We start from the raw sequence: 70948 nt of genomic DNA, 5'->3' as shown, positions 1-70948 counted from the left end.
GAAGCGTCGCCGCCTCGGCCTCGTCGCCTCCGCCATCTCTTGGTTCGCCCCCCGCCGCGAAGCGCCGCCGCCCTTGGCCTCGTCGTCTCTGCCCCGGCCTCGTCGCCTCTGCCATCTTCTGCTTCACCCCCCACCGCGAAGCGCTTCGTCTCAAATACTCCGCCGCTTCAATCACCGCCGCTCTCGCTTCGTCTCGCCTCCGTTCTGGATCTCAGCGATTTTCCGGCCGATCTCGCGCATGATTTGCTGGCGTTCGCCTTTTCCCCTGCTCGCCGCGACCTCTGCTCGTCGTCGCTCATCTCTCAGTCTCGTCTATTTGCCTCTCTCGCCGGCCTCTCTGTAAGTTGGGCTATGCCTCTTCTTCTTCTTCTTAATCTTTTTGTTTATTTTTCTTTATGTGGTTTATCATTTTCCGTATATTTTAGAGAGTGGTTTGTTTTCCATTGTGCTGATTAATTTATGGGCTTTAAGCTCTTGACCAGATATGCATCGATTTGGGCAATTGAGACGAAATTAGTTTTTGATGATCAACAATGGCTAACTTATTGGGTTCTTTACTCTATGATTACTCTTTTCGAGCTCACTTTTGCAAAGCTTATTGAATGGTAAGTCTCTTCTAATTTGCTATGATTTTCATCTCATAATGGCTATGTGTGTGGAGAAAGTTGCTCAAGATTGGATTTTACTCCCCCTCTTTGAAGATTTGACTGTTGTTGGTTTTAATGATTGAATCCGTTAATCGTTTGAAATAATAAATGTACTGCAGTTTCTTCATCTTTTGTGAGCTTCAAATTTTATTTACCCTGATGATGTTAGGTTTGCATTTTATGCTGTCAATATTTGAATGCTAAAAGTTCTCTCGATTCTTTGTTCTTACTATTTTCACTAAATAGTTCCGGAATTGGGAATGAATTTGTTGAATTTGAGAATAATTTCGGCAGGTTATGTTTAAGGACAAAATTATATTTGAAATAGTTATGCCTTTCTATTGACTAAATGAATAGCTTTGTGAAACTAAAAGGATTTTAGACTTAGATATCTGATGATGTTGAGTTCTGAAATACTTTTTGTTGTGTATTGAAGGTGTGATTGGATTATAATTTGTTGGGGTATTTGGTCTGACCATTTTCATATGGTATTGTTCACCTTTAGATATGTAAGGCCTTACATTGTTACTCGGCAGAAGTCAGTTAACACGTGCCTATGTCTGGATGTAAAATTCATGTATGGAGCATACTGTAATTCATTCATGGTACCAGCGAGAATGATATATAAAAACTATAGAAGATTTGATTAGAAGGAGTTGGGAAACTTTGATTGCTCTGAAGAGGTAATGATGATGGTGTAGGATTATATGTTTCATTCATTTCATTCCATTAATTGCTCAAGTTCTTCGGTAAAAGTTGCTTACCTGATTTAATCAGAACTTAAAATTAAAATAGAAATATTTAGTTTGGATGCTCATTATACTTTATTTGATAATAATTGTATATAATATGTGATTATTTTCTTTAGTGCACATGGGGTACCACTTGCATACATAGAGGAAGCTGGTGATCCATACATGTCATGGAGGTGGCATTGGGCACGGTGGTGGTCTAGGGGGAGGAATTGTCGAGGCTGTCGTTCGAGTGCTGTCGGGGCCGGTGGCGCTCCTGGAGAAGGAGGTTATACTGTTTCTCTCTCATGGTAGAGAAAGGAAGACTATCAATGTGCTGCTGCTCGGATTGCCAGCTCCGGCCATGGAGAAGTTCGAGCAGCTTCTCCAGATATGATGCATCATTGACTTTAATTATTGTTATTCATCCATCTTCATTTGTGTGGCATTTGTTTTTTGTTGCTGGAGAATATAATCAGATCATTAATGTTAATTTGTTTTTTAAATAATTCTTCCTTATATGTTTTGGGTTGTGAGCCAATTATGGATTTGAAGGGGATTATGACTTAAAAGGTGCATACAGGCATGCACCATATAATTCACATAAATATCTTTAAAATCCACAATTTAATGTTCTTTAATTTACAACTAGCTCGATGAATTCACAACTTAATATTCTTAAATTCATAACCAAATTTATAAATTCACAACTAAAATTCGAATTCACAACCAAAATAAATTTTAATTTTAGTTGTGAATTTAAATTTTAAAAAACTCAAATTCACAACTACTTGAATTCACAACCAAAATAAATTCTGGTTGTGAATTCACAATCACTCGAATTCACAACCAACATAAATCTAGTTGTGAATTAAATTCTGGTTGTGAATTCACAACCAAAAAATTCTGATTGTGAATTAAATTTTAATTGTGAATTCGACTGGTTGTTAATTCACAACCAAAAAATTTTGATTGTGAATTAAATTTTGGTTGTGAATTCACAACCAAAAAATTCTGGTTGTAAATTAAATTCTAGTTGTGAATTCGACTGGTTATGAATTCACAACAAAAAAATTCTGGTTTAGGGTTTAGGATTTAGAGTGGGCTTAGGCTTGTGAAATCACAATCAAAAAATTCTTGTTGTGAGTTCGACTGTTTAAGGTTCAGGGTTTAGGGTTTAGGGTTTAGAGTGAGTTTAGGGTTTACGGTTGTGAATTCGACTGGTTTTGAATTCACAACCAAAAAATTCTTGTTGTGAATTCGACTGTGTAGGGTTTAGGGTTTAGGTTAGGTTTTAGGGTTTAGGGTTCAGGGTTTAGGGTTTAGAGTAGATTTAGGATTTAGGGTTTAGGTTTTAAGGTTTAGGTTTTAGGGTTTAGGGTTTAGAGTGGGTGTACGGTTTAGGGTTTAGGTTTTAGGGTTTAGGATTTAGAGTGGATTTATGGTTTAGGATTTAGAGTGGACTTAAGCTTGTGAATTCACAATAAAAAAAATTCTTGTTGTGAGTTCAACTATTTAAGGTTCAGGGTTTAGGGTTTATGATTTAGAGTGAGTTTAGGGTTTAGGGTTTACGGTTGTGAATTAAATTTTCGTCGTTGTGAATTCGACTGGTTTTGAATTTACAACCAAAAAATTCTTATTGTGAATTCACAACCAAAAAAATATGGTTGTGAATTAAATTTTGATTGTGAATTCGACTGGTTGTGAATTCACAAACAAAAAATTCTGGTTGTGAATTCGATTGGTTGTGAATTCATAATTCACAACCAGTGTGAATTCACAACCAAAAATTTTTGGTTGTGAATTCACACTGGTTGTGAATTGCGGGATTTTTTAAAGGGGTGATGTAAAGTGGACATTTTTTTAATTTTTAATGTGAAGGGTATTTTGGTAACAGTGGACATTTTTTAAGTTTTTTATTTTAGTGGACATTTTTTATTTTTACAATATGAAAGTGGCCATTTTAAAAATCCACTCATTATTTAATAGTTTGTAAATGTAAAAATTGATTAGAAATGTATAAATAAATAAGAATGAATAAGAATTGAGGAAAATTATAATAAAGTGATTATACGATGCCACGTAAAATATGATTTATTTTGCTATAATGTAAAAATTGATTAGAAATATATAAATAGATAAGAATGAATGAGAATTGACGAAAATTAGAATGAAGTGATTATACGATGCCACGTAGGATAAGATTTATTTTGCTATAATATATGTATGATTTATAATTAAATGGATATGTTAGATTTATCTAATAGTTTTATACAATTATTTAATAGTACAGACTTTATCTAATAGTTTTGTACGATTATTTAATAGTATAGAATTTATCTATAAATTTATATGAATATTTAATAGTTTGTAAATATAAAAATTGATGAGAAATGTATAAATAAATAAGAATGAATAAGAATTGAGGAAAATTAGAATGAAGTGATTATACGATGCCACGTAAAATGTGATTTATTTTGCTATAATGTAAAAATTGATTAGAAATATATAAATAGATAAAAATGAATGAGCATTGAGGAAAATTAGAATGAAGTGATTATACGATGCCACGTAGGATAAGATTTATTTTGTTATAATATATGTAGGATAGTACTAGTATTCCAGCGGTTCATACGCACGGGGTAAACTTTTTTTTTTGGGGGAGTTTTTTATAACATTAATTAATTAATATTGTATTATGTTCGAGTAAAAATTAGTGTTATATTGAAAGAAAATGCATAATCTTTAATTAATCAAATAATTTTAATTTTTTTATTGTACTATTGCAAATAGTGGTCTGATAAAATAATAATAATAATAATAATAATAATAATAATAATAATAATATTATTATTATTATTATTATTATTATTATTATTATTATTATTATTATTATTAAAGTGGCAATATACTATTGAATAAAGCATGGTAAAACAAATTAGTAAATTTAGAAGTTTTAAATAACTTATTTGTAGACAACATTCATTGTACTTAATATGCTATTTGTTGAACTATAAATGGGATCACATTCTAGATCGGTGGGTTACCTGCAAAAGTATAGAAAGTGGCGAAAGGAAGTAGCAGAACACACGAGAAAGGTTGTAGAGTATTGTATTTCAAAGTACGCGTGTTATAAATCAAATGAAGACCTATTATAGGATACATGGGTGCAAGGGGTAAAATAGTACTCCCTCCGTTCCAAACTAAATGTCCTGTTTCTTTTCGGCACAGAGATTAAGAAATGTGTATAAAGTAGATAAAGTGGGTTGGTAGAAATTATTTAAATATTAAGTATAGAGAGAGAGTGTATTGCCAAAAAAAGAAACATGACATTTCGTTTGGGACAGCCCAAAAAGGAAAACAGGACATTTCGTTTGGGACGAAGGGAGTAATTTTCTATTTGGGTCACGTGATGCGCATGGAAAATAATGACTGCTGGAAAAGTGTGTCATAGTTCGTTAGCTTCAGATTCTGATGACACTGATGGACTGGGGCATTGCTGTATTAGGACATGAGTGGAGCTTTTCTTTTGCTTGTACTCGGGTTTAATTCAGAACAGCAACACTCCATGGTTGGAGATCCTTCTCGGTTCGCACTTCTCTCGAGGCTCTTACTCCGGAACTAATATCTGCACTGCACACCTACAGGGCTGGTAATTTTCAGTCATTTTTCTGAGAGTGATTCTCTGATACGCGCTCGCTCCGATATATCCTCTGTTTGAGTACACGTGTAACGATCTCGGTTATTCACATACTTTACTCCTCATCACTATTATTATCTTTATCACATGTTCAAATTTTCAAGCCTCTCCGACTCCTTACTCTTGAAACAGCAACGTAAAGTTGACCACTAAAGAATACTGATTTCTTTATAAAAGCCTCACGTGTGACAGAGATTGTCCTTAACTCTCGTTGATTGTCATGGCATATGAAACAATAAGAGAAAATTATCTTCGTTTAAACTTGAATGGAAATCATGGATCTGATGGAGTCAGAGACATTCAAGAGGTTGGGAAAGAACCCATCTTCAAAGAAAAGCAATCGATTAAACTCAGCAAGTGATTTATAGGATAAGATGTTGAAACAAAGACAAGCTCGTTCTTTTTATCCCACATGAAAGTGTATAATTTTATATGCTTAGTTTCTGCAACACAGATAATAAAATTGACATTAAAGATGACACTACAAGTACAACGGCTGCAAGCAACCATATTCCCTCACTTTCCACCTTGAAAAAGACTTTCAACTTCTTCTCTGCATTTCAAGTGCCAAACTCATCATCACACGTCGTTTGTCAGAACCTTCCCTGATCCATTTTATCATTTCCATAAATCGTAATTCAAACAACAACAAAATTATATACGAAAATGATAAAATCTTGAAATCAAATCATAATTCAAATATTTCATACCAACATAACATCTAATTGATTGTACAACAAACACAAAATGAGAGGAATCTCAAACCAGAATGTAATCTACGTAAACGAATCCGATAAAACAAAGTAGTATTAGTAGTGAAGAAAAATAGAGTACCTTTTCCTTTGTGAAGGCATCTCTCATCTAGAGTTGTCAACTGGGCCGGGCCGGCCCAGCCCGAACCGGCCCAAGCCCGGTATGGGCCGGCCCAGGACCAGCCCACTTGATCGAATGGGTTAGTTGGGCCGGGCCAGCCCTTTGAAATGGGCTCCATTTGGGCTATTTATCAAACCCAAGCCCGGCCCAGGACCAGGATCGTTAGAAGCCCAGCCCAAGCCCGGCCCAGGACCAGGACCAGGCCCAGCCCAGGACCGGTCCAAGCCCAATAATTTAGGTTAAATATTATTTATATATTTATTCCTCTTATTCAATATTCAATTCCCTACACAATTTAGCAATACTAAAATATTAAACCCAATAAAATATTAAACCTATTTAAAGCCCAAGGACCATTTGTCAAATATATAAATAAGCTCAAAATAATTTAAAGATAATAATTACAAATTTAAAACAATCTAAAATTGAAAACTCATTCGTACCCAACTGAAGCTCATTCGAAGTACAACCCAGTATAAGCCCATCATACTCGACCCAGCATAAGCCCATGTGAGGCCCGGCCCATTTGAGGCCCAAGCCCACTAGACATGTGGTCCTGAATCGGGCTGGGTTAAATATTTTATAAAAAGCCCGGCCCAGGACCGGCCCATTTCAAATGTGGGCTTGGGCTGGGCTGGGCCTAACTCCTTACGGGCTCAACCGGGCCCGGGCCGGGCCGGGCTGGCCCAGCCCAGTTGACAACTCTACTCTCATCCCCCATCGCTAGTGAGGCTGGAATTCAAGTTGTCGGTAATTGATTGCAGCCAAAGCATTGGACTTTTCATATTGCAACATGATAGTCACCGAACCGAAGATGACATTATGGAGAGCAATTACCTAGATTTGAGAGAATGATTTGGATTGAGACAAAACATGAAGAGATATATTCCCTAAGAGATTTATTTTTACAGGGTTGCTGATGCAGACTGATTCTTCAGTTTAAGAATGTTTCGCTCAGTTGAATCATAGCCACGTGGAAAGAAAGCTATTGACTGCCAGTACAAGGCGCATTTAATGCGGAGATATGCATAATCGTCCTTCAGAGTACGAAGTTTCCTATTTTGTGTTGCCATATTCTACAACACCCTCTCCTATGAAAGCAAGGACGGTACCTACTTTCACTTTAAGGGGACTAAAGACTGAGAACCTGAGCCAGATTCAAATCTGAGTCACAACGGCGGAAAATGAAGAAGGACCTTCTCCAACGAATCTATTCTCCAGTCTTTGCCTATAAATAGAGTTAAAGGATCAACCTCATTCTTCACCGATTCAACGCACAAAGCCGAAACTCTGTCGAACTCAAGAGTCAAGCTAATCCACTACATCCAAGTTTGAATCGAAGAAGAGAATACCTATTATTGTAACTATCAGTCTTCACTGATAAACCAAAATTCTCTTAGCTTTTCTAGGCATATACACTTCTATTCTTAGCCTAGAAATTGAAACCTGAGATCCTGTTCTCAGTAATCCTTGTTGGTATACAAACCCTTTTCAAAGAGAGAAAAAAGAGAATTTGAGAAAAGTATTCGAGACGGTTGTCTGAATACTAGGTTGTTTAGCACCCGTAAGCTATACGTGTGGTTTACTTAGCACCAGTAAGCTAAGGAAGAGAAGTCCAACGATTGTTGGCACTAAAACGAGTGTTTCAGTTGTAAGGTTTGTTGTGCACCTATAAGCACGAGCTGAATCGATTGTCAGTGTGATCTACTGACCGTGGACGTAGGAATTATTATTCCGAACCACGTAAAACTCCTTGTGTTATTTACTGCTTTCTAGTATTTCAGTTTCTATCTATGCACAAACACTACTTATACTGAAACCGATAACTTAAAGGACAAACCATAAAACTGATAATTTGATTCACTAACGGCTATTGCTTCGCTTCTGCATCAGTGTTATCAGTCCAACTGATCAGTCTTATGACAATTAGTAGGATTTCTAACACTACTCTGCGCGCAAACCCAAACTCGATCCACCCTAATTAAGAGCAAAACAGTCCCAAAACTTAAAAAATGACCAAAATTAGTGTTTTTTTTAGATAAGAGGCCAAATATTGAATTTCATTGCTCAATATGACTATCTCAAAAGTTGACTCTACTATAAAATTCTAGGAAGTTAATATATTCAATTGATTTTGACAAGAAAGACACTACAAAAAATCACGTGTATACCGGCCAAAATCGGCGCCACCGGTAATTACCGGCTGTATACCGACGGCGGATAAGGCGACCCGTTTTTTTAAAATACCGGCGGCAGTAGTATATGTTAAATTAATTAAATAAATAATGGTTATAATTAAAAAACTTGTAGCTTTTGACATTAATAATGCACGTATGTGTTACTGTTTGTTTGATATGAGAGGAAGCAAGGAGAAGAGTAATTGTGCAAAGGGAAAATCACTTTATTTCTATGAATGTTACAAGTATTTATAGATCTGATACAAGAAGCTTTAGCTGTAAATTAAACTTCCTAACCTCACTCTTATCTGCCTAACAGATTCTAACTAATTGACTAACCGTGAGCTTAACTAAAGGCTTCACTGTTACATTACAGTCCCAAAAAACCCAAAACTTCAGCTTTTTTCAAATGGAAGTTTATCAAGTAAGAACTTAAACCGAGATATGGACACTGATTTAGTAAGTACATCCGCCATTTGATCGGTGGTGGAGATGTGTTGAACATCCAGCTCTTGTTTGATAATCTTGTCACGAACAAAGTGAACGTCGATTTCTATGTGTTTAGTCCGTGCATGAAGCACCGGGTTTGACGCCATAGGAGCAGCGCTCCTGTTGTCACACCAAATTATAGGTGATTGAGGCAAATTATAACCAAGCTCCGTTAAAAGAGACTTTATCCATACGAGTTCCATAGCAGTATCAGCAAGCGAGCGGTACTCTGCTTCAGTGGAGCTTCGAGATACAATACCCTGTTTCTTAGAGCTCCAAGATAGTAGATTTGGACCCAAGAAAACCAGGTATCCCCCAGTAGATTTGCGATCATCAATAGACCCCGCCCAATCGGCATCCCAGAAGGCACTTAGTGTGAGATAAGGCGATGCAGTGAACTTAAGAGAGTGAGTGAGAGTACCTTTTAGATACCGGAGCAGTCGCTTGCATGCTTTCCACTGCAGTTCAGTTGGATTTTGGAGAAATTGACCATGAATGAGATGTCGGGCCTGGTGATTGTGAGATACTGTAGAGCACCAATGGTGCTTCGATAAAGTGTAGGATTGGAAAAAGCTGGACTATCTTTAAGATGTGGTTTAACTCCAGAATCATAGGGAGAAGGCTGAGCGTTGCTGTCTTGAAGATTTGTTTTGGTAAGCAAATCTCGAATATATTTGGTCTGAGATAGATGATAGCCATGCTGCTTTTTGGAGACTTCTACACCAAGAAAAAACTTGACATTGCCTAGAGTTTTCAAGGCAAACTCATGAGATAATGACTGAAGAAAATGTTGGACCAGCTGAGGATCTTCCCCGGTGATAAGTATGTCATCAACATACACTAGTACCAACAGTAGACTGCCACTTTGCCTCATAAAGAAGGAGTGATCAGAGGCTGAATGTTTGAAACCATATCTGAAGAGATGAGCTTTAAGTCTTTAATACCAAGCTCTTGGAGCTTGTTTAAGCCCATAGAGAGATTTCTTTAGCTTGCACACCCAGTCAGGATGTTGAGGGTGTTCAAAACCTGGGGGTTGTTTCATGAAAACAGGTCTATCCAAATAACCATTGAGAAATGCGTTATTAATATCAATATGTTGTATATCCCAATTAAATGAGGCAGCTAAAGAGAATAAAAGTCTCACAGACACTGGTTTAATGGCCGGACTGAAAGTCTCAAGAAAGTCCAGACCAGCTAACTGTTGGAACCCTTTAGCTACAAGCCTGGCCTTGAGCTTATCAAGGGTGTCATCAGGGTGAAGCTTGACCCGATAAACCCATTTACAATCAATAGGGTTTGTGCCTGAGGCAGGAGGGACAATTTCCCATGTTTCTTTCTCTTGAATGGCAGTAATTTCATCATCCATAGCCTTGTACCACAGTGGATCAGCAAGGGCAACAGAGTTAGAGGAAGGTTCAGTGTATTTATTTCCCATTGTGGTGATGTGAGCTACTGGATGGGTGGAGGAAGTGAGAAGTACAGATGGTGGGAGACTAGATATGGCAATGTAAACTTTTGGTTTAAACACACCTATTTTTGATCTAGTGGTCATTGGGTGTTGATTGTGTGGTATAGTGACTGGAGAAGGAGAGTGTGGAAGTAGTGTAGGAGATTTGTGAGGTGCAGGAGATGGGGAAGACTGAACTGGAGAGGGAGAAGTTATTTGTAAAGTTGGAGGGAGAGAGTTTGAGTGAGATAAAGAAGAAGATGGCTTTGGGGGTGGAGCAGATAGAGGAACCTGGAGGGATGGAGGTATATGATGGAAACATGAGCAGTTATGTGCAGGAGATGAGGAGGAGCTTTCATGTGATTGAGCTGAAGATGAGCTTGAGGGAGGGAATAGCTGCATATAAGGAAAGTCTTGTTCATTAAACAAAACAATCCTAGCTATATAAAGCCTTCCCGATGGGTGAAGACACCTATATCCTCTGTAATCATGGTTGTATCCTAAGAATAAGCATTGGGATGATCTGAACTGGATGTTAGATGTATTGTAAGGCCTCAGATAAGGGAAACAGCTGCACCCAAACACCTTTAAGAAGCTATAATCTGGTACTTTGTGAAACAAGGATTGAAATGGAGATGCATTTTTTAGAGATGGAGTGGGTAAACGGTTTATAAGATATACTGCAGTTGTAAAAGCATCCCACCAAAATGATTGAGGAAGAGAGGCAGTAGCAAGCAAAGTAAGACCAAACTCAACAATGTGTCTATGTTTTCTCTCAGATTTTCCATTTTGTTGATGAGTGTGAGGACAAGGATGTCTAAACTGAATTCCTAAGTTATCTAAGAAGGTTTTAAGTGGCCTATACTCACCCCCCCAATCTGATTGGATTGCTTTTAACTTGTAAGGAAACTGTCTTTCTACGAACTTATAGAATTTTTGAAAAACAGATAAAACCTCAGATTTTGCAGATAATGGAAAGATCCAAGTAAATCTTGCAAAGTCATCAATAAAATGAACATAATATTTGAAACCATCATTTGAAACAGTGGGGCTGGGTCCCCAAACATCTGTATGAAGAAGTTGAAATGGAGCATTTGTTTTGATTTCAACTGAAGGAAAACTAATAGCATGTATTTTTCCAATTGCACAGGAATTACAGAAGGTATTTGAAGATGGTTTTACAGAGAGATTCATGGCCTTAAAGGTATACTGCAATACAGCATGACAGGGGTGTCCTAATCTAGCATGCCAAGTTGTTACATCTAAAGGTGAAATACTACATTGCATAGACTGAGGCTTGTGTACAGTGGAATATAGATCATCAGCAGAAGAAGAATTTGTAGAAAGACCTTTGAGATTTAGGTGACACAGCCCCTCCTTAAGTTTGCCCTCCAGTAAAACCTGATGAGTAGTGTTGTCCTTAACAAAACAAAAATCTGAGTGAAATTCAATGTACACATTGTTATCAGCTGTGATTTTAGAGATGCTTATTAAGCTTTTGGTGATGTTAGGGACAAGCAGGATGTTTTTCAGATGAAGATTAGATGGTAAAACTGATGTTCCAGTATGAGTTATAGAGAGTTGGGAGCCATTACCTACAGAGAGGGATTCTGAGCCATGATAAGGTGTTTGAGTGTGCATATTTCCCATGTCTGCAGTTACATGAGCCGAAGCTCCAGAGTCCAGGTACCATTCAGAAGTAGATGGTAGAGTGGAGTGAGTTGTGTTTGTATAAGCTGCAGGAGGAAACTGAGATGTAGAGTTAGTAGTAATAGATGAAGTATTGTAGGCAGAGTTAGAGTTTGAGGGAGTATCGGGATTTGTAAGATGCGCTTGTGGAGCAGGAGATGAAGGAGGATCTGGTCCAGTGAAGCTCACATCAAAGCGTTTGAAACATTTGAGTGCGACATGATTCGTCTTACCACACAATAGGCAAATAAGCTTATTGCCTGTTGAATACCTTCCTCCGTCTCTACCGCGATTACTAGATCCTCTGCCGTACCGGCCATTGCCACGACCACGGTTATTAGCACTGCCATTTGAAGATTGATAGGCAGCATTTGCTTGCGGCTGAAATGTAAGATTAGCCATAGAAGTGGTGATAGCGGCTTGATTTTGGAGACGTAGCTCATGAGTTTGAAGAGCAAATTGCACTTCATGTAGTGTCATTTCATCACACCGAGAAGAGAGTAGGACACTTATGCTTTCGAATTCTGCACCGAGTCCTTGCAGAATGTAGGAAACCAAATCGGATTCTGAGATTGGTCGTCCAATGTTGAACAACTGATCCGAAATTTCTCTGAACTTCAGAATATAGTCATCAATATTTGAAGCACCTTTCTTCGTGGATTGAAGCTGGCTTCTGAGTTTCATAGCTCGTGCCTTTGATTGAGAGTGGAAGAGTGTCTCAAATGCCTTCCAGATCTGAGGGGCGGTGGTGCAGCGACCAATGTACCCCATCATTTGAGGAGTGATTGAAGCGAGAATCCAGCTGAAGAGAAACTGATCCCTTCGAAGCTATACGCTCGGGCAGTAGCGAGCACCTGCACCTTCCAAAAATTGTAATTGTTGCGATCCAATTTGAGAGCTATTGGATGCATGGTTGGCAGATTTGTGAGGTTTAGGGATGAAGAATGATGATTTGTGGTGGAGGAAGATGAATTTTGTGAATCAGAATAGGTGGACATGATTCACAGTTCAGAAAAACCAAGAGAAGCACAAGGAAGAAGAAGGAAAAAAAACCGTCTGGATCTAAAATAACCAGCTCGATACCATGTTTGATATGAGAGGAAGCAAGGAGAAGAGTAATTGTGCAAAGGGAAAATCACTTTATTTCTATGAATGTTACAAGTATTTATAGATCTGATACAAGAAGCTTTAGCTGTAAATTAAACTTCCTAACCTCACTCTTATCTGCCTAACAGATTCTAACTAATTGACTAACCGTGAGCTTAACTAAAGGCTTCACTGTTACATTACTGTTTGATCCAGGCAGTGGCTGAGGTTGCAGTTATAATTATGGTAGAACCGGAGGTGGAAGGGTGGCGCAGTAGCTTCTTCTCTGCTGGAATCGACAAAAGAAAGATTCCGGAAGCCAGGAGATACCTTGGTGATGAGAATATATGAATCTTGTGAAGCTGCAGAAACGCTTCAGGGTAGAAAAGGGTACATATATTGGTTTGTGAAGATGAATTCTTGCGTACTCATTAATGAATGATTCACCAACTGTTTCTTTTTTCCAACTCTTTCTATTCATCTTCTTGTATCTTTGTTGAGCAGACTTTGGTGATTGCTTTAGCTGTCTAAGTTAGTTGTAGTTGGAGGGGCTAGCATTTGTTCTGCAATCGGACTTTAATTTGCTTCTTTTTGAGAGAGGTTAATGTTATTGTGACTTCAAGTAAGAGGGTGTTTGGTTGAGCTTATAAGTTTTTCAAAAATGTTCGATGAAATAAACATGTAAATAATTTATAAACTGTAAAAATAAGGACCAATGACTTATAAGGTCTCCAAATTATATGTTCCCCAATCCAACTTATTTTTATAATTTTATAAGCAATAATTATTTTATAAAAATAATTTTATCATGGCTTGTTATTTCTAACATACACCCTTTTAATTTTTGCTCTCTAACTAGCAATTCTCTCTAATTTATAAACTCAATTACTCAAACATTTTATTAATTTATAAGCTCTTAAAATATCTTATGGGGTTTATAAATTCTTTAAAATAAATTTAGCCAAACACTCTATCAATCGATTTCCCTTTTTCCTTTTGTTGATTCTTTTTCCTTTCCCCTAGTTAAACTAAACTGCCCTTAGTCGAGTTTATTATGTTGGTCACGCAACAAAATGAAGGAGAATTTGAGGTTCTTAATTGCAAGTTTGTGTTTTCAAAATGAGTGAGCCAAGCCTAGCAACACAAATTTATCGTGATCATACAAACATTAGACAATTAAAGAAGTTGGAAATTTCTTAGGTCCCAAAAACAATGATTAATGAAAGGTCTCTACATTGCAATGTTTGTTTATACAACAATGTGGAAGGTTTACAAGCCCAGGGCTCCAAGGGGTGTCTTCCCTTGGCCAGCCTCAAAGTAGAAGATGAGCATAGCCACCATGGCCAGCCTCGCATGCTTGATCTCCGCAAGCTTCAATCTGTCGAGCTTCTCCTCGTCGGGAATGTACACTCCGTTCTTGAGCTCCCCGGCGACCCCCAGAGGGTCGAAGAATTTCCCGCCGGGGTAGCCCTGCTCCCCGGTGGCGTTGGCGAAGTTCTCCGCCGTCCTCGACCACGGTGTCGCCCACTCCACCGACTGCGACTCCGGGTTGAAGAAGTCCACCCATCTCTTGCTCTCCACCCACCCCATCAGGAGGAGCTGCGTCCCCAGCAGGGTCCCGAACGAGAACGGCGCCACCGCCCCGGGGGCCGCCCCGGCCTCGAACCACGGGATGCCGCTCCACGCCTGCCCCACGAAGATGCCGACGACTGCCGCCATCGCCCACCGCCCGTGGATTAGCTCCGCCTCCCTGTACCATTTCAGGAACGCCGGGTCCTTCCCGAGCCCGAGCGGGTCGAACCCGTAGTCGCCGGGGAGCCTGCATTACGTGAAAAAGGAGGCGTTTACTTTGAATGATTCATACAACGTTAGCATTGAATATTTTGAAATTAATCGAGTAAAAGGGACTTACGAGCCATCGAGCCACTCGGGGTCGATGAAGTTGCCACCGCCCCTGACGCCGGGGAGCCAAGACTTCTTTGGGGCGGCGGCCGCCACGATGAGCCTCTTGGGGGCGGCGGCGCCACCGGCCCTGGCGGCAAGGGGGGCGGACAAAAGAGCCTGACTCTTCTTGCCACCGGTCAAGAAGGCAGATCCCAAGCCATTTACCAATGCAGCAGAAGTGGAAGCCATCTCTTCTCCCCTCTTTCAATTATTGTGTATAGATAGATTGCTAAGAATCTGGATTTTGCCAAAATCTAAGGGGAAAATAGCTATGAGATGGCACTTAAAAGGCAAATGCTGCATGATATATCTTATGAAGGAAATCGAAAGATGAGTCGTGTGGGGTGCCACGTAGGATTGGTGATATGCAAGGGATAGATTTCTTACCAATCAGATTAACAAATCCATCCTTATACCTTAGATGGTCCCCCCCCCTCCACGTGGACCACCAGCTTTTCACTACTTTATATTCTTTATTATCATTTTTTTTCTTCATGTTCTGTTCAATTCCTGGATTTTTATTCCTTTTATGATTAATTATGTTTACCGCATGAATTTTAGGCTAATTTCCATTTATAGCTTCAATTTTATTCTATTTTTTATATATTTTAAATTAAACAAAATTATTTAATTATAACCATAATCATATTGAAATCATGACAATACCGAAATTACATTTAAAACGATAATTAATCATAACGAAATCTAATATATTTTTCACTAAACGAGATTTTCAATGGCAGGTGCCCCATGCGAACCACCAATGTAGTTGGAATCACACCTGAATGTTAGGTGTAATGACTCCAACTTTTGAACATGTCGATGGTATGATGATGATGGGCTACCTACCATTGAAAATCCCTTTAATTTATTCTATGATTTGATTTTGTGGTGATTGATCTTCATATTTGAGATGTAAATTCAGCAAATAACAACTACTGCTACAATTTAGGCACAGTTGTAGCGATAATTAAAGAATTTCTCAAAGCTAAGGATATACAAAAAATAAATCAAAGTTGAGCTTAAACTGAAGTTCACTGAAAGTTTAAAATATAAATTATAGAGTAAATTACATGAATATAAATTATTGAACTTTCAAAAACCTCCTCATCTTGCACACTAACTTTAAAATCTATATTAAAATTACTCAACTATTAGTTTTTTCTGATTTTGCATATTCGCCAGATTTCGGTGTGGTGACATGGCTAAATATGCACACGTGATATAAATATAATCGGGTGGAAAATAATAACGACGTTTTATTTTATAATTGGATTGAAATAACTTCATTTTATACTGATAGATAATTGAAAGCCCTACAATGCTTTTTATCCTTATTTTGTATCCTCTCAATTGAAAGAGGTTCCATCGATTCCTCTGATTCCTTGTTGTCGTTTTCTCTCATCTCGTTTTTTCTCGTGAGCTTCAATCATCTGTCTTCCTACAACTTAATGAAGTGATTCTTTATTTATGCCCTAATTTAATTAGATGTTAATTTAAAACATAAATGATGTCGCTTTAATATGCCCAAACCAATGTCATTTTAGTAATCGACGAATCTGGACAAGTAGGATTTCATATGGCTGTTTTAACACAAATTTTGGCCTAAAAAATGCGAGTAAGCAAAATCAGAAAAAACTAATAGTTGATGGCGTGAGCCCGTTGTTGTAGACTCCGCGCAAATAATTTATAATTCCTATGCCCACAGGTAGGTTCCGCTAGCGGTAAGTACATGGTTGAATCCACGAAGAGTTGGTGTATTCTTATTTCTTGTCACAATGTCACTATCAATCACATGGTGTTGTGCTCTGGTCAGAGTGGTGAGCACGCATTGGTGAGAACGCTGGGAATAAAGTACTGAAACAAAGCAAAAGAAAAATAAAAAATAAAAGCAACTTGGTTTGGACATAGTCTCATCAAGTATGGGCAAAGTCATTGTTCATACATTCAAGGATATTCGTTGTGCCCTTGTGTCATTGCTTTAGGGGCCTTTGATAAGTGAGTCGTGCCCCCATTGTCACGGTGTCACATGCACAAGCTCACTCAGCCCTCATTCGCACCCTTTTTATTGGGTGAGGTTTCTTCCTTCCTCCATCTGTCCTGGTAGATTCCTGACACGCACCCGTCGTGCGGTACGATCAAAATACCTGTGTATGCCCAAGACGGACGATACACGCTCCTACGTCTCGCAACCAGAAACAAGTTTTAGTAGCAAGTATAGGGTCGAATCTCACAGGGAGTGAGGAAACACTTTGTTCTCCAATGACAAACTGAGGTGTCACAAGTCTCAATCTGTATACTCTACACAAGAAACTAAACAAAGATCAATAATAACAAGGAGGTGAGGTTTTACGGTTAGGTCACAATTGTTGTCAACATTTGTTTCGGTCATAGGCATACTGATGATCCGTCCATGATCCACATAAACTCAAGGCGTGGCCCAAAGACATTGGGGCGTTTCAAGAGGTTATACTTCACACTTATGATGGTTGAATCCGTTGTGATCACTTGATCCGAAGGTCACACATTCCCCGGTCACAAGGCAGTGCTTCACTCCTCCTTAGGTAGTAGTCATACCCGTTACTCACCAAGTATGACCCTCACCAACCTTCTCTCCCGAGGTCCCCAACTCTGCACTTTGAGTGACACATGCCTTCTGGACACAACCATTTTCGGCTTGTCAGCCGACCAGTCATAGACATGCTACAACGCATAAGTTACCTTCCTCGTTTGATAACCATGGCTTTATGCCTCGTCACAGTTGATGGGTAGTCTCTAGAGAAGCCCAAGACTGAGGAAGGACAGTGTATCCCATCAATCCTTTCCTCACCTTCCGGATCTACAACGCCTTTTGTTGACGCTGCTCAGCTACTCGTTCGTGGGTTTACCGGTTGTCACGTCCTGGTATACCCTGGCCTTCGCTTGACACGGACATCGTTTTACCGAACAGAGATCACCCGTTAGGCCCCTATTGTCCATGGCTTGGCACAGATTCGTCTGGAACCACAAGACTCAACCGAAAGAACAAATGCCTCACGAATGTTTACATATTGACAACAATCATTTCCACCCCTTAAACCTCACCAAAAGAACTACTCACACATAGCAGTAAACATAAATGCAAAATGAATTAAACACAACATATAACAAAAGGGAAATACTTGAATTAATGAAAGAGTACCTAAGGCCACGAGCCTTAATCTTGTTCCTTGCGTGAAGTTGAAAATGAAAGTAATAAAATATTGAAAATATAAATTGTTTGGATGCCACAACTCGGCAGAATTCAAAAGTAATAAAACTAAGCAAAGTTCCAATGGGCCAAGAGCTCTCCACGCTGCACATCTCAATCCTTTTATATTGCCATCTGGTGGAGGGCTAACCCTAATTGCGGATGTCTTCAAATCTTCAGCACGATATTCTTTCCTTTTCTGGCTCCATTGTGAATGATTTGATTGAAGATTCGGCTGATTCTTTCCTTCCGCAGCAGATTAGGTTAACTCATCCGCCTTCTGGATCCTTCTACATCCTTCTTCCTTCTTTCCACGATCATCATTCTCATCCTTAGAATTTACTGCACAATCTGGCAACTGTTGGGTTCTCCTTCTGGTAGTGATCAGACGGATTGCTTCTTTCGGTTTGATCCATACCAAGTGGGTTGCTTCGGGTTCCCATACCCCAAGTTAAACTTGAGAGGTATTGCGCCTAGGCTCCATGCTGGTAAACATGACATTGCAATCTGGGCTGGTAATGCCCATTTCGACCACATTTCCTCCGTTTCCGCTCTACTGGACTGTTTCCCCATTACGACCTGGTTTCCTCCCGAAAGGACCTGAACTGACACAAACAAAGGAGAAAAATAGGGCCAAATGGCCCAAAAGTCGAAGACGCATCACACCTACATACTTAAACCACCGGTTCAGATTAACGCTAGGCACAACAGTTAACCGTTGAATCGCTGGTTAACCGTCAATTTATAGTATAAATTAAATCTATAATTTTAAACTCATACTTGTACTTTGTAGTTATGTAACTATAGAAATAATATAACATCTAAACATTATATTTTATTTTTAGTTTATTTATTAAATTTTGTAATTTGAAGATTGTAAATTGTACTCCCTCCATTCTAATTCAATAGGTCATGTTCCCTTATTTGGACGTCCCATTACAATAAGCCACTTCTTAAAATGGAAAATCAATAGATAATAAATATCATCACATAACTCATACATCAGATGTCATTATGCTCCACACATAACTATCTCTTCCACTTTTTGACAAATATATCCTCACAAAAAAGTTATTTTCTCTCTTCTACTTTAATAGTATAAACTATTTAACTCTTAATATCCGTGCCCAAGCCCTGTGGTCTATTGAATTGGTATGGAGAAAATACATGTTTACTTTGAATTTAATAATAATACAAATTTTATTATAGTTGAGTGTTATAACTTTATTTTATTATAGTTTTCTACAATTAAATTAAATGTAATTACCAACGAAAAATATTAATAACACTCAAACTTAAACTAAATAAAATTTTTTTGTTGATTTGGGCTCGAAAACCGACGATTCGAATTCAATCATGAACCACCGGTTTTGGGCCCGGCCTGAAACCTTTTCCACACTTATGTGGGCTGTTTACGATTCACCCTATCTATAAACCGGGAATCACCGATTCAGGCCTAACACCAGTGGTTTCCTGTGATGAACACCACTACATATAGACTTTGTTGATTCTCTCTATCTTAAATTTAGTGTCTCATTTGTTTTCGATTGTGAAGTGAATATTTTTAATTATCTTTAAAGTTTTTCTTCTATTCTCTCTGTCTCGACTTTTAGTATTCATTTGAGAGTGACATAAGTTTTAATAAAGTGGTTGAGTGTTGTGAGTGGAATAAGAGTCTCACCTTTTATGTGAGTGTTAAATAATTAAAGTAGAGCAAATGTCTCACCTACTTTACTAAAAATAGAAATGAATACCAAAATGTGAGACGGTCAAAAAATGAAAGATGAATACTAAAAGTTGGGATGTAGTCAAAATGGTTATATTTAATTTTACAATTATTAATTAAGATTCATCAAATGGTTATATTTAATTTTTATTTTTAGTTAAAAATGATTGTTTGGATCAATTTATTCTAAAATTAGGGTATATTTTTAATTTTCTGTAATAAATATTAATTAAAATTCATCTTATAATAATAAATAAATTTATACTTATAATATATATTATAAAATTAATAATAAAACACAAAAAAATGAGACATGGAATTGGATCATAACTTTTCATTATCCATCATATTTTTCAGACAAGTTACACACAGACACAGATGCTGGTCCCGATACACATCAGAACCATCACAATTGTCCAAACTTCTTGAAAGATTTTTTCTTTTGATAAAATATAGTCCTTATTATTTCGGTGGCGTTGGTTGGTTTGGCTGATAGCAAATGAAACCATCTTAATTTTTTGTACAAACATTAGTAACATAACGTAAAATGAAAGTTACCAATCAGTCCAATAAAAAATGAACAAAAACAGTTGCCGATTAATGTATGATCAACAAAGGTAAAAGTATATCTAAAGAAAAAGGTAAAGTATATATTAATTGACATTCCCGCGTAACTACCACTTCGTATTTTTTTTTTGTTGGGTAAGAATATTTAGGAGGAAATTAATTAATTAAATTATTAAATAGCTGATGTCTAAAGTTAAAAAAGAATTAGCCCTAAATTTTTTTTATCATAGTGTTCCCTCCTCAGTTTCATTTAACATGACTATTTTTTATATTTTGGATTGTTTCATTATAAATGGTCATCTTCAAAAATGAAAACTCCTTTATCAGACAAAAAGTTGTAGATTTTAACATTCTATATCACTTTAATCCTTTAATAATTCTTTTTTTAATAATCATGCCCAAAAATAATTGATCATGCTTAGTGGAATCGAGAAAAGGTGAAAAGTAAATATTAAACTTAAAATTTTCCTAATATAAAATAGAACACTTGAAATGCAACAATCTTAAAATAAAAGTAAGATACTTGAAACAAGGCGAATGAAGTAGAAAACTACTTTAACATGGAGTAAAAAATTTAAGAAAATAAACGTCCAATACATAGAGAAGAAAATATCGTAGTTTCAATCAATGTTATATAAATTTAAGCCAAAAAAGTACTAGTAGTTACAAAATTTCCATTAATAATTAAATTTAAATAAAATAAGTGAAGATCGGTGAAGTCTAATTTACATAGAAAATCTCAAGTTTTTTCAATATTCCCTCTTGGCTGCTTGTTTTGTCCTCCACAAATGGAGGTTGAGAGTTGAGTTTCCCACCAATTTTTATCCACTTTCTAACTCAACACAGTCACAAATGCATCAAAATTAAAATTCATGTAGTCTTAGATTGAGTGTGAGCAGAGCCTAGCAGTAATGGCTGATCTCTTGTGCAGTTTCTTGCCTTTGTTTTTGCCTCCAAAACGATATTCCTCTTCTGCGCTTCACTCCCTCAATTCAAGGCGTCCACTTCATCTTCCGCTGCTCTTCAAGCATTCTCCATTTGCGGCTTCTGCTTCTCCTTCCGACGTTGTTGTTATTTCAACTCACGGTTTGCCCATCGCATTTTCCCTTTCCTTATCGACTCTTCTTTGCTTTGCGCTTTTCCTTTTTTTTATTTAATTTCTTCTGCGATCGCTTCATTTTTGGCATTTCCACTTCTGGCAGTGGCGGTTTAGCTTTATTTAGTTTAACAATGGAACTTGATAACATTTTTTGCACCTCTAGAAAAGTTTGACATGAAGAAATGCTTTCTTTGGAATAGTATTAATCATGTTTCCGTCATCAATTTTTACCGGTTTCTGAAATTGTCCTCAATTAACGTTTTCTATTAAAAAAACACTCAACTTTTGGAAAAGTTTGATTTATTTTCCGTTTTACAGAATTTGAAAATGGAATGATAGTCAACTCGCCGGATTATTAGGTGAATTTTCTGAACTCGAACAACTGCAGGCTGTATTCTGCCTTCTCTCTATCAACTCATTTTCGTTTTCATTTTTATTGGTGAAAGGGTCTCGTTTATTAGGAGAGATGTAAAAAAATCCACCTTAGAATCCGGTGAGGTGTTGCTGGATTCTATAAAGCGGGACATAAATCAAATTTTTCCAAAAGTTGGGGTTTTTGAATAGAAAACATTAGTTGAGGACATTTTCTGAAAAATGCTGAAAGTTAGGGGCATAAAACATGATTAACCCCTTATATTGTTGTGGTTGTTATTTTGCTTATGATTATTTTGGCAGAGCATTCCGATGGTAGCTTCTTGTTCCGGTTTGGGGACCCAAGTGAGGTTGTGAAAAATGTGGAAATGGAAGAAGCCAAGATTGTAAAGGAGGAGATAGAAGGGGAAGAAGAATCAAATGGATCTAGTATGGTGGAGGTTCTGGAAGGTCAAGATGAAAGCAAGGCGACTGCCTCTGGCTTGATTGAGGACAGTGATCACGCTGATTCAATAGTTAGTAGTAGCAATACCCTCATTACTGTTGAAGGAGAGAGTGAATTTTCTGAGAAGTACAAGGATGAAGAGTTCAAGGATTTAAGTCCGGATTTAGACGTAGAACGGATTGGTATAGATGAAGAGTACAAGGATTTAAGTCCAGTGGAAGCTTCTATACCTGATGAGAGCTTAGTTGAGGTGTTTGATGAGGAATCATTAGAGGAAACTTCTAAGGTTACTTGTATGAGTAAAGAAACGGAAATTACTTCTTTTCATGGTGTGGAGGAATGTCTGAACCAAGAGGTTGTGGATTCCCCAGCAGATGCATCCATACTTGATCAGACTTTAGAGGTGTTGGATAATGTTACTACAGTAGGCTTACTGGAGAAGGAAAGTGATAACATCAGCTCTGCTAATGTTGATGCCCACGAGACTGGAAAGGTGGAGGAAGGTCTAGATGGAGATTATGATGATTCTCCTTTGGATGCCTCTGCACTTGATAGAAGCTCCGAAGTTGGGGATAAAATTTCTGCAGTGGTATTGTTGGAAAAGGAAACCGATGGCAGTAATGCGACTTCTGATATTGAAATAGAGCTAACTGAAAATGTGGAGGAGGGTATGCATGAAGTGTATGAGGATTCTCCAGTTGACATTACCTCTGTTGTTGATAACACTATAGCAGCGTTATCAGAACAGCAAAGTGCTGACGTTGCATCTGCTCTTGTTATTGACACAGAATGCGCTTCCAATGTGGAACAAGGTCTTGATAAGGTTCTTGACAAACCAAGATCAGTGGAGAAGAGGCCTGAGGTGGAGAATCGTATTACTGCACAAGAACTTTCAGAAATGGAAACTACTGATGTTACCTCTTCGCCTGATAGTGACATAGTAGATACTGGCAATGTAGAACACGGTCTAGATGAGGTTCTTGAGGAACCAAGCTTAGTGGAGAAGAGGCATGAGGTGGAGAATTGTATTACTGCACAAGAACTTTCGGAAAATGAACCTGCTGAAATTACCTCTTCCCCTGATATTGACGTAGAATACACTGAGAATGTGGAAAGAGGTCTAGATGAGGTTCTTGAGGAACCAAGTTTAGTGATGCCTGAGGTGTTGAATTGTGTTACAGTTCAAGATCTTTCGGAGAAGGAAACTGCTGAAGCAACCACGTTGGTTTCTTTGAAGAACAACCCAGTGGTCTCTATGCTTGACACTGATGCTGTTCAGGGTGGACTGGAAACTGCTGTTACACCAAATACGGTTCATATTTCTGAATTTCAGGACTCGGAAACCGCGTTCCATGAGGAAACCGTTGGTGATGATGGTAGAGAAGGTTTTGATAATAATTTGGTGTCTCCATCCTCTCAACCTGAATCAGCTATGAGTTTGTACAAAGAGACTGAGGCACTGAATTTACAAGTAGAGGTGCAAGATTTAGGTACTGAAGAGAGTAGTGAAACCGACGTGAATAACATCAAGGCCATTGAGATGCAAAATGTACTAAGCAATGGCAACGAATCCCTTACAATGGAACCAGCTATCACTTTGTCCACAGGCTCCGAGGAGCAGGCTTCTGGATCTGGAAGTGGGATGCCGAACAAGACTGTTGGATGTGTAAGTGAAACAGATATCGTCCAGTTATTGACAGTGTCTCCTCAGTTGGAAGCTGACTCAATGCTTGAAGAGGAAACTGGTACTGAAACTGTGGAAGAACTGAAGGAAGATGATGAATCTAAGAACCAAACAGTGGTAAGTTGGATTAGTAATCCATAAGCACAAGTCATAAAACAAATTCCAAATTCATATTTGCTTAATACGCTTGACAATGCACATATAAACTAAGTTCAGTTACAATGAAGCATTAATTTAGCAACAAACCATGATAAGTAATGTTATTGCGATCTCTTGAAATGCATAAAGTTTCTGTTGTCAGAGATGGAACATGAACTTAACTCATCCTTCTTCTTTGCTAATAAATCCCACAGTTTTAGATTATTTGCATCACATGCACATTTCTTGCTTTCTGGTCACAGCCTAGGTATTGCTTATAATTTATCAACTATTTTATCTCATTTGCTGCATCTATAATGTGATCCTGGATACCTTTGTGGTAAACATTTCAATGAAGTCTGTTTCAGTATATTCATACTAGAAATGCCAATGAAGTACGACCAGTATAGTGTTCCTAGCTCAATGGGAAACCTTTTAGTTTTCAAACGACGTCAGAAGTTGTTTTAGTAACAAATCTGTCTGATTTGGGAATCCTTGCTGTTGCTTACTTGCATGTGTATTGGGAGCTCAATGATTCGAAATCCACGGTTATGTGAAAATATTCGAATGTGTGGACTAGAAATATTTAGATTTAAATTCATTTGTCGAAAAAAGGCGCTAGTTCTTACCAATATATATATTCTCTTTTGGAACCAGACATATAGTTCATGTAATTAACATTATCTTGTTTGACTACTAAATGGTTAGCTTGTTATCTATTCATAACTGCACCAAAAATATGGCAAAACCTACCTCTTTTTTCTAATTTATATCCACTTTAGAGTAAGCTATCTATGCTTCACCGCCAGCACAAGCTATGTGAGTGCTCCGGATCAAGGTTCTTAGTTTTGGACCTAAGACACCTTCAGTAATAAAGATCAACTTGTGAAATGTTCCCATCTCTGGCTATGCACTAAGTTAACTCATTAGTCGTCTTTGGCCCCTGCGGTCTTCACCATTGCATGCCAAACTACAAAAAAGAAAAAAAGAAAAAGAAAAAAAAAGAAGAACAGGCTAGCATAAGTTGTTTATCCAGTGTCTACTGATTAGATGACTTAGAATAGATGGTGTGATCACTGCCTAAAACCAATCTCAAGTTATTTATCATCACATTGATCACTTCATTGCTTGTGTCCTTTTAACTTATAATGCTCATAATATGCACAATATCGGTGGGATTCAGTATTGGATAAAGGAGAGACTTTTCCTTCTCGTTAATTTCCAATAAGAATCTGAGTTTGCAAATATATGCATCTTGCCAACATGCTTCAAGACTTAGATTTGGAATCTGAAAAGACTGAATGATGACAATTTGCAGGGTGGTGACCTTGCAGAAGCATCAGAAGACGAAGTGACAGATCCTGAATCTACTGAATCTACTATAACAAGGTTCATTACTGATACTAACTACTTTTTTGCCTACATTACTAAATTAGTACAGTACAAGATAAATGTTAAATCTGTTTTCTTCCTTTGATTGAGTGACAGAGATAATTAGACTCATCTCTTTTTAATTATATTGATATTGATGTTAATTTAGTAAAACATTTGCTTATGGTTTTCTATAGACTATATAAGGATGTATTTTTCCTTGAGTTATAGGTTGCAGTTTTCCTCTTGTAATTTCTGGCTCACAATCTCTGAGTTTTGATCATTAATCACTTGTTATGCCGTCTGCTATCTCGTTTGTTGTATCATACTACTTTTGGAGAAGAACGGCATGGCCGCATGGGATGCTTGTAATTTAAGAATATCGATCAAAATGTGATATGTTATGCTTCTCGTCATGGTGACATCTTGCAACATATGAACAATCTAATGCAATGTTGTTAACAGCCAGGAAGTATTAATGACAGACTTCGTTCTATCTTCAGGAGCTGCTCTATTGCCACATCCTTCTAAGGTATCTCATAATTTTTGTTTAGTATGTTCTCTTTAGTAGCCATATGCATACCGACAATCTTGGCGAGGCTAAAAAAAGAGTTCCTTGTAACTCTGGTCTGGAATTTCATCGTTACTTCATCTCCCTCAAAACTGTGATAACGTTAAGGGCCATGGTACCAATCTTGAACTTTTGTCCCACAAATGAAAAGCTCCGTAGTTAGATCAATGAGCTTACTTTAGGTTCTAGCAATTGCTAGTGTATGCCATTTTTATTTTTGTGTTTGTTTCAACATTTGGGTCTTCATTTTTGAAATGTTTTTTGTTACAAAAGATTGCTTTACCTAAATGCTAGAGTAGCAGCTGATAAAGATTATAATGAACCTGCCTGATGTTGAATTCTATCCTAACACTTATAGAAGCCCTTATGCATGCATTTCGTTTTATCTTCAGAGTTTTAATTTTTTACCATATAACGAAAATCAAAAGGAACAATCTTTTGCAGTATCCTAACCAGTTCAGTGCCCAGTCAACTTATTGAAATATTTTAATTTGTTATTTTAAATGCACTTAGTATCGTATCTATGAGCCTCACAAAATATGGGTGAGTAATATGCAAAAATAATAAATTCCAGGTCTTGACAGGTGGAGAGGATGCGTATTTTATTGCTGATGAGACATGGCTTGGTGTAGCCGATGGTGTTAGTATGTGGTCGTTGGAAGGTTGTGTATCGTCGTAGCTTTCATCTGTAGTTCTTCTTTGCCTCTTCTTTCTACAATTAACTAGTCTTATTTCATATTTCATGTGTGCGAGTGGGAATACGTTCAGCTTCCTTACATGCTGAAAGATATTATTATGTAACTTTTAGGGACCGTTCCTGGACTCTATGCTCACGAGCTCATAAAAAATTGTGAAAAACTCATCTCTGAGTGCAGCGGCGATTCAATAGACCACCCCATCCAATTGCTTAATCTCAGTGTTGCTCAAACACACTCTCCTGGCTCCTCCACAGTTTCGATTGCTCGATTTGATGGTCAGGTATTGGTGCATGCACAGTTATGATGCATCTCAGTTGACTGCTCATCTACTGCAAAACTAAGACTGTGGGTGGCAGGCTCTTCACGTGGCTAATGTTGGGGACTCGGGATTCATCATTCTACGCCATGGTGCTATTTACAAGAGGTCTTCCCCTATGCACCATGTGTTTTCATTTCCAGTCCAAATTGAAAGAGGCGACGACCCCTCTTCTCTTGCACAGGTATCACCTACGCCGTCTCGACTGTTTGAAAAACTGCAAACAAAAACACTTGTTGGTAAATTTGTAAGTTAAGTATCTTAATATGTTTACCCTATCCTCTTTTTATGGCTTCAGTTGTACAGAGTTGATCTAGAGGAGGAGGATATAATTGTTATTGCTACTGACGGGCTCCTCGACAACTTGTACGATCAAGAAATATCATTGATAGCCACGAAGTTGCTTGCAAACGATAAAACTCCAAAGGTACAACTTTTGCAGATTTTGATGGATTAAATATGGGTTAATAGTCTTTATCCTATTTGAAAGACAAAAACAAAAATATACGCACTATAAAAAAATGTATAAAATGTACCCATTTTGGGGTTGAAAGGACTAAAATATCCTTAAGACAAAAAGAAAATACCAAACAAATCTAATTTTAGCCCCTTGTAGCTGAAAACTTTCAACTTTTAACTCCCTCAGAGCTATATTTCTGGCTCCGCCACTGAGTCATATTTGAATCAGAAGTAGTAGGGTTAATGCTCTATATCGCAATGATCCAAGAATTTGCACTACATTATCTTTTTTTTTTTCATTATTTGATCTTTTTTTTAGGAAATAGCGGAGGTGCTGGCGAAGAAGGCACAAGAGGTAGGTAGCTATGCATCTGCAAGAAGTCCATTTGCCGATGATGCTCAGGCAGCCGGATTTCCGGGATACTCCGGTGGAAAGCTAGATGATGTGGCTGTTATTGTATCCGTCGTCCAAAGGCGATAGCGGTCACAGCTCTTCCCTATGCTTTGTCAATATGGTGAGCATTCACAATTTTCAACTGTCTCAACTGCTTGTTGAAAATGCACTTCAGTTTTTCTTGCATATATGTTACAAATTTCTTCCGTTATTAATGGACATGTTTGTTTTGCAACAATGATTGAATTCGTTTAGTAGAATAGTATCTCGATTAGCTAGAGCTAAGTCCAACTTTCGAACTCTCATATATGCCTTCCATGTGATCAAGACAGCAAACAGATATCTAAGAAAGAGGATTTCTATTGAAGCAGAAGGAATAAAGCGATTCTGATCAAATTCTCAAAACAAAAAAGAAAAAGAGTCAATATACGAGAATAGCCACTTTTTTTTAGTAAAATTAAAATTTATCCACTCAAATAAATTTTTTAAAAAATACCAACTTTTGTGTTAAATGACTAAATTATCCTTAAGATTAAAATAAAAAAAAATACTTATATATACAACATTAAAAACAGATCTCCTCTCTCTCTCTCTCCTCTCTTTTTCACGGCACTCTCTCTATCTCTCTCTCGCTCTCTTTTTCTCATGGCAGGTTGTCCCTCCGCCGTCGCCTTGGACCGGCGCCGCCCCGTCCTTCACCCACGACGCCGCCTCAGTGCCGCCCTGCCCCGAGTCTGCATCGCCGCCTCGCTCTGGCTCCGATCTAAAATCAATTTCCATACAGCCAGAAGAGCCACGAATTTGAATCATCGCATTGCAATTGAATCATTTTATGATGAATTTTATATGCAAGGCTAATTTATGGTGGATTTGTGGTTGGTGAGTAGGTTAGATATCAATAGAGTTTTGGTGGAATTTATTTGGTGAATTTGGGGAGTGGCAGAAGCTAAAAATTAAAAATAAAAAATGGTTAATTTGGTGAGGGATTGAAAATTAATTAATGTTCTTGAATTCACAATTAGATCTATGAATTCACAACTTAATGTTGTTAAATTCACAACTAAGTCAATGAATTCACAATTGAATTATGAATTCACAATTGAATTATCAGCGTTGGTTGTGGATTCACAACTAGAAATAGTGTTGGTTGTGAATTCAAGTTTTATTGGTTGTGAATTGACAACTAGGTGAATTCACAACCAACACTATTTATAGTTGTGAATTCAAACATTAAATTTTGAATTCACAACCAATACTTGTTATTCAGTTGTGATTCGAGTTTTAAAGCTTGAATTCATAACCAAAATAAATTCTGGTTGTGAATTCGTGAGTATTTGTATAATTTTTATATGCAAGGGTAAAGTGGTAAATGTGGGTATTTAAAAAAAAGTATCTTAGTGGGTATTTTTTAATTTTACTATTTCAAAGTGGTTATTTTCAAAATCCACTCATAGAAAAAAGCGATTTCTGATGAAAACGTGGACAACTACTTCGCCACCAGTTTCTTCAGTGCCGAATGAAATCCTCTCCATCATTCATGTCTTAATAATAATTTTGCTATTTTTTAAAAAAATGTACAAATGAAAAAAATATTATTATATAATGATCCTTAATAAACATTCACTTTAAAAATTGTCCACCCTAATTTAGGAATAATCTATTTATTCCATTTTTAATTGGAAGAAATACAAATTAGATTAATTAACCTAGTTAATAATTATAAAAATAAATTAAATTACAACATTCTCCTTCTGTCTATGAAAGAACTTTCTATGAAAGAATGACACGAGTATTAAGAAAAAATATTGTTGAATGTATTGAGAGTGGAGAAAAGATTGTTGAGTGTATTAAAAATTGTGAAAATGTATTTTAATTAGTATTGAAAGTGGTAAAAAGCTTAAAAGTAAGGGTAAATGAGATATTTATAAGTGACGGGGTATAATTCAAAAATAGGTAAATACTTTTTTTATGGACGTCCTAAAAAGGAAAAGTATGAAGTTTTTTCATGGACGAAGATAATATTAAAATTGATAAAGAAAAGTGGTAGTAGGACATTGGGTGAGACATGGATCAGGATATTAAGTGGTGGATAATAATAATTAATTATTACTCCATTTGTTCACAAAACATTTTCTTAATTTTCATTTATGTTCATCCACAAAACATCTTCCTAATTTATTTTTAGAAATAACTCTTCTAACTATCATATTTACAATTTCCACATAATTGGCACTAATGGACCCATCATTTTTTAAAATAATATCATTAATTATCATCATTTTTACTAATTTGTGGGACTCCTCCACTCACCAAATACGCTAATTGTTTTTTTATAATATGTATTCACTTTCATTAAGAAGATGTTTGTGGATGGAGAGAATATTCTTTTCTCTTTTTTCTTTTTAATTATTGGAATTTCACGCTCGCTACTCTAGGTACATACCAAGTAAATCCACATCTATACTATATTAAAAAGGGAGTTCTTAATTTCAAATCAATTTCAAAATTGAGTAGCAAATTTTTAATTATAATAAAATTAAAGGTTTATTTATAAGCTATACATTTTTTTTCTTTTTCTTTAATTTTTTTTTTCTATTTTATTCTTTTCTAAAATTGAGAAATTCGACTAATTATAAAATATTTGATATGCATACCAAATTAAAGATCATGACAAGAGCTTTAATTTGATATATGTTATATAAATATTAGATTTAAAATATAAAACTTATATTTATTTAAAGATAAAAACTTAAGAAAATTCTTCAATTATCTTTTAACTTATATCATTTTCTTTTTTCACAATATCAATTTTTATTAATGTAAAATGTTCTTTATTTTTTATATTAGACTAAAATATTTATCTTAAATTAAAGCATTTTTTAATTATATTTAGAATTTTTTATATAATAATCAAATTAATATCAATTTTATATATAATGAAATATAAAAATATTTTTCGTGCGTTGCATGAGTGTTCCCTTTAAGAAACACACAAAAAATCCAATGCGATTAGTGGTTAATTAGGATCTTAATTAATTTAAATAAATCCGGCAAATGTATCGTGTATCCTTAAGCAAAAAGAATTGTAAAATCTTGTAAACTCTCTTTCTCTTCTCTCCCATTCAGTTAAAAACTTCGCCTGCACTCATCGACGTCAACAATGGCGACAGAAATTCTTAAAATTGCAGACGACGATGACGACGTCTCCATCCTCTACTCCACGCCGCCTCCCTTCAAGAGCGGCGCCACCAAATCGGACGCCATCTCCGTCGATGACTATCGCACGCGCAACGCCAAAATCATAATCGACCTATCTCAATTGGACGACGTCGTCGAAATCCCCGCCTCCTCCTACACCAAGCGGAGGCGCTTCTACAAGGGCGAGTCTTCCAACTCGAAGCGCGACGACGCCGTTCTCCGCCTCTCCTTCACCTGCGAAACCTGCGCCGACGAGAAACCCGTGAGCGACTCCTTCCGCGTGTCATCGGCTGCGATCACTTCTACTGCACGCGGTGCGTGTCGAATTACGTGGCGGCGAGGCTGCAGGATAACATCAGCGCCGTGGGCTGCGCCGGCTTCCTGGAGCGGTGCGCTGATTTTGGGGGCGGAGAAGTTTTACTGTCCGTACAAGGAGTGCTGATCGACGATGGGAGTCAGAAGGCGGATGATGAGAGGAGCAATGAGGATATACTGCTTCTCAATCTTGCCAAGGATCCCCAGTTGCCGAATCTATGTCTCCAATATTGGTTGCAGCAAAATGCGCTGCAGGTTTCTTCGCCTCTTTCTTTCTTCCTTTTATTTTTTTCACAGTATTCTTTTATGGATGAATAAATTTTGAAATTGAGACCTTTGGCGCTTCTTTCATTTTTCGCCAGAGGCAAGCTCCTGCCAAATCTATTTTCTTTAATTACATGAAGTATGTATTTTGTATTTTCTCCCTAATTTTTACACTTCATTATGTAATCTTGTGGGTCCAAACTCGTCATGTTTGATAACTTTGAAATTTAATTGGCGTAAGTGAAAGCAAAAGCTCATATAAGTCCGGTCTAGTCTACCAGTCTATGAATTTTTAAATCCTAGTCTTGCTCGTTGATAGGTTTAAAGTCTTGAATTCTATTGCTATATATTTCAGGAAAATGGAGAACTTTGTGGAAGATAATGGCACTAGAATGTTGATGGTTTTTGTTGTCATGGTTTATTGTTAGGTGTGGATGTACTTTTTGTTACAAGTTATGTAGGATAATTTGTAATCAGGATATTTAGCGTGGATAATGATAGATTATTAATACTGAGTTGGTGTTTGCTATCATGGCTAAATACAAAATATCCTGGTTTAAGTTAATCCTAGGGGGAGGTGATATTATTAATCCTAAGAAATCTGGATTAATAATACTGGGTCGTGGGATTAAATCGGGTCATCCGCATTATTACTAAATAATACCAAACACTAGACTGATCTGTACTAAATTAGCTAATACAGTGTATTAGCCAATATCAAACACGCCCTAAGAGAAGAGTCCATCCTACATGAAATGTAATATATGAGCGATGTTCATATCGTTGCACGTGTAAAGGTATTTTGGAGAGAGTTTTGCTTTTATTTTAATGTGGTAAATTTGCTTCCCACTGTCAAACTTATCAATTTATTTGTTTTATTGAAAATAATAAATATTTTCAGTTAATTTATTTAACTATTTTTCTTATAAATAACAAATTGTTTATTTTTTTTGAATTGTTCACCAGAATTGAAAATAATAAAATTAACAATGTAATGTATAGCTCTCTTTATAGTTTTCGATATTTAATGTTTTGTAACTGTAATTAAATCTCTATATTAATCTAATTATTTTTAGGGCTTGGTATTGTTTTTTGGGTTTTCAATTTTTAGGATTTGGTACAATTTTTATGGTTTGCTATATTTGTTTTCACAGTAAAATATAATTTTTTTAAAGAGCACAGTAAAATATAACTCATGTCAGCATGATTTGAAGTTTTTGTTAAAGATTAAGAAGCAGAAACATAAATACCATAATTAATACTTAACGAACATTGATTGCATGACAAAATGGAAGCCTCCAAACATAAGATTTAATTATAAATGTACACCGTTGAAAAAAAAAAGAAGGCCTCACAACAGATATATCAAAAACCAAAAAAGAAAACCATTTCTAGACATCCATCAGGAACCGAGTATCGAACCCCAAGCCACCGACTCAATGGCACTTCCATCCAACACCTCCTTCATCGCCTCGTAGTGCTCAAACCTATCCAACCTAAATCTTGTTTTCTGCATTGTCTCCTACAAATGTTTCTATGGTTATGACCAATATACTTTAATAATAACAGTAACAAACTGAGTTTTGTAATGAAGTGTTTACCCTATTGTAGTTGTAGTTTCCTTGGATATGAACGAGATTGGACTCGACGTTGTAGGTGATCTGGGTTTGGGAAATAAAGGAGACGAACCTATTGTACATCCTGATGAAATGCCTTATTTTCCCCAGAATTTCGCCGTGAGTCCTGCGAAACCGTGTAAGAGTGAATGTAGCCAAGCACGATTCTATTTCCTTAGGGTCCGACATATCTTTGTCTACGGCGTTGGTTCTATAATGAAACATTTTGATCAACTCGCGGATATCTGTATTGGTCCATGAACCGAGGTATTGCAAAGCCATTTTTTTGGTGGTGACTGGTGAGAGGGGGAAGTTGAAAGGGGAAGTAAATGATGGATTTGTATGTGAAACAATAAGTAGCACATATTTATAGGAGTTAGGGTTCATGTTTTTAATGCTCGCGTGTCTCCCGATAAGAACTGACTTGCATTGAAGATGATATAGTGTTATTGAAGGGTGTAGAAATGTGGACAGAACAACGACGTGAATGTAGGAACTGAGGCAAGAGTTAGACTCTTTCTCCGTAAGACAAAATTGCCCCGCACAGTACACACAGTTCGATGGCAAATGTCCCCAAGATACAACGGTTTGAATGAGTACGAGACCTTGTACTAGGAACTCGAACTTCCAGCGAACTACAGAATACTCGGGACTTGAGTATGAACTAGAAGAGAATGAGTAAAATTAATTATCTGAATAATTTTGGTGTGTCTAATCTCATTCTGCAGGGATGTATTTATAGGAGAAGGAAGGGTGCGATGAAGAGGTGTCTGCCAGGAGGTGGCTGTTCGAACCAACCAATGGTCCGAACCATCGCACTGGTTCGGTCAAAGGGGTGCGAGCCAACCACCCCCACCTCACCAGTCTGATCCAACCGCTGCCACGTCAGCAACCTCATCCACCCAGATTCCTTATCCACCACGCGGTGCCACGTCACCGAGCCACATGTTCCACGTCACTGCCACGTCACACGAGCCACCGTTTAGTTTGTCAAAACTAAAGGCTCCTCGCGACGAGCGAAGTGCAAAGTGCGCCTACAAAGCGCCCATTGCGACAAGTGCGACGTGCACGTGCTCGGCCTCGGCTTCGGAAGGTGCTTCGCACCTTCCTCGTAGGAATTTGAGTTTTAGCCTTAAAAGGCTAAGTCAAAACCCACTTGGGTGCACCATATGGTCCACCATAAAGAAGCACACTTGATTGTTCCTTTATGGTGAAGAGCACTTTATAAATAGCTTTCAACTTCCTTATTTTTCCAATGTGGGATGACACTCCACATTTCCATTTTCAATGGCTATCTTTTGGCATTTAATTACTCATTCAATTCTTAATAGATTTGAACAAGTAAATATACCAAATTAATCTACTCAAAATGTAGATTCCAAATATGCTATTTAATCCCATTAATTACAAAGTAATTATGGACTAATTAAGCCATTTATTCCAACATATAGTAGGTAGATGAGAGTTGACCCGACCCAAACGTGTGTCAGTGGCAGAGCTGACGTTTGTTCTTCATTCTTCTAATGACATTAATTCAATGCAATCGACTCACTCATTCAACGTTATCTTTAATGAAACGATCTTTTTCATAGTTTGACCATATGTCAGAATTGTTTTTGAAGCTATTAGGTACTCCTCCCCTGGTATGGTCAAACGATCTTTTCCAGAGTTTGACCATACGTCAGAACTGTTTTTGAAGCTATTAGCTACTCCCCCTTGGTATGGTCAAACGATATTTTCCAGAGTTTGACCATATGCCAGAACTATTTTTGAAGCTATTAGCTACTCCCCCCTGGTATGGTCAAACGATCTTTTCAGAGTTTGACCATATGTCTGAACTATTTTTGAAGCTATTAGCTACTCCCGCCTGGTATGATCAAACGATATTTTCCAGAGTTTTGACCATATATCAGACAATTTTCTCTTATGTCCTGTAGCGTATTTAATTTAGCTGTCAGGATGGCAGCTTTTCTGATTTTCTAGGCGACTATCCTTCTTGGGTTTGATAAAAAAACTCTTCGTCTCCATAGGAAACTCGAACCGTTGGATTATTTTCTCTCTCATCCGCAGGTAATCTAAAAAACTCTTCGTCTCCATAGGAAACTCGAACCGTTGGATTATTTTCTCTCTCATCCGCAGGTAATCTATACCGTTCAAATTCCCATATCATAATTGCTCCGGGATTTAAAATTTTTGTATTATCATACCGCCTTTTCATTTTTCTGTCTTCATCTTCTTTCAAGGTCGTCACTGTTGTTGGTCCATCGTCAGTCGCCTGCAATTCTTTTGGGGTGCTTCCTCTTTGTGCATTTTTACCCAATTTTCTGATTTATGTATTATCTTGAACCCTCGATTTCCCTCTTTTCTTTTATTTGAAATTTACTGCTCTGGGTGTAACTGGTTAGGCATTAAAGTTTTTAAGTTATGGCGTCCTCAATTGTTCCTGATTCCGTAATGACTATCGAACAAATACGAAATTTAGAGGCCGAATTAAGGAATCCTCCCAATCTTCGTTTCCATCCTCCGGGTAGACCGAGGGATTTCTTCGGCGATCTTTCGAAAACTACCATCATACTTTGGAAAAGCCAAGTAGATGCGGGTCTCCGTTTTCCTCCGCCGGTCTTCATAAAGAATATTAGTAATTATTTTGGGCAGCCCTTCTTCTTATGACTTGTCCATTATAAACAGGTTAAATCTTAGTCGGGAAAATAAAGATTTCATGCACAGATTTCTTCACGTCTTAAGCTCGATCCGCAAGTTCCCACAGACGGCGCCAGTTGATGTGTTCGATAATTTCAGCCTTTAATTATGAGGAGAGTGATTCACCTGTAGTGTGGTGATGAATCGAGAGAAAAGACGAGAACAGCTAAAGCGAGTAAGGAGAATATTGTATTAGAGTTTTAATAGCATGTGTTTACAATGACCGGCGCATCCTCTATTTATAGAAGCCTAAGACAAGGGTAAACTAGTAATTACATGACTGATAGTGACCCTGGCGGTTAGAGGGAATCTTTTGAGGTCGTTATCGATCGGTGGTGCTTCCGATCTTTCCCAGTGCTGCACCTCTATACCAGCTCTGAAGTTCCCCTCCTGACTATGCCGGCTCTGCTCAAGTTTCAGCATTGCCCCTTCTTACTTCATTCCAGCCCTGACGCACGTAGTGTTTAAATCCTCTCAAGATGGCCCTGATGCTCTTGCCCTTCGTATTTTTCTCCCAGAAACCCTATTCAAGCTCCTTTCTTCATAGTCATTCCCAACGCTGACGACTTTAGTACTGTCACCTTTGCTTTACGCACACTTTACTCCTCATCAGGGAGTGACACCGATTTTAAGAAATGTTAGTTGAAAATTATTGTGAGTGGAAAATGGTTCCCACTTTAAAAAGTGTCATGAGAGTAATGAATTAATTAAGGAAAAGTAGTGGTGGGCCATGATGAGTTTTTGTGAATAAGTATGAAAATGAGGGATAAAAGATAAGAGGGTAATGTAATAAAATGGAAATGTTCATGTTTTTATGTGACACCCCAAAATGAAAAAATGTTCATATTTTTGTGAGACGGAGGGAATATTTAATTAAAAGGTGGTCTTGGGTATAACCGGGTGTACCGTATAATCGGGTTGAATTCTCACTTAGACTCTGATCTGCACTCTAATCCAAATTCGTATTTTGATATGAATTGTATAAATAATAGTAATTTTTTAAGTACAGATCAACTCGATTATACGGTACACCCTTAGACCCAAGTTTTTGTGTTTAATTAATACTCCCTCCGTCCCGCGAATCTTGAGTCAATTTCTTTTCGGCACATGAATTTAGAAAATACTCGTATTTAGTGTGTTAAGTGTAATAGGGGAAAAAGTGAATAAATGTTTTTTTTTGCCATATAAAAAAATGACTCAAGATTCGTGGGACAGTCGAAAAAGAAAAGTGACTTAAGATTCGTGGGATGAATGAAGTAGGGTGTAAACAAACCAAGTCGCTCGCGAACTATTCGGAGCTCGGCTCGAAAAAAGCTCGTTCAAGTTCGTTTAGAGAAGCTCGATAAATAAACAAACCAAACTTGAACTTAGTACTATTCGGCTCGTTAGCTCGTGAACATGTTCGTCAAGTGATTCAGCTTGAAAAATATAAATTATTAGTATACACAACTTATATTTATCCACTAAAATTAATAATAATTGTATTAAATCTCTAATTAATTTTATTTGTCATAAGAAAATAATTAATATATTTATTATTTTAAATAAATAATTTATTTTTAAAATAAAATAATCAATATTTTGAATATAAATATAAATTTAGAAAGTTCGTATAGGCTCGATTAGGCTCGTGAGCCGCTCGCGAGCCTCAAAGTATTCGGTAAGTAAAGTTCAGGATTCGATTCGATACTAAACAAACCAAACTTGAGCACACCATTATTCGGTTCAGCTCGGTTCGATTACACCCCTAGACGTGACACTAAAGACACGCATATGTAAATAAACAGCACGCTCAATTTGTTTCTCTCAATATAAAAAATAACATGCTTAATTTGGATTAACTTTCGATTGCAAAAGTTACCAAAAATGAACTTCGATTCCAAAAATCAACTTCGATTCGGAGTAAAATTTGGTAGCTTTTGCTGGATTAGACTTCAGTTAGTTTCTTGTTAAAATATGGTAATTAAATTTTATAAATCCTCTCTCTCTCTCGATATGGTAATTAACTTAGAAACTCTGTGTATCAAAACTATTTAAATAGGTCTGCATCACGCAATATCGCAAAAATCCTTTATAATTCCTCCGCAACCAATTCCCGATCAACTGCGATCAAAAACCCCAAATCTCAAAAAAAGAAAAGAAAAAAAAAAGACGATCAATCAATGGCGGCGGAAATCGAGATCCGCGAAGTCTGGGCGAGCAACGTGGTTGCGGAAATCAGCCTAATCCATAAATTCCTGCAACAATTCCCCATCATATCCATGGACACCGAGTTCCCGGGCACCGTGTTCAAGCCGAGCCCCCTCTTCAAGAAGCTCCCCGCCGGCGACGCCGCCTACGCCGCGATGAAGCGCAACGTCGACGCTCTCCACCTCATCCAGCTCGGCCTCACCCTCCACGACGCCGCCGGCAATCTCCCGGAGCTCGGGGGCCGCCGCTGCGCCTGGGAGTTCAACTTCGCCGACTTCGACTCCAACACCGACCCCCACAACCCAGAGTCCCTCTCCCTCCTCGCGCGCCAGGGCGTCGATTTCGCCCGCAACCGCCTCGAGGGGGTCGACTCGCGTAGCTTCGCCCTGCTCTTCAAGATCTCAGGCCTCGGCCTCCGCCGCAGGCGGCTCACGTGGGTGACGTTTCACGGCGCCTACGACCTCGGCTTCATGGTGAAGATCCTGACGGGGCGGCGGCTCCCCGGCACGCTGGATGACTTCTTGGCGCTGCTGCGCGTGCATCTGGGGCCCAGCATGTACGACGTGAAGCCGGTGGCGCGGGCCTTGGAGCTGCACGGCGGGCTCGAGAGGATCGCGAGGAGCCTCAAGGTGGAGCGGGCGGCGGGGCGGAGCCACCAGGCCGGCTCGGATAGCTTGCTCACCATGCAGGTTTTCGTCGAGTTAATTAAGAGATTTGGGGAAGAGAATATTTTGGAGGAATTTAATTATGTTTTCTTTGGCTTGACAGAAGCTTCTAGATCATGACTTTTGAAGGTTTAATTAGTTTCGTGAATTGATCAAGATTTTCATTCTTTTTTTTTTTTTCTGGGTTTTGTTAGTCCCTATTTTGTCTATAATTAGGTTTAATTATCCTGCATTTTAAAATTCTTTTGTAATTCTAGTCGTGATTCCAATCATTGGACTTTCAGTTTTCTTGGTGAAAAAGTGGGATCTGTTTGTAGTTTGATATTCAATGACCAAGAGGTGAATTTTTTTCTTTTAATCATGTTGGATGATGGTTTTGGATATACTATATTTTTTCTCTCTCGACATATGTTTAAACTCTACAACTCCCTTCCGTCTCACTAGTATTTCTTTTAGGCCCCTTCGTTTCTTTAAAGTGTCTCATTTTTCTTAACACATAAATTTAAGTTAATATATATGTCAACTGGATATAAAATTAATTATTTATAATAATTTTGAAAAGAGAAAGTAATATTTTTTGGTACTTAGGTCAAATCAAGTACTAATAGAGAAGATATTTTTGTGAAGTACTGAATAACTTATAGTTATATCAAGGGTGTTTGTTTTGTGTTGGATATCTAAAAAAATGAGACATTTAAAATTGAATGGCGCTCAAATTAAAAAGTGAGATTAATGAATAAACAAGCCTGATAAAGATAAGGTTCGTATAATATATTATATCTTTAATTATTGATTTGTGTTGCTGGTCAAGTTATTTTGTTTCTTTTTAGATATTTAGGGTTTTATTATAGAGTGAATTTTTAAAATGGCCACTTTCATATTGTAAAATTAAAAATTGTCCACTAAGATAAAAAATATTAAAAAATGGTCAGTGTTACCAAAATACCCTTCACATTAAAAATAAAAAAAATGTCCACTTCATTATACCCTTTAAACATCACCCCTTTAAAAAATCCCGCAATTTACAACCAGTGTGAATTCACAACCAAAAAATTTTGGTTGTGAATTCACACTGGTTGTGAATTGTGAATTCACAACCAGTCAAATTCACAGCCAGAATTTAATTCACAACTAGATTTATGTTGGTTGTGAATTCACAACTAGAATTTAATTCACAACCATAATTTATTTTGGTTGTGAATTTGAATTTTTAAAGTTTGAATTCACAACTAAAACTAAAATTTATTTTGGTTGTCAATTCGAGTTTTAGTTGTGAATTCATAGATCTACTTGTGAATTCAAGAATATTAAGTTGTGAATTCATCGAACTGGTTGTGAATTCAAGAACATTAAGTTGTGAATTCATAGATCTGGTTGTGAATTCGAAAATATTAAATTGTGAATTCATATATCTTGTTGTGAATTGAAGAACATTAAAATGTGAATTCATAGAGCTAATTGTGAATTCAACATCATTAATCAATTATGCAAAATCTGTTTTTCTCTTTCAATCGATCAATACACTCTCAAAATATCAGTTAAATTTATTAATTAAATTACCAATACAAGTACAATGATACTTAATCATAATAATTTCTCTATAACTTATATCTTCTTTTTTTTCCGATTAAAATTAACATTCAGACTTGAGATTAATTTAAAACTAACATTTAGACTTGAGATTAAAAATAATATCTCTATCACTTATATCACTTACCATTCTAACTTCAAATTAAATTAAACATTCGCCAATTCCATTCTCAAAACTAACCAATCATGTAGTTAAATGTCCATTCAATTAATCTCATAAAAATGTATATTACCTAGACCTTTTAAGATGTCAGGAGATCATTTAGACGAAGAGAGAGATGAGAAAGACCGATGAAGAAAGAAAAAAAAAGATAGAAGATAGTAGAGAAACAGAAAATGAAAGTGCAGGTTGGTGGCAGCTGTGAAGGACATCGGTGGCGCTGAGGTGACTGGCGACAGACGAGTTGGTTGGGCTGTTGACTTGAAGGTGAAGATGGTGGCGTCGATGCGGAGGAGGAGGTGTTGCGAGCTGGAGGAGATCTCGAAGGATGGAGGAGGAGACGAGATCTGGTGCAGCAGAGCAACGAATGCGGTGGGGACTCCTCGGCCTCCGGCGGTCGAGAATCGAAGTTCGATAAGTATTCCAGCGAGTAATCTCCGCCGCCGGAGGAAATGATACTACTGGAGGCAGACGCGGTGGTGGCAGCCTTGTAGTTGTTTCTCGCCGAGAATCAGAGGGCGGCGACGGGGCGACAGAGAGCTGCTACTGTTGGCCGCCGCCGAAAAACGTGAGAGAGAGGAGAGAGAAAGAGAGTGGAGAGAGAAAGGGAGAAGAGAATGAGTGATGAGAGAGAGAGAGAATGCGCAAACCTAGAGAGAGAAAAAGAAGAGATATAGAAAAAGAGAGAGAAAGAGAGAGTACAGCGAGAGAATTTTTAATTTTTTCGGGCAGGGGCATTTTTGTCTTTTCGCTCAAAAACTGGCCAGATTTTAATATTTTTATTTCATAGGCAAAAATTTAATTTTACAATATGAAAGTGGACACCTCTATATATTTGCTCTTTATTATAAATAGGAGTTTTCTTTATGATTTATGGGAGTTGAATTGAGAGTAAAAATGTAGAGGGTGAGATTGTTCTCTTCTCGCGGTGTTCTTCCGGTATTCATGAGTGAATCAACGGATTAACCCTTATTAGACGTATTCCGGTATACTGTGTTTATCAACAAAATTCGTATATTTATCAGTATCAAATATATTTCACGCTTCTTTCTGCATCAAAGCCACCGTAAGTTTATCAATACTTAAGTACAAGATTTACACATAATGAAAAAGAATTCCTAAATTAATTTACCACACATCTACGAAATGTTAGCAACATATTACCTTTGATTAAAGATTAGCCTTCTTAATGAAAGTTTAGTGTATACCACCATGTACCATTCTTAATTTTTAATTATTTTTTCTTCAATTTTAATTTATTATGCTTTAATATAATATAAAGATAATTAACAAGGATTCACTCATCTAAGTAGGATTTATAATTACTTTTTTTATATTTATTTGAATTAATAATAAATGATTTGGGTTAATTAATTCAAAGTTAGGGTATATTTTTTTTTAAAATTTCAATTTTTAGTGATAAATATTAATTAGAGTTCATTATATAATAACAATTTTTATTTTTTTAAAAATAATTATAAAATAAAGAGACTATGAGTGATACACATTAAATCGTGGGATAGATGATTTCATATCCGTACGTGAATAGTGGCCCTTTGAACATGAGCAATGCCTAATATAGACACAACACAAGATCTTCTTTGGCGTATATAGGGAAGAACCCACAATGATGTTGGCTCTTAATTAATGATCTTTGAACTTGGTATTTCCCCAAAATTGTCTATAAGATAATGCAGTATTGTGAATAATTTGTTGTTATTTGACAATTTAAGCCTTCTTAAACTACTTCCTGTTTTTTTTTTTTTTGAGGGAAAAACTACTTCCTGTTTGGAAATAAGCCCACTATCACATTATCTGAATCACTTGCCTAATCGATCTAGTGCATTTACAGACGGAATTTGACATCAATATGACTGAAAAAATATGCATGTAACGACCGTTAGAACGGTTGTTAATTTTGAGATTTCGGTCGGTTTTAAGAATAATGATAAATGCACATAATATGTGCGTACATAATACCTTGAAATTTTATTACCTAATATAAATTATTATTAGAGTTAATATATAAAATTATCCACTATCATATTGTAAAATTAAAAATTGTCCACTAAGGTAAAAATAATAAAAAGTGGCCAGTTTTTGAACAAAAAGACGGAAATACCCCTTCCCTAAAAATAAAAATTTCTCTCAATTGTCGGATACTCTCTCTCTCTCCCTTCTTCTCCCTCTCTCTCTCTCTCTCCCTCTCTAAATCTGTGAATTCTCTCTCTCTCTCATCCTCTCTCTCCACTCTCTTTCTCTCTCTTCTCTCTCAGCTCTCTGCCGCCCCGTCGCCGCCCTCTGGCTGTCCGGCCCCATCTCCCTTCCTCCCTGACGCCCGGCGGCCATCGACGAAGGGACTTCGACGCCGCGCCCCATTCCATCTCTGATCTGTTCACCCGCAGAAAACAGTGGCCGCATCGCCGCCGCCACTTCACCGGCCGCCACCGAACCTCCGTAACTCCTTTGTTGTGTAATTAGCACAGAAACAAGCTGAGAACACTTGTGATCCAGACCAGCTTTGAATCTAAACGAATGAAAAATGAGAAACAAAACAAAATTGAAGAACACGCGGTTTTTAAGTGGTTCGATCCTTTTACAGATCTACATCCACTGCAGAGCTCTCTTTTCACTAATCAACAACAAGAATCAAACCAATACAACACAATTAAAGAAATTGAAGAAAATCAGCAAACACTAAGCCTAATCACAAGACTACACTCTCAATTTTCCTCTATCTTTTGCTGCACTTTTACCACTCAATCACAGAGAATAAAAGCAATAATGAGAAATGTAGCTAGAAAATACAATATATATACTACAAGTAGAAAGTAATCTCAGCCGTTGAAGATCAAAAGAAACCGCAAGACAAGAAAGCTGCTGGAGTCGGTTTGGTATAACTGACTTTGGCTTCTTCCTTCTAGTTTTGCATTTGAGTCCTTCTTCAACTGATATTTGCAACTAACTCCTTTTTATATATGACCTGTACTTACCAATCACCACACACTACAAATCTCCACCTTGATTGTTAAGTAATGAAAAATATAACCTGAGAAACTCTGCAAACAAAACACTTAACAGATTCATTAGTTTAAGTTGCTCTCTTTAAGAGAGCACAGACTTATCAGATCACAACAATGTTTAAACTTTGTCACATTCAAAGCCTTTGTAAGCATATCAGAGGCATTATCCTCTGTGCCTACTTTAATCACCTTCACTTCACCTTTTTCAACAATATCTCTCACAAAATGAAGTCTTACATCTATATGCTTAGACCTTTCATGGAAGACTTGATATTTCACTAAATGAATAGCACTCTGGCTATCACATAAGATGGTTACAGCTCCCTGATGTATCCCTAATTCTGCCAACATCCCCTTTAGCCAAATCCCTTCTTTCACAGCCTCTGTTACAGCTATATACTCGGCTTCTGTGGTAGACAAAGCTACCACAGATTGCAACATTGACTTCCAGCTAATAGAAGATCCAAATAAAGTGAAAACAAAACCAGTTTGAGACTTCCTAGTGTCAACACTAGCAGCATAATCAGAGTCTACAAACCCAAGTAAAGATTCTTTATTTTCACTTAAATTCTGCTTAAAAAGAATGCCAACATCAGAAGTAGATTTGAGATACCTGAGTATTACCTTTAGAGCTTCCCAGTGAGCTTTTCCTGGATTAGCCATGAACCTGGAAGCTACACTAATGGAGTGAGCTAAATCTAGTCTGGTGCAAACCATGGAGTACATAATGCTGCCAACTACATTGGCATATGGCACTCTACCCATTTCCTGCATATCTTTTTCAGTTTCTGGTCTTTGAGATTCAGAGAGCTTAATATGTTGTCCTAAAGGAACACTAACAGGTTTGGCTTCGTGCATATTGAACCTTAGTAACACCTTCTTGATATAATCTGACTGAAACAGAAATAACTCACCCTTGCTTCTATTTCTCAGAATATCCATACCTAAGATCCTTCTAGCTTCCCCCAAATCCTTCATATCAAATTCTGAACTCAAAGATTTCTTAACCTTTTCTATTTAAGCTCTAGACTTACTAGCAATAAGCATATCATCTACATATAGGAGGAGATATACCAGACCCTGATCCTTAGTCCTTTTAAGATAAACACACCTATCAAAGGAGGACCTATGAAATCCTATACTAATCATAAACTCATCAAAACGTTTGTTCCACTGCCTAGGACTTTGTTTAAGACCATATAGGGATTTTTGAAGTAAACACAGTTTAGAATCTTGACCATCAACTATGAATCCCTCTGGCTGATTCATAAAGATAGTTTCTTCAAGATTTCCATTTAGGAAGGTTGTTTTTACATCAAGTTGGTGAAGTTCTAGATTAAACTGAGCTGCTATAGCTAGGAGTATCCTTATTGAACTATGCAGGAGAGTAAATCTCATTAAAATCAATACCCTCTCTTTGGGTAAAACCCCTAGCCACTAATCTAGCCTTATACCTAACAGTCTCTTTCCCATTAACTAACTCTATTTTCCTCTTGTAAATCCACTTACAACTAACACACCTCTGTGTCTTTGGCCTGCTCACTAACCTCCAAGTATTATTCTTAACAAGAGAATCTATTTCCTCTTTCATTGCTTCTATCCAGAAATCCTTTTCAGTACAACTGACAGCCTCTTTGTAAGTTCTAGGTTCCTGGTAGTTTATATTCTCAGCAATATTAAGAGCATATGCTATAAGATCAGCATGACCAAACCTATCTGGGGGTTTAATACTTCTCCTAACTCTATCTCTAGCTAGTTGATAGGTTCTGAGATTATCATCTGCAGTAAAGTCTGATACTTGCTCTTCTTCCCATTGTTATGTCTCTTGTTCTTCCTCAGAATGAACACCATCTGATTTATCATTTCCAATTTCTGCATCTGAAAACTCCACCTCAACTGTTGTATTATCTGCAGGAGTTGAGAGTTTAAGATATGGCATTACATCCTCTCTAAAAATCACATCTCTGCTAACTAATGCCTTTCCTTTCCCAGATTCAATGCACCATAGCTTATAACCTTTAACACCAGTGGGATATCCAATCATCACACATTTGATTGCCCTAGGTTCTAGTTTATCTTGTCTAACATGTGCATATGCCAAACACCCAAAACTCTTCGGAAAACTGTAGTTTGGAGGCTGCCCTGACCACCTTTCATCTGGAGTTTTAAACTCCACTGCTGAAGAAGGACATTTATTTATAAGGTAGGCTACTGTTGTTACTGCTTCACCCCAGAATCTAGCAGGTAACCCTGAGCTGTACAACATACATCTGACTCTCTTAAGAAGGGTTCTGTTCATTCTTTCTACTACTCCATTCTGTTGGGGATTAGAGGGAACTGTCCTGTGCCTTTTGATACCTTCTTGTTTGCAGAATTCTTGAAACTTTCTGATATGAACTCGAGTCCATTATCAATTCTCAAACACTTAAGTTTACAGCCCTTTTCAGTTTCAACTTCTCTGCACCACTCAACAAATTTATCAAAAGCATCTGATTTGTTTTTAATAACATATACCCAAACTTTTCTTGAATAGTCATCTATTAAAGACATAAAATAATTCCCTCCCCCAATAGTAGAAGTTTTAGATGGACCCCATAAATCACAGTGAACATAATCAAGAGGCATTTTAGTTATCAGCTTACTTTTAGAGAAAGGAAGTTTCTTACTTTTCCCTAATATACATTGTTCACAATTCTTTATGCTAGTGTCCTGATTTATTTTCAACAGACCTTGTTTCTTTAATTCATTTAGTCCTCTCTCACTAACATGTCCTAATCTCACATGCCAGATATTTGCATCATCAGTGACAGCATTATCAGATTGTCCAACAATAGTTTTAGCAACAAGATGATATAGACTGTGTTTTCTAACACCTTTCAAAACAATCTTATTGGCCTTAGTCACTAACAGATTTCCTTCAGATGAACTAAATTCATATCCCTTTGCTTCTAAAGAACCAAGAGATATGAGATTCCTTTTTAATGTAGGAATGTACCTGACCTCCTTGAGCAACCTTATGGAGCCATCATGTAGTTTAAGCTTGACTATTCCAATGCCTTTCACTGAGCAGATTTGATCATTCCCAAGAATCACTGAGCCTTGATCCTCCACCTGCAAATCAGTGAACCAAGATTTAATGTAACACATATGAAAAGAGCACCCTGAGTCAAGAATCCAGTTATCGCCCAGTTTTGAAGCTAGTATATTGAGAGCTTCTATTTCTTGACATTTCTCTGCAATGTCTGCTGTATCTGCATTTGCAGGAGCTTTCTGTGCTTGTTTCTTCTTCCAGCTGAAACAATCTTTCTTAATATGGCCAGGCTTTTTACAATAGTGGCAGGTCCTTGTCTCTTTTCCATCCTCCTCTTTAGATTGAGAATTTCCTGCCTTCTTGTTGTCCTTCCAAGGCTTCTTTTGTTTTCCCTTTGAAAACTTGCCTTTCACATTGAGACTTTCATTTGCAGCTGCACTTTTGGTTTCTGCAGCCTTTTGAAGTTCCTTAGCTCTTAGTGCATTCTGCACTTCCTCCAAAGTAATGGGGCTTTCTCTACCATAGACAATAGCATCTTTCAAATTATCAAAAGATTTTGGTAGAGCGTTCAGCAGGAGAATAGCCTTGTCCTCATCTTCAAGGCTGACTTCAGCATCTTCTAAGTCATCTACAGCTTTTGTAAACTCATCAAGTTGGTCAAGAATACTCTTATCTTCTACCATCTTGTATGAGTAAAGCCTCCTCTTCATATAGAGTCTATTAGCCAAAGACTTAGCCATGTAAAGAGACTCTAATTTGGCCCAAACCCCTGCTGCAGTATCCTCCCAAGCTACTTCTCTTAGAACCTTGTCTCCTTATCCTCCTCCTTTGGAGCTTTCTTGCTATCTAATGCCCCAAGCAAACCCTGCTGAGTTAGGATAGCTTTCATTTTCAATTTCCACAGAGCAAAGTCATTTTTGCCTGTGAACTTCTCAGTATCGAACTTCGCAGTTGCCATACTTCGATTTCCTGTTGATTCTTGCGTTGAAAACAAGATTCCTCTACCGTCTTCTTTCCCGTGATCTTCGCTTCCCACCGGACGGCGCCACTTGTTGTGTAATCAGCACAGAAACAAGCTGAGAACACTTGTGATCCAGACCAGCTTTGAATCTAAACGAATGAAAAATGAGAAACAAAACAAAATTGAAGAACACGCGGTTTTTAAGTGGTTCGATCCTTTTACAGATCTACATCCACTGCAGAGCTCTCTTTTCACTAATCAACAACAAGAATCAAACCAATACAACACAGTTAAAGAAATTGAAGAAAATCAGCAAACACTAAGCCTAATCACAAGACTCTGCACTCTCAATTTTCCTCTCTCTTTTGCTGCACTTTTACCACTCAATCACAGAGAATAAAAGCAATAATGAGAAATGTAGCTAGAAAATACAATATATATACTACAAGTAGAAAGTAATCTCAGCCGTTGAAGATCAAAAGAAACCGCAAGATTCACTGCATGAAGAAAGCTGCTGGAGTCAGTTTGGTATAACTGACTTTGGCTTCTTCCTTCTAGTTTTGCATTTGAGTCCTTCTTCAGCTGATATTTGCAACTAACTCCTTTTTATATATGACCTGTACTTACCAATCACCACACACTACATCCTTCTTTTCTTCCCCTCGCGTATCCCCTTGTTCAGCCCCTTAACTCCGAAATCAATATCTCTGTTTCTAATTCTTTTCAGTAGTGATGAACTTAGGTGAATTATCCCATTGGGAACATTTAGATTAAGACTTAAGAGTAATAGTAATTATTGTGAGATGCCTATCTTTTGCGTCTTTTTACAAGACAAATGAAAAGGAAAAATTGTGTTTCTGTATGAGATAAACGAATAAGCAAATAGAAGTAATAGCTTTGATGTGATGAATTAAGATTATAGAAAAACTACAGAAACAATGAAATTTACCGTCTGGACATTCTGCATGAAGAGATCGAGTTTGCTGAAGAGCAAAATGAGAACTTTCTTTGCGGTTTGACAAATTTTGGGGATTTTTGTCTTAATTCCTTGAAAAAAAGTTTAGATCTGAGACGTCTGTGAATGATTTTCATTCTAAGATTGGTTGAGATTGTTGATTCGGAGATTGAATGCTGAGATTGTTGATTCGAACGAATTGTTGTATTTTGATTATAGATTGAATTGATTCAGATAATATTTTGTTGTATTTTGATTGTTGATTTAGAGGAATTGATGTATTTTGATGGTAGATTGAGTTGTTGTATTTTGGTGTTGTACATCAATTTGATTGAGCTGTATAATTATTTTTTTAATGTTCTTAAATTCACAACCAAATTTATGAATTCACAACTTAATGTTTTTGAATTCACGACCACATCTATGAATTTACAACTTAACATTCTTGAATTCACAATCAGATCTATTAAATTCACAACTAAAACTCGAATTCACAATCAAAATAAATTCTAGTTTTAGTTGTGAATTCAAACTTTAAAAACTCAAATTCAAAACTACTTGAATTCACAACCAAAATAAATTATGGCTGTGAATTGAATTCTGGTTGTGAATTCACTAAAACTCGAATTCACAATCAAAATAAATTCTAGTTTTAGTTGTGAATTCAAACTTTAAAAACTCAAATTCAAAACTACTTGAATTCACAACCAAAATAAATTATGGTTGTGAATTCGATTGGTTGTGAATTCACAACCAAAAAATTCTGGCTATGAATTAAATTTTGGTTGTAAATTCATAACCAAAAAATTCTTGTTGTAAATTCGACTGTGTAGGGTTTAGGGTTTAGGGTATAGGGTTTAGAGTGGATTTAGGGTTAGGGTTTAGGGTTAAGGATTTAGAATGGGCTTAGGCTTATGAATTCACAATCAAAAAATTCTTGTTGTGAGTTCGACTGTTCAAGGTTCAGGGTTTAGGGTTTATGGTTTAGAGTGAGTTTAGGGTTTAGGGTTTAGAGTGAGTTTAGGGTTTAGGGTTTAGGTTTTAGGGTTTAGGGTTTAGAGTGGGTTTACGGTTTAGGGTTTATGTTTTAGGGTTTAGGGTTTAGAGTGGATTTAGGGTTTAAGATTTAGAGTGGGCTTAGGCTTGTGAATTCACAATCAAAAAATTCTTGTTGTGAGTTCGACTGTTTAAGGTTCAGGGTTTAGGGTTTATGGTTTAGAGTGAGTTTAGAGTTTAGAGTTTAGGGTTTAGATAAGGTTTAGGGTTTACGGTTGTGAATTAAATTTTCGTTGTGAATTCGACTGGTTTTGAATTCACAACAAAAAAATTCTTATTGTGAATTAAATTTAGGTTGTGAATTCACAACCAAAAAAATCTGGTTGTGAATTAAATTTTGATTGTGAATTCGACTGGTTGTGAATTCACAAACAAAAAATTCTGACTGTGAATTCGATTGGTTGTGAATTCACAATTCACAACCAGTGTGAATTCACAACCAAAAACTTTTGGTTGTGAATTCACATTGTTGGTTGTAAATTGCAGGATTTTTTAAAGGGGAGATGTAAAGTGGATATTTTTTTAATTTTTAATGTGAAGGGTATTTTGGTAACAGTGGACATTTTTTAAGTTTTTTATTTTAGTGGACATTTTTTATTTTTACAATATGAAAGTGGCCATTTTAAAAATCCACTTTTATTATTATGACTAAATTATCCTTAATTTATATTGGAAAGCTTCTAAAGATTTTATTTTCTTTTTTTAACTTTAATAATTTTGGAAAGTTATTGATTTATTTCCAAAAGATAGCCACTGTTTTTTTTGGAAATGATATGTAACTGAAGTTGACACCTAAGCACATTTTTGACATGTGGAATAGAAAAGGAAAAAAAAACAAAAATAGGAAAATCCTCCGGCCACCACCACCGGCGTCGCAAACACACACGACCCGAAAATCATCAGCAAAATTACCATTGAAGAATCCAGCAGAAGAGCTACTCTAGTTTGCCTCACGAGATTCGACCTCAAATTAACGTGATTCTCCATCCCCACGGAATAAGATCTGACAATAGCAGCTGCCTCCACCACATGCTGGCGCCGCCCATTGCCTTCCCTTCCAACACAACCCTGGATCAGGCGTCAACTTCGCCGAAAATTTCAAGGTGGTGGCGATTTCTGAGGTCGAAGCTAGGGCCCGACTTGGCACCTCACTGAAAATGAGAAAACTTTTAAGGACAGCGCCCTCGGCGGGGAGGCAATACACAGCGAGGACGATGAGGTGCACCACCGCGCACGGGCAGCAGCAGCACAGCGCCGCACAATTGCCCGTCGTTTCGCCGACGCGACTCTTTTTGCCGCTCACGCTCCTTGGCGTCGTGGATGTCTCTATCGCCGGCTGCAGGCGCCGCCAGTGGTGGTGGCGGTAGGGGACGGCGCCGGCTATGGTGGCAGCAAAGGGTGGCGGTGGCGGGTTGGGAAAGGGGAATTAGGGTTTTGGGTATGGGCAAAGGGGAAGAAGAAGGAGGGATTTTTGTATTTTTTTTTCTTTATTTCTTATTTCACATGTAAAAAAAAATTCAAGTGTAATTTCTGGCGCAATTGTGTAATTTCCTACACCACCGTGTCATTTCCGACGTCTACGTAGACAATTGACCGATCACCGGACAAATTTGAGCGATCACCAAATTAATTTGAGATGAAAATAAAACGTTATGAATTTAGAAGTCAAATTTTTAGATCTGGTCTAAAAAACAATTTCTAGAAAACGTTCTTGATTTACAAACAATTACTCTTATTTATGTGGCATAATTTGGCCTTCCAAACACTGTCTTAGGATGTTACCCCGGAGCAGCAAATTGTTTCATGGTACAACAAAGTGAAGCGACTTTCAATAAAAATAAAAACAAGAGAACGAGAGAAGAATCTAAACTTTTCTTAAGAAAAATAGAGTTAAATAGAGAGGAGGTGGTCTCCTGTACACCTGAGTGTAAATGACACTAACACTAACACTAATACTATCTTGGAATGACACACAAATGACACTATTATATTATATCAATAACACTATCTCGAAATGACATTAACACTATATTGAAATGACACTAACACTAAATGACACTGTCATATTATCCATATGACACTGTACACCTAGGTGTACACGAGATTTTGTGAATAGAGAGGGAGAAGAGGTAGTACTACAGTACCGTACAATGCAAAACTGAATTTAAAATCTCCATATACAACAATATGATACTATCATAAGAAATATTGACGGATAATCAAAATCTCTCACTATATAATTTTTCAACGATGGTTCGGACAAAATATAATTTATGTCTAAAAACAATTATTACAAATTCACCAAAATCGAACAAGGCATATTGCATGCACATGTTCTTTACTACTACTTGAAACGAAGTTAACCCTACGACAAGGAACATCACAAATGGTGGCTACGCACACAGCATTGTGTCCCTAAAATACACTGTAATTCCCTTCAACCTTCCACGGACTAAATTCTCTTCCATCTTCAAAGAGAAGAATTTTTAGAATAAATATTTAAGATTCCACATACTGGGATCTAATGCATTTTATGAGAAGGTACCTCGATATCTAGTGGAGGAGAAGACAGCCATGACAGCTCACTTGCTTGGAGCACATCAACATTTCGAGGCAAGAACATGACGATATTAGGTGTTATCGCCTGGGCAGCTTGAAACAAAGAATGGCTGCTCTGAATTATAACCATGATGAGTAAGACTATAAACATGCAAGACAGTATCAAGCACAGAGTTAGGGCACCTCAAAACCTGTTGAAGTCTAAAGAAAGATGAGGTGTTGCATGCGAAAAATGCATTAAATTTCAAAAGATAACAAACTAAGAAGTTGAGAACATGGTTAGAGAAGACCGACTCAAGTTCTTAATCATATTCTCCTTCATAGCAGCACCCCAGCTGCAGGTTTACTGTTCTCTACATCATTGTTTGCAGCTGCTTCTATGATACAGATCCGCCGAGAGGGATTAAAGTTTATTCCCGAAGGCACAAGTCCAAAGACAGAAACTCAGTTTCTGTGGAGAGTTCTTATTTTATTATTACAGATATTTACTTTTCGGGCCTTATGTTTATGGGCCTTAGTAGGAAGTAGTATTGGGCCTTAGGAAGTGGAGTATTTATAATTGCCTCTCTACGTAAATTAGGTTTCATCTTTTGGATCATCTAGCTTGCAGCGTACGCTGTGGACAGAAACTCAGTTTCTGTGGCCTCGCGAAGAGGATTGTTCTTTTGTTCCTGAATCTCTCTTTGATAATCGAGTTCTTAGTTTCCTATCGTCTTCACTCTATCATTCTATCTCTTTTGCACACACCTGATACGATCAAGAGAGACGAACGATATATGGGATTTGAGGAACTCTATCCTAAGCATTAACTTCATCCTTATGTATGACCTTTCTCATCCATGCAGTCACTTTCTGCAACCTATCACAGAAAGAATAACTACTACTTTTGAACATCCGACCCAAGAAACAAAGCATTCTAACAGCCCTCCATGTTTTGACAGTAGAGTGTAAAATACTCGCGATGCCTCTCCCAAAAGTCAATCATCTCGATAACTATCCTTGACCCCCTAAAATTCTTTACATGACAGCTAGGTAGAATACCAATATAATGATGCACATAACAGTTACTCTAATTAATTACTTCGACATCAGATGTTTTAAATTAAAGAGGTGGAAAATAAATAGGACTGATACTCATGATGCTGAATTACTTATAAGGAACATAACAGATACAGGAAGATAAATTAACTATTCACGCGCGGATATCATCACGGCATACCCGTCTTTTGGCTTCAATAAGTCCAATGTAAAATTTTCTTTTGCTTTATATGAGGGGCCGCCCCAAGGTGGTGAAAGAAAGACAACGTCTCCCTAACAAAATCACCCGAAATTTGAATTTAGAAAGGGAAGACACTACAAACCAAACACTAATAGAGCCACATTAACGAAAAATCTGAAGATATTATGTTTTTCACCTTATATGTTTCCATTGTCAGTTCTGTATTACGTTAATGAACAGGATCCTTTATATCCCACAATAAATCAAATACTGTGCTTCTGAATCACTTCAAAAGAGTCCTTGTAAATGATATAGTACAAAGGAGATGCAAATATAAAAAGCATAATGCGTATTAGCTCAATGTGTTCCCTTTCAACAGAAGCTCGTGATGAAGGATGAATGGTGCCCAACATAAAATTTATTATCAGCATTTTTCTTTAAATCTTTATACACAGTGGAAAGATGAGCACCCAACCCATGAAGTGTTCTGCTATTAAACAGAAAACCCATACTTGTTACAACATCTAATATTCAAGAACATATCCCAGTGAATTTCGATAAACATTTTATTAAGTTTCCATGCGATGGTTTCTTTTATGTGTCATGCAGCAACAAAATATTGTCTAAATAATAGTCACTGAAAGTCAATGAAACATTAGGAGCCCTAACTTTTGATTTACATAGAAATACATAGACATAATAGAATCATCAAGAAGCAATCATTTTGAAATAACTGCCTGATCTAAGGGTAATTTTAGTTTTAGCATCATTGCCTAGTCTTTCGCTGCCTTATAAGTATTGCAACAATCAAGCACAACGTTGACCAATATCTCAATTTCGAAACCCGTAATCACCTGGACAAGAGAACTACCTTCAAGAAAGGTGCAAGCTGGAAAAAGTCTCCCACTATGAAATCTATTTGATCTTGAACACCATAAATCTTAGCATTATGAAATGCCAGGGCAACCTTCTTCGGGTCAATTTCAATGGCAACAACATGATGGCACCTGACAATACTATGTGGCGTTAATCAAGTGCTATTGGATACCATATTTAAGAGGGGCAGTTATACAAGTAATGCTTTGTTTCTGGTTATTGCTGATATTAGCAGCAGTGGAATCGATGGTGCATGGAGCCCGTGATGGCAATTGCCAGTGAAGCATAGTGAACTGCTGCTGAAACTAGTCAACAGAATTGCATTAATAGGACCTCCAGAACATTCGGAAGCAATCTTACGCAAAAATATTACATCGAAATTCTATATAGAAGTAGGACATTATTAGCACAACATTTTCCAGAAGAGGCCCTATGCTGACAAGACACCCAGTATATATCAAAACATGAAAGAGCACACAGCGGTAACAGTGCAATACTACCTAGCTACTTATAGATGGATCTCAATCTCAAATGCATAGAGAATGTATCAATGAGAAAAACCTGAACAGCACAGTCAGTATTTTCCAAAATAATTCATTCCTATTTCCTAGTCATTATTCTCCAAAATCAGATTCGGTCCCCTGCTCCATACATCTCACTCCTCCATTTAGGAGAGACTATACCAAGGAAAACAAGAAATGCAAAAAGTTCATATTTTGAAAAATAAAAGCAAAATCTCTAGGTTTATTATGGTTACTTCTCAGCCATACGAAACTAAAAAATTTAAAATATCAACTTTCAGCCAAGTCCAATTAACATTATCTGCAATGGAATAACTACTTCAATAGATTTCTTTCCCACAATTGTTCATAAAGATTATAAAAAAATTCTTCAAATTTCCTCGCTTCTTTTACATGATATCCCACTTTTTGCCATCATGTATCCATTTAGTTTCAAGAGCATATTAATCAAGTCAGCTTGCATCTCCAGAACCCAGCAAAGAGTCCCCTATTGATTCTCGTCAGATCCCAGTAGGTTTACATAACCGTACATGATTTTTCTATAATTTCCTGAAGAAATCAGTACACAGGTCTACCTATCATTTCCTGAAATTATAACTAAATAATAGCAATAGATGTTCTTCCTCCCATTCTATCTCCTGTGTTGAAGCTGGTAGCATATCCAGACAATAAACTACAATAAAATGAGAAAATGCAATCAATCGAAGTACAGTAACCTTGTGGAGACACATTTTCCATCTGAAAACTATTTACATAACTTCGCTTGTGATTCCTATGTAGCCGCTCACTTGAGTTTCCTAATATAGCATCTCAATCTAGTTTGGACGCCATTATCATTTTCCGATTAGACAACTTAGAACTTCAAATAAAGGTACCAAGCAGACATGGGTGGCCAACCAAGCATACTAATTTGCTTTCTACATAAAAATGATATAATAGCAAAACTAGGAACTAACTATGATCAACAACATTTCCTCTTCTCTCTTTCCAAGTATTTTCATTCATATGATGACACAGTTTATTATTTGGGTTTCCTTTTGTTTTCAAAGTTCATTATTTATTACAATCAATTTCTTCTTTTCTCAATCCCTTCACTCTATCATATGATATACAATTTGAAGTTTTGGTTATAAGACACCCTAGAATTGCAACGATCCCATCAATATTAATTGGCCTCAAATGCAACTAATAGATGTTCTTAACACAAGCTTGTGTTCCATGGAGTTCTTTATAGTTTGCAGTTATTAAACACAGGCCAACTCCATCCTACTACTGGAACACCGAAGGGGGCGTTCACTTTTAAGGATTAGCTTATATAAATAAAAATAGTGTAAGATAATCTATTGTTTACTAATATAGATTGAAACTTTGGAATATCCCAAGGCCCTTGATAATTTCTATCATTTGAGTTAATTTTGCTTGATTTATATCTCATTGAAAGGTTAGGATTGGAGAAATCCTAGTGATAAGAATAAAAATACTTAACCATGTATCATTTCAATCATAGAAAGTAAACCCCAAAAGTAAAAGCCCCAAACCGCATATAAAATGCAAGCAAAGATCACTTGACAGTGTAAATATTTGCAGTGCAATAAGCTTAAATTACTTGGACAGTATGAAGAAATTTACACTTTGGCAAACTGAATGGCGTTTCCTCCAACGCCGGCGAAAGCATCAATGACAACACCGGCACCGGCGAAGCGGCGGGCCTGGCGGGCGGCGATTTCCTCCGGCGTGACGGAGAACCACCCCTCTTCATCCATTTTGATCCCCGCATCGTATTTGGAGAAGAGATCATATCTTTGGAGCCAGTACTTGGTCACGAGTGGAGTAACATTTGCTTTCTCTTTGAGCTTCTTCGTCTTCATGGCTTTCCACTTCTCCCTGATTTTCACTGTGAAAAGCACTTTCAGTTTCAGCAGGGTGAGAATTTGTAAGTGATGGTGTTGTACCTTTTCGTTTGACACGTTTGCGCTGTTTTCTTGTACGGGGCAAAACGATGGAGGAACCTTTGGCTGTAGCCATTCTACTCCGGTGGCCGGGATTTTATTTTTCTGTTCTAACTCCGGTGGCCGGAGTTGAAGCTTCTCCGCTTTCTCCTCTTCTCAGTTTTCCCCCCCAAATTCCATACTTTTGTTACTTAACCAAAGTTTTTTTTTTTTGGTCTTACCAATATTTATATACTCACAAGAATCATTTTGTTAGGAATTAATGATTTGGGATCTAATGTTTTGTGTATGCAGGCCTCGAGAAAAAAAAATTGGGCATTCTGTATATTTAAGGTATTTTTTTTTTATTAAAATACGAGCATAATACTAATAACAACGAACAATATTTTTATAGATTATATAGTTTCAATATATCACAAAATTTTTTTTGGACATTCCGTATATTTAAGACATTTTTTATTAAAAGGCAAGCATAATAATAATAATAACAAACAACATGTTCATAGATTATATATTTTCTATATATTACAAATTAGTTTCAATACATTATAATTTTTTTAGCATTTCATACATATTAGGCATTTTTTATTAATGGGTTAAGTATCAAATAAGCCCCTAACGTGGAGGCCCTTATTACGTTTAGCACCCTATGAGCAGGGGTGTGTCAACTAAGCCCCTAAAGTACCTCATTTCTTCCAATTAAGCCCTCTGACTAAACGGATAGTTAACACCGTTAACTTTTTAATTTTTTTAATTTTTTTATTTTGTTGGTGGTGGGACCCACACCTTCTTCTTCACCAAACTTGTCGGAAACTCGCCGGAAACCTAATCCTATCCTTGTCATCAAACACTTGCTACACATTTCCTACTTCTCGATCGAACTTTGGTTGAAGATCCAAAAAGATTAGATTCCATCGCCTTAGAATTCATCAGAAATCGGAATCTGCCAATTGAGCTACCATCTTCGGTGGAATTTTCCACCAACAGAATTCGCTCAACTTTTCTCCTAACAAAAAATCAAGTGCAAGACCTCGAAAACCGTGTTTACGCTCAAATGCCTGAATTGGGCGACGTTTCATCTTTCACGGTGATCACTGCTTACGTTCAGATTTGTATGTTGAAAGCAGATGCCTCTTCCGAGGAAGATGAGCTAGCCTACTTCGGTTTCGCCGCAGATTGCCGTGGACGTCTGGATCCACCGCTGCCGGAATTTTACTTCGGAAATTGCTTAGTTTTCGTGATTGCAGAATCTCGGCGCGGATCGCTGAAGAACAAGGACGGATTTCTGATTGTTGTGGAGAGTATACGAGAGGCGATTCAAAGAAATTTGTATAGCGATGGGGGAATCCTCGAAACCACCGATTGGCCGCTGGATTTCAAGAGATTTAGTGGAAAATGTGTGGTATCAGTGGCTGGATCACCGAGATTTGACGTTTACGAAGCTGATTTTGGGTGGGGGAAGGCGAGGAAGCAGGAATTCGTGCATCTTGATGGGGAGGAGAGATCGATTTCGTTGGGCAAATCTAGGGATTTTGAGGGTGGATTTGAGATTGGGTTGTCGAGGAACAAGGCTGAAATGGATGAACAAGGAGAAGTGGGCTGACAAGGATAGGATTAGGTTTCCGACAAGTTTGGTAAAGAAAAAGGTGTGGGTCCCACCACCAACAAATTAAAAAAATTAAAAAAATTAAAAAGTTAACGGTGTTAACTATTCGTTAAGTTGGAGGGCTTAATTGGAGGAAATTAGGTACTTCAGGGGCTTAGTTGACACACCCTTGCTCATAGGGTGCTAAACGTAGTAAGAGCCTCCACGTTAAGGGCTTATTTGATACTTAACCCTTTATTAAAAGACAAGTATAATAGTAATAATAACAAACAATATTTCATAGATTATATAGTTTTAAATAACAGAATTATCCTTAAATTAAATATATATGAGAGAATATAATAACCAAATACTCTTTTATAAAATAAAATTATTTTATAATAGGTATAAACATATATTTATATATATATTAAAATTAAATTTAAAAAAAAAACTCAAAATTTGGGAGGAGGCTCTAGCCCCCCTCCCTCCGTCCCTGTGTGCATGCCCTGAAGTTTATCTCCAACGGAAGAAAATGAATGTGGTACTTTTCTAAGAGTTCATTATATAATAGGTGAAAGATAATTTATTTTCTGTGTATTTTTCGTACTCATCCTCTTTTCATCCCTAATCATTCCGTTCTAAATTCTCCTGATTTCTGATTTTTTGTGTGTATTTTTTGTACTCATCTCTTATATATGGAATATATAGATTAGAGGTTGTTGTGCGAACTGTAAAGAAAGTATTGCATTACTCTTCCTCCTATTTTCAGTTTTGATTTTTTTTTATTGATTGATTTATGTAGAAATTATCTTTGTTGAGAAAGAAGATTTGGAAGAGATGAAAATTGGCGATTCATGAAGAAGAGCACACGTTTATTTGAACACACCTAAAATTTTGGAAAAGAAAAACTGTAGAAATTTGTCGGGAAAATATTAACGTTAGAACTGTGCTTTCATATAATACTAGTACGTTCGCCCGTGCGATGCACGGCGAACATAGTTTTGCATCAAAATTAAACGATGTAGTGTGTGTATCGGTTAAACGATTATGGGTGAATGTCTAAAACCGAAGGTCTTAGGTTCGAGTCCCCTGTGGCGCGGCCTTTAAATTTCTTTATTTAATCATGTTAATTTATCAAAAATAAATAAATTAAATGGTGTATCAAATAAATAAAAAAATAAATATTAAATATAGTTAGAATATAAGTAAATGTAAATTATTTTTTCTTAAAAAATACTCCCTCCGTCCCTAAAATAACTTCCTCTTTTTCCATTTTGGGACGTCCCCCAAATAACTTCCTCTTTCTTTCTTTCCATTTTTGGAAACCCACCCCACCACTAACAATATTTTATTTATTCTTACTTTTCACTTTTCACTACTCCCAATACTAATTATAACACTTTTCACAACTTCCAATAATAATTATATCACTTTTTCTCCACTATCAATACACTTTACAACTTTTTATTAAAACCCGTGCCGTCCCCAAAGATGAAGCCATTTCAGGGACGGAGGGAGTAAAATAATCTACATCAATTACTCAGTCACTAAAGATCCTTAATTTTATTTTATAGTTTTGAAAAGTATCGTTTTTAATTTTCCATCTATTTGATGGAAAACTTTATTTTCTTCCCTAAAATTATAGAATAAACACATCATTCAAATTAAAAGAAACGAAGAAATAATAATAATAATAGTAAAAAAGAGTTTTCACATCACAATATATATTTTTAAAACATGAGCTAATCATGCATAAAATTATTTTTTCTAAGTTAGCTCATTACCTATGTCATCTTATTATAAAAGCTTCAATTGATAAGTAGGAAAATAAATTATATTATTAGAATTTATTAGAATACTAATAAAAGAGTTGAATAATTATTTGATACCAAATTAAAGATCTTGCATTTATCTTTAATTTAAGATATATATAGAATATTTTTATAAATAAAATTTGATTTTTTTAAAAAAATCATCAAAATATGAAAAAGAGAATATGAGAGAGAGAGAGAGAGTATAGAAAATTGAAGAATGTGTTTGATGAAAAAGAGGAGAGGGGAGAGAGGAGAGAGAAAATATATGGGATTTGTTGAGTTTTATAAATACCCTTTGATTGATTCTTTAATTACAATTTTGCCACAAACTGTGTTTTCATTAATAATAAATAGATATATAGATTTTATAATATTTTTATATTTAATTAATTTAAATCTATTTAATTTTGAAATAATAATTTAACAAAATAATAATGATTCTCCTACGATTAATTTATATGATTTATAATTAATAAACAAATTTAGAACTACAAAATTGAAATTGAAATTACATAATTGAACAATGTTAAAAAAAATGAAACAATATATTCATATGGCCATTTTGAAGATGCAAACACAATATTTGGCAACTAATTGAAAAAACACAAATTTCGGCCATTTTTTATGTTTTCGGACTGTTTTGCCCTTAAATAGGGCGGACCGGATTTGGGTTTGCGCGCGGATTAGGCACATATGACACTATTAGTGCCATCAGTGACATAGTATTGCACGAATGGTACTTATGGCCATATTAGTGCCATTAGTGCCATACGAATGACACTTATGGTAATATTAGTGCCATTTTGAACACTTCCCCGTATGGTTTAGATTATCATTTGAGATTTAAATTATCCATTTAGGGTTTAGATTATCCATTTAATGTTGTACGAATGGTACTTATGACCATATTAGTGTCATTTGTGTCATATACTCTATTATGTAATGTTGCACGAATGATACTTATGGCCATATTAGTGACATTAGTGACATTAGTGACATATACTTAGATTTTTATTTTTATTTTTTCCGGTTGGCACATATGCCACTAATAGTGCCATATGTGCCTAACCCGCGCGTAAACCCGAATTCGATCCGAATCCAGTCCGCCCTAATTAAGGGCAAAACAGTCTTTACACGCAAAAAATGGCCAGAATTTGTTCTTTTCAATTAGTGGCCAAATATTGTATTTTCTTCTTCAAAATGACTATATCACGAACGCTCTAAAAAATTGTGTTTTGGTTAGTGTTAAGACTGGAATTAATCTCAACAGCAAAATAAATAAGAATAGAAAATAACATAGAATTTATGTGGTTTGATTTATGCTTAATTGTTCTGATTTTAGGGGTTGCATGTGCGTATTTTAAGTTAAATATTCTGGAAATTGGTGCGTTTATGGGTTTGTTTTATGCTTTGCAGGAAATTCTGATTTTATAGATGAAGAGTGTGATTTTGGAGATTTTGGAGTAGAATGACGTATTCTGGCACAAACCAGAGCAGAACTGAGAAGCCCGTGCCAGAGCAGAGCTGAAATATTGCGCCAGAACTGATCACACGCGACAGAGCTGAAATGCCAGAGCAGAGCTGACTTCCATAGTCAGAGCTGACCATCTCCAGAGCTGAACTTCACTATCAGAGCTGAAATCTCCAGAGCAGAACAAACTTGACAGAGCAGAGCTAAATCATCAGAGCTGACTTACGCGCCAGAGTAAACTTGACAGAGCAGAGCTAAAGATCGACAGAGCTGACTATTTTTCCAGAGTCAACATATCCAGAGCTGACTTCCAGCTTTGCCATACTCGCCAGAGCTCGCTAAAACCAGAGCAGACTTCCAGCTCTGTCATACCTTTCCAGAGCCGAACTTCCAGAGTTAGCCAATGTTGGGAACCTTGTGGAATATCCTAACCCTTGTTTTGATGATACCAAAAATCATAGGACTTAGTTGTAATAGACTAGAATCGTTTTGAACTCAAGTGTTAGAATTCGTTTCTAGTTTAGTTGCGGTGTCGAAGACTGAAGACTGAAGACTGAAGAATGAAGACTGAAGACTGAAGACTGGAGTTACCAACTGAAGTATCAGTTGAAGAATCAGTTGAAGACTGATTATTTAATGCGCGCAATGGACTGATACTAAAGTCAAGTATCAGTTGAACATTCCTCCTAGGACTGATCTTCCAACGTTCAGAGGAAGCCACGTACGCACAAGTACAGCCGCATTAAATGCAGAGATATCACAATATCTTATCTCTGCAGAGGTCATTCCTATCTGGTGGTTACTTTTCAGAGATGTCACTTCTCCTGTCCATCAAAGAGAGCCGTTTCCACACAGACAAGGAACCTCGAAGATTGAAGTCTCAGCCCAAATTCGAATTGCTCTCCAACGGAAGAAATCTTGATGACGATTTACGCCAACGGATCTATTCAAGAGTTCTCCTACAAATAGCGCTCGAGGATCACTTCAATCTTCACCGATTCAACGACATAAGCTGAAGCTCTGCCGAAATTGCTACTCAGCCTAAAGCTTAACCGCCCAAAGCTTGAATCGAAGAAGAGAATTCCAAAGCCAAAATCAGTCTCTACTGATTACATACATTCTCTTAGACCCTAGGCATATATCTGTTTACCCAGAAGCCAAAGGTCAAACTTGCTTCAAAGAACTTGTTCTTTGTAAGTATAGTTGGCACTCGTTTAAACCTCTCCTCCATAAGAGTGTTTGAGTGATTCGGAGTTCAGGAAGGTACTCTGAACTCTGAGTGGGAAGTCTGAGCACGAGGTGTGCTTAGCAGGGAAATCCTACGCGAGGTGTGTGGGTGCTGAAGAGAGTTTATCTTCAGTTTACGGTTGTGTGCACCAGGCAAGCATACGGGTACGGTTTGCAGTGCACCAGGCAAGCACTTGCGGAGTGGATTGTTGGTCTGATCAACCAGCCGTGGATGTAGGAAAGGGTTTTTTCGAACCACGTAAAAGTCTCTGTGTTATTTACAGCTTTCAGTTTTACATTCAATACTTGTGCGATTTCAATTGATAAAACTGAACACTGACTAACAGGAAAGAGAAACCTTAATCCAACTATCTGCTCCACCAAGGCTATTCGAAACTAAGTTTAATTTCCGCTGCGTATGATATCAATCTGACTGAACTATCCTCTGATAGTAAGGAAGAGTGATATCATCTCTATCTTTGCAAACACGACTGAAGCCCTTACGTGGATCAGTTAAGTTCCAGTGACTTAACTGATAACTCTTTACTGAAGAGCTTTCAGTATCAGTCGTCAACCCTGTTGGTCAAAACTAATTTCGGTAAAATAGGTGTCTTGTTTGCTTGTAAAGTTTCGCTTTAATCTCTGACTGAGATCCCTCTGATTGAGGTCGGTAGATTGTTGTAAAAATAGCCTATAGGTGTATTCCCCCCCCCATACACCTATTCGAGACCCCCCGGACCTAACAATTGGTATCAGAGCAGGTTGTTCGCAAGAACTATCTGTATCTGACTAGGTTCTATTTGAACTAGATCATTTATCTTAAAGGTCTCGAAAAAGTTTACTCCTTCTTTTCGTGCTTGCTATTTGCTCTATCTGCTGTTATCTGTTCTCTCTTTTTTGATGGAGACTAACCACAGCAGATTATCTTCTCTACCTATGTTTAGTATTGAAAAATACGACATATGGAAGTTTCGGCTTGAAAGCTTCCTCACCGCCCAACATTGCAGAATGTGGGAAGTCATCACCAACGGACCAATCACCATCACAGAAACTATCAAAAGGGTTCCTGCTGAACTCCATCAGGATCCTTACGATAATGTACAGCCTAAGTCAAAGGCAGACTTCACCACAGAAGAAAGGAAGCAAGATGAGTTAGACAACCTCGCCAAAAGCATCATCTCCGGCACCGTTCCCGACAAGTATGTCATGAAGATCATCAAGTGTGGAACAGCAAAGGAGATGTGGGACATTCTGGAAAGAATGTGCGTAGGTTCTGAGGAAATCAAGGAGAATAAGCTATCCATAGCTTGCCAGAAGTTCGACTCCTTCCTCATGCTCAAGAATGAATCTGTCGAGGAAATGGAACAAAGATTCAATCTTATATTGAATGAAGTTCAATCCATTTCCAAAGACAAATACACTCAACGAGAAATCAACCTGAAGATTCTTCGAGCACTGCCACGTGGAGAATGGCAGATCTACTCAGTTGCTCATCAACATAAGCCAGGATTCAGTCAGCTCCCGACAAACAAGCTTTTCTCCGACCTCATGGCAAATGAGTTCGACCTTCTGAGAAATCTTGGTAACAAGAAGGCTGGAGGATCAGACGAAGATGGTCCATCAACCTCAAGAGGAGTTGCACTGAAGGCCTCAACCAGAGAAGGCAAGAAGCAGATCAAGGAACCAACGGAACTCAACCAAGAGGACTACTTCAGTCAATATGCTTTGTTGACTGAAAGATTCAACAAGATGGAGTCCAAGTTCCGGAAGTACAAGAGGTTCTACAAGCAGCACTACAAAGGAAAAGAAAGAGAAGGGAACTCCAGACATTCCACAGATCGAAGCGGAGAAAGGAAGTCATCCGCTTACGACATCAAAGATATGGAATGCTTTGGATGTAGAAAGAAAGGGCACTTTCGACATGAATGCCCTGACCTGACTCCAGCTGAGCGCAGGGAATTGAAAACGAAGAAAGATCGCAGATCTTCGAAGAAGAAAGCGATGGTTGCTGACGATGCTGACTCTTCCATAGACACATCAGAATCATCCGACTTCGACAGTTCCAGCTCAGATGATGAGAGCCGAGCCCTGATGGCCAATGAATCAGAAAGCGTGGCTGACAACAGCTACGACAATGGAATGAATGGCCCAAAGGTAAACTCTCACTCAAAAGCTCCTTATACTGATAACTTCCTGATGTTTTCAGGAGACCACTCAGAATCTGGAGATAGCTCATCCATTGAAACTGACGAGTTTGATCAGCTCCTGACTGATCACTGTCAGCTGAGGAAAATGTTCGAAGATCTCCTCAAGCAGAATCAGAAAATGGACAAGGAGATCAATGATGAACGAGCTAAGAATCAGACAATCATCTACTTTACGGATGAAACTTGTCTTGATCAGCTAATCATGGAGAATAGCCTACTGGAGGAAAAGCTCAGAATTTCCAATTCAGAATGTGAAAGAGCATCTCATGAAATCAAGATGCTCAATCACAAACTGGAAGAAAAAGTCAAGAGCTGCATGATGCAATCTCCCATGATGAGCAACTTTCCATCGAAAGGACTGGTCAACAGCATCGGAGGAAAGGTTGCAGCTAACAAAGGAAAAGATATCATGATCACCTCTAAGGACGATCCTTCTGAAATCACAACCTCAGAAGAATCAAGAGATCATGATATGGATGAAGTTCAAAAGCGTAGACTGATGGCCAGATCAAATGTTCCACCTCCGCGAAGCTACAGACGAGCTAAGGAGGCCCCCAACCAGATCATCCTATTGAAAAGGCTGGAAAGCAGATTTCAGTCAAAGATCGGGGAAGGAACATCAGGAGTCAAGAAGAATCTTCCTCATCAACCCAGGGGGAAGAAAAGCCACATCAGTCAGAAACTGACATCCACAGTTCAGTTTCAAAAGGAACAACATCCATGGAGACCAAGCAATGCTGAGTCCAGAAGAGCCAAGAGCCATCCACGACAACAAGCTACTGGACATCAGCCAAATCTCCAAAAGTCTGCAAAGACTCGAGTATCTCAGGGAAGATACTTCGCCGAGCAAAGAAGACCTCAACCACTCATCAGACAGAACTGCTACAAGAGTGAGGCCTTCAAAAGGATCTCTCAACAGAAGAATGCTCATGTGCCACCTGAAGCGCCAACGACATCGATCAGACATCCAACGAAGCGCAAGAGATCAGCCAGACCAATTCTGAAGCAGATTTGGGTTCCAAAGGGAACTCGAGCTAACATCGAAGGACCCAAAACTTGATTGGGTGCCAGAAGCAACTCTTCCTTGCAGGTCAATGTCAGGAAACATAAAAGAAGGAAGAGGCCAAAGCTTCAATCAGAACGTGGTATCTGGACAGTGGCTGTTCGAAGCACATGACGGGCTACAAAGAATATCTATCTCAGTATGTTGAGAAAGCTGGATCCAAAGTTGCATTCGGAGACAACTCAATCGGAGAAACAAAAGGCTACGGTGTGCTCAACATGGGTAACGCCAGTATCAGTAATGTTAGCTTTGTTTCTGGTCTTAAACATAATATGTTGTCTGTGAGTCAATTTTGTGACAGTGGTTTCACAGTGAAAATCAAGAAGGATGAATTCACTGTTAGAAACAATCAGAAGAAGGTGAATCTGAAAGGATTCAGACAAGGGAGTCTCTATGTTGTTTCTTGGGAAGACAGCCCACCAGAAACGTGCCTCATCAGCAAGAGCAGCTCGGAGCTCAGTTGGCTATGGCACAAGAGACTCAACCATCTCAACTTTAAGACGATCAACAAACTTGCTAAACATCAACTGGTAGAAGGTCTCTCTTCTATTGTGTTCCAGAAGAAGCAAGAATGTGAAGCATGCCTCAGAGGAAAGCAGACTCGGACATCATTCAAGTCAAAGTCAGGACAGTCCTCTGGAAGGATTCTGCATCTACTTCACATGGATCTGTTTGGCCCGATCACTTCAAGAAGCTACAACGGTAGGAAGTATACCTTAGTAGTCGTTGATGATTATTCACGATACACTTGGGTTATCTTTCTCTTCAAGAAGAAAGAGACACTGGAGGAACTGCCAAAGCTGCTGAGAAGACTGAGCGTTGAAAAGGAAGTCAACATCATCAGCATCAGATCAGATCGTGGGACTGAGTTCCTCAATACTGTCGTTCGTAAGTATTGTGATGAACAAGGAATCAGTCATCAAACTTCTGCAGCAAGAACTCCACAGCAGAACGGAGTTGCAAAAAGAAGAAACCGGTCTCTAAAGGAAGCAGCAAGGACGATGCTAGCCGAGTCAAAACTCCCATTGAAGTTTTGGGCCGAAGCAGTCAACAACGCATGCTACACACAGAATCGCTCCTTCCTTACTCAGAGACATGGAAGAACTCCATACGAGTTATGGAAGAACAGAAAGCCATCGATTGCCTACTTTCATGCTTTCGGTTCTAAGTGTTTCATACACAAAAATGATAAGAAGAGGTTGAACACTTTCGATAGCAAGGCTGAACCAGGAGTCTTCCTTGGATACTCTGGAACAGAACGTTCAAGCAAAGCCTATCGAGTGTTCAATACTCAAACTCTTTGTGTAGAAGAAACACCTCATGTGATCTTTGATGAGTCTACAGATGGTTTCAGGGAACAAGATGCTGAAAAGGATATTCAGATCGCTGAAGGTTCCAAAGCTGAAAGCCGCAACATCGAGCCCTCTACTGTCTTGGTGTGGGGACCTGGCAAAGATGAAGATGCTGAGATGCTTCAGTATCAGAAAATCAACCAAAGGTCTGAAGTTCAGACTGGAGCCAATGCAGATGGCATCAGTCAAGGGGGAACCCCAGTCGCTGAAGTTCGAGTTGAACGCGCAGAAGCCGCCCCAGCTCAACTCTCCCCTGCTTCAGAAGGTGCTCAACACCCCAGAGCCATTCTGACTGAAGAAGCCCCACCTTCCCCTGAAGAAATCAAGAAGTATCGAAGATGGTTTGAACTCCACTCAAAGGAGAACATCATTGGAGAACCATCAGAAGGCGTCAAGACTCGGAGATCAATGTGCAACCTCGTCTTCGACATCAACCAGAACAGCATCAACGAAGATAAGAATTTCAGCTGTTTCTTATCAACTACAGAGCCCAAGGATATTGAAGAAGCTCTGAAGTCTACTCAATGGGTCATCGCAATGCTAGAAGAACTCAATGAATTCAACCGGAATTCAGTTTGGGAGCTTGTGGATCGACCAGACGATGCAAAGGTGATTGGCTTGAAATGGATTTTCAAGAACAAGGAAGACGAAGAAGGAAACGTTGTGAGAAACAAAGCAAGGGTTGTGGCTAAAGGATACAGTCAAGAAGAAGGAATCGACTACGACTAGACGTTTGCCCCAGTTGCCAGATTGGAAGCAGTCAGACTCTTCTTAGCCTTCGCAACTCACAAAGGTTTCAAGGTACACCAAATGGACGTCAAGTGTGCATTTCTCAATGGAGTGCTCACAGATGAAGTCTATGTAGAACAACCTCCAGGGTTTGAGGTTGCTGGACCAGAAAAGGTGTACAAGCTGAAGAAAGCGCTCTATGGGTTGAAGCAAGCACCAAGAGCGTGGTATGATACTCTCTCGGAGTATCTGGTTGAACAAGGCTTCAAAAAGGGATATGTGGACAGAACTTTGTTCACTCTCAAAGAAGGAGAAGATCTCTTGCTTGTTCAAATTTATGTCGATGACATAATCTTCGGATCCAAATCCGAACACATGTGCAAGAAGTTTGCTGACATCATGACCAACAAGTTTCAAATGTCCATGATGGGAGAAATGAATTTCTTCCTCGGATTGCAAGTCAAGCAGACCAACGAATGAATACTGATCAGCTTGTCCAAGTATGCCAAGGAGCTGATAGCTAAGTTCGGTATTCAGCACATGAAGTCAGTCAAGATCCCAATGAATACAAACTGGAAAGTTGATCCAGATTCAGCAGGAAGCTCTGTTCCTTCGAAGAAGTACAGAGAAATCATTGGATCTTTGCTGTATTTGACTGCGAGCAGACCAGATATCGCATTTGCAGTCGGGGTATGTGCAAGATATCAATCAGATCCTAAGGAAGCTCATTTGGATGCAGCTAAACGAATTCTGAGATATCTCAAAGGCACACCCAATCTAGGATTGTGGTATCCAGCAGACGACGACATCAAGCTCACCGGATATTCAGACTCAGACTTCGGTGGATGCAAGCTTGATCGCAAATCAACCTCCGGAACTTGTCAATTCCTAGGCAACAAGCTCATCTCTTGGTTTTCAAAGAAGCAGACTTCAGTCGCCACCTCTACAACTGAAGCTGAATATGTTGCTGCCGGAAGCTGCTGTTCACAAATCCTGTGGTTAGTCCATCAACTAAAGGACTATGGGATCGACGAAAAGGAAGTTCCTATCTATTGCGACAGCTCCAGTGCTATTGCAATCTCCCAGAATCCAATTCATCATACCAGAGTCAAGCATATTGAGATTCGACATCACTTCATTCGTGATCATGTCGAAAAGAAGAATGTCTCTGTGGAATGGATTCCCACTGCTATTTAGAGAGCGGACTTGCTGACCAAGGCTCTTCCAGAAGAAAGGTTCAATGATCTATGTGCAAAGATCGGCCTCATCAACCCTGAAGAGTGATGCTGTGTTTGAAGATTTTCTCAAACAGTCATGCTGACTGGTGGTCAACCAACTGCGGCCTCTACGATCGCCGACGTGGAAAGCAATGAAGTTCGAACGCTCATCTGAAGAAGAAGTCATCCTGATGAATCTACCAGGATCACGTGGTATCAACTGACTACGATGATCAGTTGATCAGTAAGTATTTTAAATGCTTACTTTTCAAAATCAGTTATTTCAGTATAGAGCTTTAAGTTTTTAGTTCAAAACCTTTTCTCTAACTGATCAGTTTCTTTCAAAAACTTTAACTGATTGTTGGAATTGTTGGAATATGGAATATCCGAAAAGGACAAAATTTTTATAAAGTGAAAATCTGTTTTGATTGAACTTGTCCTGATCTTATTGCCAAAAATCCATCCAACCTTTTTGCCTCTGCAATAAAATTTCTTGAAACGCTCATTGACATGACATAATGTAATGATGCCTTTCAAAGTCCCTCGCAGTGACGGCGGACGCGAAATTTTTCTTCAATTGCATTTTAGGCATAGTTTTCGAAAAACCTTTTCATCTTCTACATGGTTCACATTCTACCTATTTATACCATGTTGTCTTCACGATTTTTTCTGCATCAACTAACAAATCTCCACAGCCTTCACTGTGAGAAAAAGCTTCAATTGTTTCCAAAGTTGCAGAGAAAAATTATTCCGACTAAAGGAGAAATCTATGATTGCAAAGTCATGGAGTGGAAGATTGACGCTCATAGTCTTGGTCTTCACCGGACCCTTCCACTGAATCTCAACGTCTCTCCGGCGTCAAAGTTTGCTCTACCCTCACTTGTATCCAGCGAAGCGAGTGTCTTCCATCCTCATGCCCAGAACATGGATTGGAAGTTCCTCTCTGAATATGGACAAACTTCACCTGATTCTCAGGAAGCTCCTCGCCTTTTGGTGAAGCCTCCATGTGGTGCAACAGCAATGCGCAGAAGCTCATTGCCATCCGGCGCAAAATCGACAGTGCTAGTCCTCACGACTACCACTGATTCGATTCTCCATCTCCACATCTTCTTCTCTCCCATGTATGACAAAGCGTGTTTTGATCCTTTTCTTTCATCCACGCCTCGTCATGCATTTTCTTCGTTTCTCCTCCCCTCCTCTCACACTCCTATAATTCTTCTCTTCTCGTCTGTCTCCTCGCTATTCGGATCGTATGTATAGTTGTATCTCATGACTATCTCTAACGATGCTATGCATACTTTCCTTTCCTTCACTTTGCTCTTCTCCATTTCTCTGTCTCTCCGCCTTCTCCGTCCTCTCTTTTTCATCCTTCTCCACCCACTCCTGACGTCCTCCTCCTTCTGCATATTTGGGACCTCTCATCTTCTCAAGTCGTCACCACAACTTGAGAATTGGAGTTGTTGTCTCATTTGATTTCAGCTTCCATGGTCATCTCTCTTTTTGATGTTGCCAAAAAGGGGGAAAGAAGACAGAGTCAGTGAGCAACCCTTCCTTTGGGTTACTCCTGTCCCTATTTCTTG

General features: G+C 37.7%; 7 protein-coding genes across 12 annotated transcripts; 4 read left to right on the top strand and 3 right to left on the bottom strand.

The window, feature by feature from the left end:
- Positions 1 to 14031: 14031 nt before the first annotated feature.
- LOC131019439 (chlorophyll a-b binding protein CP24 10A, chloroplastic) lies at positions 14032 to 15168 on the bottom strand. The gene is made up of 2 exons (XM_057947986.1): positions 14752 to 15168; positions 14032 to 14658 (listed from the first exon to the last, which is right to left on the bottom strand). Exons 1-2 carry the CDS (start codon positions 14970 to 14972, stop codon positions 14109 to 14111), a joined length of 771 nt encoding a protein of 256 aa, XP_057803969.1. The 5' UTR covers positions 14973 to 15168; the 3' UTR covers positions 14032 to 14108.
- A 5864-nt stretch (positions 15169 to 21032) lies between these two features.
- On the top strand, positions 21033 to 28723 carry LOC131019438 (probable protein phosphatase 2C 62). Of its 2 annotated transcripts, XM_057947984.1 has the most exons (10): positions 21033 to 21391; positions 22080 to 24022; positions 25362 to 25432; positions 25880 to 25946; positions 26560 to 26647; positions 26794 to 26963; positions 27040 to 27183; positions 27298 to 27426; positions 27778 to 27973; positions 28505 to 28723. In XM_057947984.1, the coding sequence occupies exons 1-9, from the start codon at positions 21217 to 21219 to the stop codon at positions 27937 to 27939; spliced, it is 2949 nt and encodes a 982-aa protein (XP_057803967.1). In that variant the 5' UTR covers positions 21033 to 21216; the 3' UTR covers positions 27940 to 27973; positions 28505 to 28723. The 2 variants fall into 2 exon arrangements, with proteins under 2 accessions (XP_057803967.1, XP_057803968.1); XM_057947985.1 differs by lacking the exons at positions 27040 to 27183; positions 27298 to 27426; positions 27778 to 27973; positions 28505 to 28723 and having other exon boundaries at positions 21041 to 21391; positions 26560 to 26673; positions 26794 to 26933.
- Positions 28724 to 31012: 2289 nt separating this feature from the next.
- LOC131023164 (uncharacterized) lies at positions 31013 to 31492 on the top strand. Its single transcript, XM_057952709.1, has one exon. It carries the CDS (start codon positions 31013 to 31015, stop codon positions 31490 to 31492), a length of 480 nt encoding a protein of 159 aa, XP_057808692.1.
- A 1392-nt stretch (positions 31493 to 32884) lies between these two features.
- On the bottom strand, positions 32885 to 33513 carry LOC131019437 (uncharacterized). The gene is made up of 2 exons (XM_057947983.1): positions 33231 to 33513; positions 32885 to 33151 (listed from the first exon to the last, which is right to left on the bottom strand). Exons 1-2 carry the CDS (start codon positions 33468 to 33470, stop codon positions 33032 to 33034), a joined length of 360 nt encoding a protein of 119 aa, XP_057803966.1. The 5' UTR covers positions 33471 to 33513; the 3' UTR covers positions 32885 to 33031.
- Positions 33514 to 37940: 4427 nt separating this feature from the next.
- On the top strand, positions 37941 to 39161 carry LOC131019436 (probable CCR4-associated factor 1 homolog 11). The gene has a single exon (XM_057947982.1). The coding sequence runs from the start codon at positions 38108 to 38110 to the stop codon at positions 38918 to 38920; it is 813 nt and encodes a 270-aa protein (XP_057803965.1). The 5' UTR covers positions 37941 to 38107; the 3' UTR covers positions 38921 to 39161.
- Positions 39162 to 51784: 12623 nt separating this feature from the next.
- On the bottom strand, positions 51785 to 57049 carry LOC131019435 (uncharacterized). Of its 5 annotated transcripts, none has more exons than XM_057947976.1 (6): positions 56704 to 57042; positions 56381 to 56645; positions 54226 to 54370; positions 53355 to 53446; positions 52122 to 52245; positions 51785 to 52044 (listed from the first exon to the last, which is right to left on the bottom strand). In XM_057947976.1, exons 1-6 carry the CDS (start codon positions 56774 to 56776, stop codon positions 51970 to 51972), a joined length of 774 nt encoding a protein of 257 aa, XP_057803959.1. In that variant the 5' UTR covers positions 56777 to 57042; the 3' UTR covers positions 51785 to 51969. The 5 variants fall into 5 exon arrangements, with proteins under 5 accessions (XP_057803959.1, XP_057803960.1, XP_057803964.1 ...); XM_057947977.1 differs by having other exon boundaries at positions 54226 to 54361; positions 56704 to 57025; XM_057947981.1 differs by having other exon boundaries at positions 51785 to 52276; positions 56704 to 57049.
- Positions 57050 to 57754: 705 nt separating this feature from the next.
- On the top strand, positions 57755 to 58303 carry LOC131023163 (phenolic glucoside malonyltransferase 1-like). Its single transcript, XM_057952708.1, has one exon. It carries the CDS (start codon positions 57755 to 57757, stop codon positions 58301 to 58303), a length of 549 nt encoding a protein of 182 aa, XP_057808691.1.
- Positions 58304 to 70948: the final 12645 nt, after the last annotated feature.

This window comes from Salvia miltiorrhiza, chromosome 4 (genome assembly GCF_028751815.1).
Source record: "Salvia miltiorrhiza cultivar Shanhuang (shh) chromosome 4, IMPLAD_Smil_shh, whole genome shotgun sequence".
NCBI classification, from domain to species: domain Eukaryota; kingdom Viridiplantae; phylum Streptophyta; class Magnoliopsida; order Lamiales; family Lamiaceae; genus Salvia; species Salvia miltiorrhiza.
This window is presented reverse-complemented; position numbering and strand designations above follow the sequence as displayed.

Bases quoted from the DNA above. Each gene is read 5' to 3' on its own strand.
- LOC131019439 (XM_057947986.1), bottom strand. From the start codon at position 14,972: ATGGCTTCCACTTCTGCTGCATTGGTAAATGGCTTGGGATCTGCCTTC. The intron at 14,659-14,751 runs GTAAGTCCCTTT...CACGTAATGCAG, and splicing joins CCCGAGTGGCTCGATGGCTC to GCTCCCCGGCGACTACGGGT.
- LOC131019438 (XM_057947984.1), top strand. From the start codon at position 21,217: ATGGCTGATCTCTTGTGCAGTTTCTTGCCTTTGTTTTTGCCTCCAAAA. The intron at 25,433-25,879 runs GTTCATTACTGA...TGTTGTTAACAG, and splicing joins ACTGAATCTACTATAACAAG to CCAGGAAGTATTAATGACAG. The intron at 26,964-27,039 runs GTATTGGTGCAT...TGTGGGTGGCAG, and splicing joins TTGCTCGATTTGATGGTCAG to GCTCTTCACGTGGCTAATGT.
- LOC131023164 (XM_057952709.1), top strand. From the start codon at position 31,013: ATGGCGACAGAAATTCTTAAAATTGCAGACGACGATGACGACGTCTCC.
- LOC131019437 (XM_057947983.1), bottom strand. From the start codon at position 33,470: ATGTTTCATTATAGAACCAACGCCGTAGACAAAGATATGTCGGACCCT. The intron at 33,152-33,230 runs GTAAACACTTCA...AAACATTTGTAG, and splicing joins GAAACTACAACTACAATAGG to GAGACAATGCAGAAAACAAG.
- LOC131019436 (XM_057947982.1), top strand. From the start codon at position 38,108: ATGGCGGCGGAAATCGAGATCCGCGAAGTCTGGGCGAGCAACGTGGTT.
- LOC131019435 (XM_057947976.1), bottom strand. From the start codon at position 56,776: ATGGCTACAGCCAAAGGTTCCTCCATCGTTTTGCCCCGTACAAGAAAA. The intron at 52,246-53,354 runs GTATGCCGTGAT...AATTCAGAGCAG, and splicing joins TTATTGAAGCCAAAAGACGG to CCATTCTTTGTTTCAAGCTG. The intron at 52,045-52,121 runs GTACCTTCTCAT...TTCTCTTTGAAG, and splicing joins CTCCTCCACTAGATATCGAG to ATGGAAGAGAATTTAGTCCG.
- LOC131023163 (XM_057952708.1), top strand. From the start codon at position 57,755: ATGCCTGAATTGGGCGACGTTTCATCTTTCACGGTGATCACTGCTTAC.